The sequence below is a fragment of the Anomalospiza imberbis genome, chromosome 19 (genome assembly GCF_031753505.1).
Source record: "Anomalospiza imberbis isolate Cuckoo-Finch-1a 21T00152 chromosome 19, ASM3175350v1, whole genome shotgun sequence".
Taxonomy (NCBI): Eukaryota; Metazoa; Chordata; class Aves; order Passeriformes; family Viduidae; genus Anomalospiza; species Anomalospiza imberbis.
The window spans coordinates 9,765,584-9,837,672 of record NC_089699.1 but is presented as its reverse complement, the minus strand read 5'-3'; the positions used below and the strand labels follow the sequence as shown (position 1 = coordinate 9,837,672).

The 72,089-nt window shown below is 39.9% G+C and overlaps 1 long non-coding RNA gene across 2 annotated transcripts; it reads right to left on the bottom strand.

Annotated features, from left to right (window-relative positions):
* Positions 1-29,049: 29,049 nt before the first annotated feature.
* On the bottom strand, positions 29,050-67,637 carry LOC137485327 (uncharacterized). Of its 2 annotated transcripts, none has more exons than XR_011005276.1 (2): positions 67,505-67,637; positions 29,050-29,312 (listed from the first exon to the last, which is right to left on the bottom strand). It is a non-coding gene; the product is annotated as an uncharacterized lncRNA (long non-coding RNA). The 2 variants fall into 2 exon arrangements; XR_011005275.1 differs by lacking the exon at positions 67,505-67,637 and adding an exon at positions 36,333-36,519.
* Between the last annotated feature and the right edge of the window lie 4,452 nt (positions 67,638-72,089).

Below are 72,089 nucleotides of genomic sequence, written 5' to 3'. Positions count from 1 at the left end.
GAGCCTCAGAATCTGATGGCAAACCCCAGGCATCTGGGCTACCATCTAATTAATACTCCTTCTCTTTTTCCAGTGTGAAGTTTGATGCTAGACTGTCAAATACTAATTGCCTAGATTTCCCAGGAAGAGGTTGAGAACAGTAATAGTTAATCCTCTGGAGAATATGATGATCTTTGCAAAAGCAAGCAAACACAGAAGCCTGGAAATAAAAGCATTGATGAAAGCTGATATCTAAATATATCCTGACATATGGATGTCTGTTAAATTAGGTAACACATTGTATCACCTTGAGGAAATTTTGATTAACCTTCCTCTAAGTGATTTATATAGTTTTCTAAGGTTTCTTTTTTGTTTTGTTTTTATTAAATATATCAGAAATAAATACTGTTGCTACCAAGCAAGATCTAGATTATTCAAAAAAGTTAGAAACACAATGGCATTTGTATGTATGTTTATTTCATATGAGCTAGCAGACTGTGCAACAGATGCAAGAACACAAGAGGATTCACCTAAGACAAGCCCACACACAAGACATTGTCAGAATCAAGTCTTTTCTTTCCATTAAAAAGATTAAGAAATAGGAGAGCAATAATTCCTGCAAACTATGTGTGTGTTTTAATTAGAAACAACATGAGGTCTTCCCAATCTTTTTCATTCAAATAACTGTAATTGTGAAATTTTGTAATTTTGGAAAAGAAGAAGTCTATTGAAAGTAGCAATACTTGGATCACAGGGCCATTTGCTAAATTTAGTTCTGAACTCACAAAAATAAGGCCTGCTGCAGTAAAGACAACTTTCTAATGCTGGTTATCTTCTCTTTCAGGAGAACACTTGTTTTGTCAACACTTGTTTTGTTATTAGGGCACAGCTATCAGATACACAGCAAACCAGTGCTTATTCTAAATGCTCAATCTGGTTTTGAAACCATGGTTGGAGTCCACAACAGCTGTGAGATTAAAATGTGGTCACTAAAATTTCTACTAAAGTTTGTGGGACAAACCAAGTTATTAAAGACCTTGGGATATACATAAACTTTTACAATCAATTATCGTCATTCATTATTCCTCCAAGAACTGATCCAGAAATCAAGTGAAACACACATAAAGCAGATTAATGGGTATTTCACACCTAACCACACTAAAGAGATCTGCATAAAGCAGGTCGAAGAACTTAAGGAAAAACTGAGGTAAAAATGAGTTGCTTTCTGTATAACATCACCTCCAGAACTGGACTTTGCAGGCCACTTTGTCCCCTCTGACAGTTTCCTCGCTACAGAAGGGGTTTTGAAAACACCTTGTACCAAGGCATGACACTTTTCCACTGACAGAGTGCACATGGCTCTATGACCTGTCAGATTCCACAGAATGCCTACAAGTTGTCTGTACATGGAGGGGACAGTAACAAACTTTGTAGATGTACTGGAATGGACCAAAATACTCAGGAGGAAAAAAAAAAAAAAACCGAATCTCAGATGTGCCATAAAATATTTACAGGAACAGCCACAAACATGTGATTGCACAAGATGACAGCAAACCCAGTAGGAGTCAAAAACCACAGAACTGAGACAATGGAGTTGCTATAATTTGTGACATCATTTGATGTTGTCTATCTGCTCCTTTGTCTTTTACCCCAAAAGACAATCCACGACTTTTCCATAGGTTCACGGGACTTTTCACACCAAATTGCAAATTGTTGCTGCTGGCATGGAACACGGATGTGTGCTGGGTTGGTTTGATGGTGATGGGCTGTGTTTGGCCCAAGCAGGTACCTCGGTTTGGTGGGAATATTCACCTGGAGCTCCCATCTCATCCTCTGAATGTCAGCCAGGATTTTTGAGGATTAATTTTCATCATCAGATGATGTTTCTCTCCAAAAAATGAGGGTCTGCTTTCAAAAAGTGTGTGGTGTTTCTGAGGACATGCCCAGTTTCAGAAGTGTTTAATGTGTAAAAACTAAATACAGGATCTACATTCATCTCATGAGTGTCTTGAAATTAAATATCAAGAAAACCCAAGAAAACAATGTTAATGAAGACTTTTAGCCCACAGCACCTACTGCCATTCCTATTGAACACAGAAGAACAAAAAGATAAGTATAAATGTTGATATTTAAGCAAAAAAGAACAGTTTATGTGCATATTCATGAGCCATTAACATTGGCCTCATTTTTCTGCTCAATGAGTTCTGTGATAAATAGATACAAAACGTGGTTGAATGTGGCTATAGAAAATAAAGATGTTCTGGGAGCTAGCCAGAACATCAATTGATTTTACATGCTTGGTTTTTCACTTTGATTGTTCAGTTCTACCTCGGGTTATGAATTTTCAGAAGGAAACATGAGTAATTCAGAGTAAATATACAATTGCTACTTGGAATGGTGTATCATTGCTCTTAGGGTTCTTTTTTTAAAGGTTAATTAAATCAATAGAACTGTACACTTGAAAAACTCTACAATATATTCCCGTATTTTTCTTGGCCATTGAAAATCTTTCCATAATATTTCCTTCTTCTTTATTTTAAAATAAATATGGGAAATCTTTACTAATTATAAGACTGTGGCTGGATGTATGGTACAAAAATTTATTCATAATTATGTTTTATCAATATAAGTGGAAATTTATTGCTTGTATTATTTAATAGTACCATAACATGTATGTAAACATTAGTCAATTCAGTTTTCACGTTAACATACATAATTTAGCTCAAAAGTATAATACATAATTTTATTCATTACACACATTATTTTTAAAGCCATCCAGACATGCAGCAGAATCACTTTATACCAAAGAGCCTAATACACATGAAGAAAACCATTTCTGCTCTAATATTTGTAGTTCAACCATGTGGCTCTTCATCAACCCTCTGCTTCTTCTCCTCCTTCCAATTAGGACATGTTATATCTTCCCTATGGAGTCTTCAGAGCAGGGACCCATTAATTACTGTGCTGTGCCTGTATTGAGTGTGCCCTGATGGCACTTGAGGCCACTGGATGCTGCTGAAATGTGTGTAAAAATTACCAGGAAATGTTTAAAGCATGAAAAGTAATTGTCTCATGGTCCGCTGGTAAACAATGTTAATCAGTATAAATAATGTATCTTTTACCACTTCTCTTAAAATAAATTCTGAATCATCACACTGGTGTTGAGCTTTCCTTCTGTCTGAGAAGTGCTTGTGGATGTGGTTTGGATGTTTTACAGCTCAGAGAGCCAAGGTTCCTGGCACCTGCTTGCAGTTTGCAGTGGAAATGCTCAATTTTTTTTCCAGACAGTAAAGGGCAAGTAATTAAATCTCTCTGCACTGTAGTTTGTCCCCTCTACGATACATTGTCTCTGGCCCTTGGTGTGGTTTGTTATTTGAATTTATAAGTTTGGCAGGGTGGGGACAATCTCTTGATCTGTGCCCTTATCAATAACTGTCACAAGAACACCTATTTTGATGCCAGTCCCTGGCACCTCCACAGAAAAAAAACCCACCTCAGTTTAAACTGGTACAATGTTGCTGTCCCCCTCTTGCTATTTCCATTCCTCCCACACTGGTCTGTCTTTGGTTTAAAAGTAATTTTGCTCAGTCAATCCACTCTGAAATATCCTATTAAAGATAAATTGCCTTCTTGTGGTATTTACAGTATTCATCACAGGCATCACCAGTACAGAGTGACTGAAATGAGTACCAAGCCTTTGATCAATATTAATACTCAATATTAATCTAATGATGCATTGATGATGGAAAAAAAATACATTAAAATCTCTGCATCATGCAAAATGTAAGCTCAAGTATTAAATTCTTCGTAGTAATTACTAATGAATTTCAGGTTATTTTCTCCCTCAACTCGTATTGCTGTGGGATCTTTGTTACAGGAGGCAGCTGTTGGAAGGTGGATGATTTTCTCCTTTGTGCAACCTGTCCCTGGAACAGCAACAACATCTCAGGTGGCCAGGGCAGGACTGCAGGTACTGCTTGATCTTGATCTTGTTCTTGTCTTTAATGGGGTTTAAGGTTGACATTGCAAATGCAACTGAATGGTGCTTGAGGTAATACTGACAAAAACAATTTAAAAGAAAAAGAAAAGAAAAAAAAAAGCCTTTAATTAGTCCAATATTTATGGTGTCATGATTATTTCTATTGGGAGATTGATTTGCCAAAATTTACAATCAACAGCAGCTCCTTTCTTAGTTAGCTTCCTGGAATCTTTCCTAATCCCTGCTGCCTCTTAGGCACCTGGTAGTCCCTGCTCTCCTTCCCATTCTCCATTCATCTCCTTCACCCTACCTTTGGGCTCATCGAGATTCTCTGTGCAAGGGGTGAGTTCTTGGGGGGATCCCACTGGGCAGCTCAAATTGGAGCAGGTCCACCTCTAAAATGTGGGCTGATTAGCAACAAATTACGCAAAATTTCCCAGCTTGAGACTTAATGACACCAAATCCAGAGGTCAGAAAATGACTGCGCCCAGGTCATCACTCACTCCACTGACTGATGTTAATTTTTGGATCGCACCCTTCTCCCTGTCTGGGTTTTTGCCTTCCCTGCAGTCTGTAAGCCCTTCCAGACAGGTATTTCTCTGTGGTCTGTGCTTAGACTGCTGGGTGAATTACATTCAGATTGAAGTCTGGCACTCCTAGGTGCTATCATAAAGTATTAATGTGCATACTTCCCATTGACCATAATTTTTTAATGATATTTAACAGGCGCTGGCTGGGGATGTTTGCCCATTTAAAGGCTGGCAGCAATGCTATTTAATATGTTGATTACTTTAAGTGGTACATGCAGTTTACTTTAAATGGTTGGCAGGTTTTGGCTTCTAAATCTTGATTGAACATACCAATAACCAAATAGTGGTTAAGAGGATGCATTTCCAGGCAATGCAGGGATTTTTTTCCATACAATGTATATGGCAAAGGCTGTGCTCTCAGTGCTAAAGAGCAGCCCACCAGCAAAACTTCTGCTATCAGTTACTAGATCTCCAATACTGAAAGCATTTCCAGTCATGTATTCACGAGGCTTGAGGTCTGTGCTTTTCTCACTCAGCTTTGCACTGTGTATTGGTGTGAAATTGAAACAGGGAGGATGAGACAGAAAGAGAATCCCATGCAGGGCAAAAACAAGAGTGTCAAACTGTCTTTCAATCAAAAATATGATACCAATGAATTAGGCAACGAAGAAATGGATGGTGTCACTGAACAGTGATTTTAAAGAATTAACTGAATGTGTAAATCTGAAATATTGGTTGTCTGTCACCCATGTTACGCACTGTTCTTTCAGTCACTGATTCAAATGAACCTTGTAAATTGAAATGTGCATCCAGAATAGCATGTTCATAAAAGCCTTTGAGAGTTTCACAGTTTGGGCTATAATTACTTTTTTAGTGTAATTCCTCCATGCAGTGACTACCTCTCCAACAAGGACTGATTATCTACAGCTCCTCCTGGTTTTATTACAAGCTCATGGGGGAAGGCCTTATGCTTTGCAGTATCAATGGAACCTGGACTAATAAATAAAAAGGGGATGATTGATTAAAAGCCCAGAAGAGCCTAAGTACTCCAGATGATTCACTGTGCTGAAAATCTCATGCTTTGTAGACAAAAGAGACAAAGAAGTGCAGGAATAAAAAGGCAGCTCATGGCAGGAAGGAAAAAGTACCCAGAAGCCAATGGCTTATTCACTAATCTCATCTTCACATTAAATAACTTCTTTCTTACTCACTCTATTATTTTAAAATACCTCAGGCCAGAAACGTGCATTGCATTTCTTCATCTTCTTTGGTTCTAAACCACAATAAAATGCCGATATGTCAAGGTGAAGATGGGCTGGCTGAGTACAATCCTTGCAGAGAGGTGACAGGGTATTAATCTTTAGTAGCTTATCTGTGGCATTATCCAAAGCAGAGATCTGTTCATTTAGGAGTGATTCCCTTCTCCTAACTGGAGCATCCTAGTTCCCATTATTCATCTAGTTTCTCTATGGAATTAATGGAGAACACTGGTATAGGTGTTTTTCTAGGTGAGATTATTCATGCTCTGGAGGTGTGAATAATTCTTGCTTGACTAAAGAGGGAGCTTAAGCATTTTTTAAAGATAATTTATTTTTACATCATTAAAAGTAAAGAAAATTAATTTTACTATTAATGGTTGACTTCAGTGCAGAGCTATATTAGTCAAAAATAGGTTACCAAAACAGAACACAAGAGAAAGGCTTCAGTCAGCTCAGTCTCAATGGCAGGACAATTCCATTATTCTTCATGACAGCAAAACACTGCTTTTGCCCTGAGTTAACATTGTGGTCCTGCCCTTTAAAAATGTTCAGAAGTCCACTTCTTCACTGAGATCATGAGTCAGGTTGATTACCAAAAGCTGTCCTGCACTGTAGAAAGATTTGCTCATACAATAAAAATGGAAATGTGAAGCTGCTTTATGGCTTTTTAAAACATAAAACTATTGGGAAGTGTTATAAGCTCTGACCTGCACTCACAATTATAGTTGCCATCACTCCTTGGGAATGAGACCCGACGTTATAAATACATCCACTTCCATGAGATATTGGAAATTACTTCAAAGAATTCACTTTCAAAAGGAAATTATGCACTAATTAAATAAAAGGCTAAAAATCATAAACCAGTCCCAGAGATAAGTCCACTTTGAGCAGGCATTCAGGCATCTCTCTAATACTAATGCAGAGAAAGAGTCAGTGGGTAGGGAAGTACCTTCAGCCCCAATATATCAAATATTCCTGTACTCAAGTGCTGCTGCCAAGTCTCCTCCTAGTGAACCCAAGAAAAAGTCCAATTGGCTGAAAAGATGGGAAAAAGAAAGAATCAATGTTAATATAAGGTGTAAAAAATAAGATTAAATAAATTAAAAGTCTAAACATCTCTATTTATTTAATTTCATTACAGTAGATAGGCTCCAATGGGCTGATGTCCTCAATTAGACTTATTTTCATATGGAAAGAGAGAATCATTCATGTGCCTTGAACTTTACATGCATTAGGATACAATTTACAAGTTTCCATGAAGAGTGCAAAGTTTCCATGCAAAGTGCCATTCTTCAATTTCCTGGCTAAATTCACAAAAGAAACTTTTGAAAGGCATAAAATATTTGAGCTGTGTTACCCTTATAGGTTTACATAAAGTCCTTTAAAGTGCTAAAAAAAATTTTTTCTAAGTGAAAGATTTTATGAGAAAATTTGCTTTTACAATAGTTTTTTTTTAATACATATTAAAAAGGTACCACCTAGACATTCTATTATTATTTGATGTTATTTAAAATACACATAACGCTGTTTTCACTTGAATTCCACAGAAATTTTCTGCAAAAGCATAGCTGCAAGACAAGAGGGGGAAAAGAGTAAAATTTCTGTCTCCTTACTTCTGGCTAAGCAGTCTCCAGCTGGAACAGGCAGCATTTGCAAATGGATCTGGGCTCATTTATTTTCTCCAAATTTTCACAATGTATTTAAATACTTCATTTTCACTTGTGCAACAAAGAAAAAGAACCCATAAAAAAAGATGATAGGTGAGAATTCTGTGCAACTCTTTGAAGTAACTCTGGTAATATAGTCCTGAGAAACTGAATTCCTATTTGCATAATTACATTGGCCAGAACTATCTCCCTGTCCACCTTGCTGGAGTTCAACTCCTCTGAAATGCTGTCTCCTTACCCAGGAGACACTGGTGGATTACACAGGTGAGTTGAGACATGAATTCAAAGTACAGCTGCCTGATTCAATATTACACCTTAATGGGAAGTCTAATACAAGTTACACACTGTGCAGCACCAATATTTTAATATTTTGGGTAAATAGCACACAACTGCTGAGGGCATATTGAATTGCAACACTGCAAAATTGAGGTCAATGGAGTAGAGGCTTTTTTCCAAATCAAGTGGGCAGTAGTCAGAGGATGTGGAGAGAAGAGCTCGTTAAAAAGCTGACTTGGTTTCCACCTGCGTAAATACAAATCCTCTGTGCAACTGTTGCTCCTATATTTTGGAACTCACAAAACATGCAAAACTTACTCCTGGAAGTGCTGCTCTGCTGGGAGGATGATTTCCATACAACTGCAGCAATGAGGGGACTGGTGTCTGATTGTAGAGAGGGAAACTTCTACCAAGTAGGTCACTGTTAACCTCTTCACCCCAAAATTTGTGTAAAAAAAATGGTGCCATGGAATGACTGCCCATCCAAACCTGCAGCCAGAACTCAGCCATGGTGAGGCTTGGAAGGCAAAGATGTCATGGGACAAGCTGCCTTCCCTTCCTAAGACACCAATATATTCCTGCCTGCAGAGCAAAGAAAAGCCTTGGCTGTATCAGCATCAGCAGCTGGTGTCTAGCCAGCTGATTTTCAGTTTCCTTCAGTCAGTTATGCATAAAGCTTTCCTAATTGTTAGCCAACACAGGAGACAAAATTCCTCCTCCTCCTCAAAAACATGTCTGGAGCTGGCTGAGCCCTCGGAGACACTGAAGGGTTTCCTGAAAGACCCAGAACACACCGAACCTCCCCCAAGGTGGCAGTGCCTGCAACAGTGATTTGGAGCCCTCAGGTAGTCAGGAGCTGCCAACAAAGTGGAAGGAACATGAGACTTCAATACAAATAAGTGTTCCTGGAGAATGACACTGTGCTTTTAAGAGCAGGAAACAAACATGGAGTTTAATGGTGATAAACTGATAAAACAAAACATAGGCACACCCCCACACCAAAATATCAACCCCCACCATGTATTTGCAATAAAATCATAACGTGGCAGAAATCTATCAACTGTACTCTGCTTGGCCATAATCACAAGGTGACCCATATGTTTCCTGAATACCTTTTTAACAGTGAATGCATTTATCGAAGACAATTTTCTGTGAATAATAAAGGATGATGAACCACCTAAAGAAAAGTCGGACCATCTGTCTGCCTCCTTAGTCATTAACATTCACCTTCAGTATATGCTTGGCTTGTTTTATAACTACTTGACTGACAGGAGAATTAGTTCATTCCCATGGTTTGGGGTTTTTTTCCTGTAGACTTCATTTTTTTTCTGTCATCTATGCATACATTTGTTAAACAGAAAGTGGGGGTGGAATATGCAAAGTCTAAACTAATTTGAGAAACTCACACAGCTCCTGCTTGCAGATGTCATGGTGTTTGCATTTTACATATTCATTGAAATTATTCTTCTTTTTTGGGGTAATGAAAATGCATTTCTAGGCTGCCTTTAAGTCTCAGGTACCCCCGGAAGCTGTAGTCATGCTCAAGTTTTTCCTAGTGCTGAGGGAATTCTCCGGCAAATGGCTTTATAGCGGATTGATGGATCTGTCGGGTTTCTGTGGTTTTGTATGTGAGGACAGTGGTCCTCACGTCTGCGTTGACACGTCTCATAGCTGGTTTTCATAAACCAAGAATGGCCTCCACAGAGCTGCAAGATCTCACCAGGTGCTATCTCAGGTAATAAAATAGAGCAAAATAAAGGGAGTCAAGGATTTTGATCAGAGTTTGCTGGCTGTAATACAGAGACAGGTAAATTGCCGTGTATAAGGGATTCACTTTATAAATTTACAATTAAAAAACCCCAAAACACAACAATAATAAAAACCCCCATATCCACTCAACTTTTAAAATCAATTTTATGCCTCAACCCCTTTAAAACAACAATGCAGAATTTTATGGGACAATAAGAACTGAAAAAGAGGAATGGTGACTAGAAATGGGTTCTGAGTACCTAAGTGCTTATAATATTTTTTAAAGATTTTCTGAACTAAAATATTTTCTTGATGTTCTAGCTGCTTATCTTTCATGTGTTTGCCCAGTTCAAAACAAAGCAGGAAATATCTCAAAAAAGCAACCTTAAATAGATTTTTTATTAAAAGCATAATGAAAATGGCACATAATCACAGGGTAGTTTGAAGTCTACTGAATTCAACAGGAAAAATGAGAATTTACTCAACAATGGCACAGACAAGATTCTTCCATTTCCTGTAAGTTTAGATATTTTTTACTCTTATATTAAGTGTGGTTTCTAAGCCCATTTTGTAAGATAAAGTATTAAGGAATTCTCCTTTTCCTCTAGAAATGAAATTATTTATAGCTTAGAGTTAGGATTCAAGTAGAAGGATGATTCAACAGGGGGTTCCGCTGTCTGTCCACAACTTATTAGAAGTGTTTATATTGAAATCTAGAATTCCAGTAATTAAGTTCTCCTATTAGCCTATTTATGCAAATTAACAAATGAGCTACTTAGTTAAAAATTCCCAAGAAAGACCAGCTTATGTTTACCAACACATTTTTTGCTTCAACTGATCTAAAACTGCTGTGGAAGAGCTGCTCAAATGCACTGACACTGGCTCCCAAACTGCTTCCATTTTGTCAGGAAACAAGGGAAGATAGATGAAAGTTCAGGCCCAGACAAATGAGCAGCTCCCACAACACCAGGAGTTACCAGTCAGCCCAGTCCTTTCCACTTCATATAAAAGGCCAACGATTTTTATCTATACCTTCCTGACTTCAGGAGAGTTCATCTGGCTGGATTTTGGGAGAGGACGGGGGTGGTATTTGTATATTTTCCATCAAACTTTATCTGGCTTGGTGACATTCCAATACCAAAGACATGCACAGCAATATGCTAGTGGAAAAACTATTGAGAAAAATCCACATATTATTTTTAACATGCAGGTGGAGTTCAATTTATCTGTATCAGGAGGAATAAATCCAACACAGAGAAAACTGGTGACGTGGTATTGCCTTGTAAAAAGTAAACTCTCACCAAAGATTCACTTAGAGAGTACAAATAATATAAATGGATGAATAAAGAATCAATAAAATTAAACTCTTTTGCAACTGGTGACAGCAAGAAAAATTACCCTGTCAATGAGGAAAGAACTGATCCAGACTCTGATGATTTTAGGACAACTCTACAGTGCTGCAGTTTCCTGTGGCTCAGTTTGCCTTTCCCTAGAAAATAATAATAGCAGGCAAATTAAATTAAGAGGCAAAAATAAATGAAATTTAAAAAATGAGCCATCGTACTATTTTCTGGTGATCATTAGTTTTGTGCTATTTAACTGAGTTAAAGTGGGAAATTTTCTACAGAGTGAGAGAAGGCAGCTTTTTCTACCTTTCAAAAAAGGTATATTTTAGGACTCCTGCATTCAAGGCACTGGACTCAGCAGCTGTGAGGAGAATTTGTTTCATAATTGCAGAAATTATGAGGGCATAGGCATGGAAGGAAGCAAGGATGTCCAGCAACAAGTCTGCCCTGCTATGGAAATCACCAGAAGCCAGTGGGTCCTGCTTGTAGGGGAGATAGCCCATGCCCAAGCAGTCATTCTCAGGGAGGAAGGCAGATAAATTTTGGATTAGGCTGAATTTTTGGGTTGGACTGGTTTGTCCCTTTGTTCAGGGAATAAGGAATAGTCCTTGCTGTCCCCACTTTCTATTCCTGGTGAGGTGTTCAGGATGATGCCCATCCTTCAATACTCTGGGATGGAAACAGAACCATCTCCTTGTGTTACCCCACCAACACACACTGCTAAATGTTTGATGTGGTTTTTTGCAATTAGAGCACTCCTGGAAGATAGGAATGTCAAGCCTAGCAAAATTCCATTAGCAGAGAGCAGGGCAGTGTCTAAAGCGAAAAATCGCACGCACAACCTTTGAAGGATCAGGGTCTGACACTGTTCACTCAGTCTGTACCTTCAGCTGACAAGTGCATGTTTCACAATCTCAGAAAATATCTGATTTTTCGTCAAACTCCTGCAGCTGAAGAATCATTAAAAAACATTTTTGAAACCCCCACTACACTTAAAAAATCCCATTTTTTAATTCAAATTTTAAAATATACCTAAATAAAGTATTAAATAAATCCCAAGCACAATACCACATTTCATAGCTAAACATTTGATATAAAGTAAGAGGGGATTTTTATATTCCAACAGGAAAATGCAAAGAAAAAAACTCAAAGAACTGTTTTTCTGCCAAGATAATTTTATTTAAAAGAAGATGCTGAGCTTAAAAAAAAAAATCACTCAACGATTCACACAGTATTCTTGGCAACATTTTTCTAATATTTTCTTCTTGATTAAAAAAGAATCAGCAATTATGACAAGTGCTTGAGAAAAAGTCTCAAGTATATGAAAGTTTCAAAGGAATTTATAATCTGGCTGCGATCCCTTTTCAGGTGGGAAGCTGCTTGATAACTATCTCCACCATGCTCTTCACAGTTAATTTTTCTGAGTGACTTTTGTAGAGATTTATCTGGATTCAGAAAGGATCCCTCCACTAATCCAAACATTTCAAATGTGCCTCTTCAGAACTCTCATTCTCTATTTTATCATCATTTTTTTAGGTGAAAAGTTATTGATGGAACCTCCTCTGTTTCAAAGCTTGGCAAAACAAAAAGATAGGAAAGAGAAGAACTACAACCCAGATGTGGCCATTTGTCTGCAGCTCCTCCCTGCTCCATACCCAACATCAGCTTCATCCTGGCCCACAACAGTTTAACAGCTTGAAAGATGTTGACAAAAGTGGCTGAACGCTGGGCTTCCCTGTGGAGCTTAGTAAAAATATACTCATGGAAAACAGAGATTCTGATTTACTCAGCTGTGCTTCAGTTACCCCCTTGTGTCACTGGAAGCAGCCTGGATTAGTGGATCCACTGTGAGACCACCCTTCACAGTGGTGTCCCCTTCTGCATCACAGCACACAGGAATCACATCCCTGGATTCAACAATGCTACTATTCCAATGGCATTTCTGTTTCCTTGAGTTGACTAGCAAGATCCCAGTAATAATCCATATTTTCCTTCCAGTTGCATTCAATTTTCATTGATCTCTACTGCTTTCAGGAGGTCAAAATCTGGCACAGCCAAATTACCCTACAGGTAACCCTGAGCAGAGGTAGCAGCTCTGCTTAGAGCAGTCAATTGCTTCTAGATGCTGGATCGTATCATGGTTAGAGGTGGAAATGGTACTTTTCAGGGAAAAAAGAACAATTAAAAAGAGTGATCCAACACTGAAATCCAATTCAAATAGTAAACTCTTAATAGAGTTTATTCACAGAGATCAGAGTGCCCAATTGCTGCATGTATTGCAAGAATATATTGCTCTGGGAGTCAATCTTGTTCCAGTACATTTGTACTGACACTCCCATTTATACACCCATATTCTTGACAACTGACAATAGTCACACAGGTGTATCATGACTTGTCAATTGAATTAAAACAATATTAAAAGTAAAAAAAACCTGCAGATATTACAATGCTAAATTTTGATCAATCAGGGCAATGGTGTTCCCTTGCTCTCTTTTAAATTCAGACTTACAAGAGAAATCCATGCTAATGATTAGGCAAATCACTCATGTCTGATTTTCAATAAATTTTTTGTCACCTTCTATACCAAGTCTTCCCACACAGGCAGGATTTGGTTCTCCCTTGGAATCAGAGCCATCCTGGGTACAGCTGTCTCTGTCATGGAGCCACGGAGCTCAACTGGATTTCTGATAAAACCAAAATTGAAAAGTTATGGATTTATCCTAAAAAAACCCCAAAACCAAAAATGCAAACAAACAAAAACCACTAAAAAAACCCAATCAAACAAACAAACAAAAAGACCCTACCAAAAACAACCCTCCAAACAAAAACAAAACAAAACCAACTAAGTAAAAAACCCCAAACAAACAAAGAAAGAACCACAAACAACAAACCCCCATATTTTGTTCTCTGTTCTTTCATATTTTTCTGCTACGTGAAACAATATATTCTGTACTTAAAACCTGTGCATGTGTGGGCAAAGAGGAAAATACTTTTTATTGCACAAAGGCATGTTTTTATTATTTTACCTTCTTCCTCTTGTCTTTCTTCCTACAGTTCCCTTTTTTTCTCCCATGAATGACTACAAAATAATTGGGAAAAAATGAAATTCCTCAGCATCTGTGTTAGTTTTTCCTCAACTCATTACTTGCACCAAATGTTCACACCTCTCCCTTCACCTTGAGGCTAACAAGGCATTCCCTTCCCCACCTTTTCAATTGTCAGTGGTCCCCAAAGAGCAAATGCACAGGGAGGTAAGCTGCTCTCAGTCATGCTATGTTGATACAGAGGAGGCCTTGCACATTTAGTGCAGGAATTCAAATGTAATTTTTGTGTAGTCAAGATCAAAATTCGGTCCTCCCTGTTGGAGAGTGTATTCCAAGCTTGGAACCTGTCCTTAGAAATCATCCCTTTTAAGATCTGCAGGAAAATTAGGTATTCTGCCTAGTGGTCCATAAGATGTCTCAATTTTTGAGCTGTGCAGATAAAAAATTTACAGTGCATCTCCCTAATCTGCTCTGCATGTTTTCCCCCCTCAAGACAGATGCATTTCTGTCTCCAAATCCATCAGACAGCACCTGCTATTAGCCTTACCTGTATACTATCTAAACGCACCAGGAAATATAAAGAAGGAATAAAAGCCCTTGACAATAGTGTACTTGTTTCTCTGCAAATCCCTGTGGATGTATAGCACACAGCAAGTCAAAAATAATTAATAGGGTCAGCTCCAAGAGACGTCAGGTTCACTGAAGCGTTGTGTGTTTCTTTGAAAGAGAAACAATGCTGACACATTTTTAAAACTTAGGGTAAACTTAATGTTGTCTCTAGAGGTTGGCACTTCAACAGCACTTCGGTAACTTCTCCCCATCACTGCCTGTGTATACTCTCAGTTATATTGCTGGAATTTGCTTCTTTCAAGGATGTGGAAATTTAAGGGTAGAACTGAGAGAAAAATCTGGTATGCATCTTATCACACAGTTTTGTTATTAATCCAGACATACAAAAGTGATGTGAATGATGGCCAAGCTCATCCATTGCTCATTTCTCCACTGCAAAAAGAGCTTATTTCCACCAGGAAGATGCATTCACAATTCAAACCAAATTAATGGACCAGATTTGAAGCTCATATCAAAATTTGGCAAAGTACTTGGTGTTTTTCTACCTGAACTCATCAAAATCAAATACCAATGAGTTTCAAAGAAGGAAAGTCAATGCTTTAGCAAATCTCATTATGCAGGAAGCCATAACAAGCACTTGTATTTGTCACCCAATTCCACCTACATTTAGCAACTCTGATTTTAAACTAAATTCATTAACATTTGATTTTCTAGACACAAACAGCACCAGTATTTGCAAGCTGAAATTTCAGTCACTGAGAAAGAAAGGAGTTCATCCTATGCAAATACAACCTAACAGCCTGCCCTGCTCAAGAACCTCTCCTTCCCAAGGAGATGGAAAATGTTTCCCTTAGAATATAAAATTATCCCAGCATCACCCGTAACAATTTTTTTTGTTAATCTGGAATTTAAAATAAATCCTGATGTGCTGCTGAATTCTTTTCTGCAGTCACAGTGAGTGCTGCAAAATGAAGTCCTTCCAGGGTTTCTTTTTTATTTTCTTTTTTTTTTTTTCTTTTGCAAGGCTCAGTTTATTGGTAAACACTGATTTTAGCAAGCAGAAATGAGCTTCAGTTCATTGTTTTGAGAGTCACATGCAGAGCTCTGCCTTCTCAGGGACACGTTGGAGGCTCGTGAAGAAGGCAGGAATCATTAGGAAGAGGACTGGCAGTTCCAATGGCAGCTCTCTGGTGGCAGTAACAAGTGACCTCTGCCAAGGCAGGGTCATTGCCATGAGAGAGGCCATGCAGCAAGAAGGCAAGGAATGAAGCAAAAGAGAGCAGCAGCATAATGCAGTATAATTTAAAAGCTGACCCTGTACATTTAGGCTAATGAAACTAAACAACTGTAATCCTGCAAAGAAAATGGACACTATTGAGAATGGAGCTACAGTGCTTGAAACCCAATTAACTGTTATATCTCCCCAGAGATTTGGATCACATTCTTCTTCCTTTCATTAACTGAAATTTGTTTTTTTTTTCTTTGATTAAAGTTTATATTAAAAAAAACCCAAACAGAGCAATAATCAAAGGTATGTATCATCTTACGCCCACTCTGCATTATTAAAATCTCTCATTTCAATAATTTGCATATTTCACCAGCAGTAGACTCACTTAGAAATACTCAATCTGCCAATTAGCAAAATTCTGCTCAAACCCACAGCTTTTATAGTGCCATGCTAGGGATATTTTTGCCTTCTGCTGTAGTTTGACATATTTAACACCAAGAACCCAATGACCTTCCAAGAACATCCAAATTCAAAGCAGGTGAATCTGAAATCTGAAACTTTTTGTTAGTGATACAATTAATTAATCTTTTAATCTGTTCATGATACATTCTAGGTAAATTCTCAGTAGTGAAATAAAAATAACAACCTTAAGAGCTTTCTGTCTACCTTATTTATTAAAAAAGAAAAAAAAAAACTATCACTTAGCTTCTGGGTTTGATTTTGATGTTTTATTCAGTTGAAGAAAGCAAGAATTAGACCCCTGGGTATTTCAAAAAGAAGAAGTGCCAACATATTCAGTGGGCATAAAAGAAATGAGATATACAGAGGAGTACCTCAGAACACAGCCAAGGACAGACATTTTCTCCAGACTCTCTTGATGCACTCAGCAAATGCACCAAATCTCAAGTAAGCCCTATGGATTCTGGAAGTGTGAATTTGTATTTTACACCAGATGTCCAGACCAAAGACTGAAGGCATTAAAGAAAATGGTGCCGATATTTCTCAGCCTATATTCATTCTCCTCCCCAAAGCTGAGCCCGCTCCCCTTTCTCTGCAGTTATCCTATCACTTTCCTGGCTGCAGAAGAACAAGAGAAAGCCTCAGTTTGAAACAGGACAGGCAAGATTTTCCTACTCTCACTCCCTGAAAAGTGCAGAGTTGCACTGTTGACATGAAAACTGTAATAATTTTGAAGGTGGGCAACAAACACAGGGAGTGTGGACACAATTAGCACGTGCTTGACTTGGAGTGTGAGGCTATGGGAGGATGGAAAGTCACTTTCCATAGAGCTCCCTGTGCTTCAGTCAGGCTTTTTGGGCTTACCTTACTCATCTTTAACTTCAGCATCACACACTCAAATTAGGTAAATTGCTGGGATTGCTACTATAAAACTAGAGCCCAATGTTGCTTACATGAATGCACTGTACTCACATGTGGAAATCAGAGCTATTGACAAAAGCATGTTCAATGTCCAGAACTTGTACTGAGGTAAAATTCCAGACAAAAACATCAACCTAAAGCATTCTCATTTTAATAAAGATATGTAGGTGTAGAAGAAGGGATTACAAGTGACTTCACCCCTGGTAAGTCACAGTTGTACTAATTACCAAAGATGAACAGCCTTGACTAATAAAGCTGTGACTAAGAAAGGTAAGTGTGGTAAAAGGTGTGGGTTGGCTGGTCAGAGGGTGCTTTGAGGAAGAGGACCTAGACAGAGAAGACCTTGAGGAGGTAGAGGAGCCCTGAGGAAGAAGGAACGACCCAGAGGAACACAAAGAAGAACGAGACAAGGAAGAGAGTTGCTGCTGCAAGAGATCTGCTGTAAGGTCAGTCTGGGTCTGATGCACTTAGAGCCTGCTGTTGGAGCCTGCAGTCATGGCCGAGCCAGGTAAAAGCCTGTGGTCAGAGGCAGCACTTGCAGTCCTATTCCAGCAGGAATAGCCAACAGTCAGAGTCCGTCAGAGAAGCCAACAGTAGGAGCTTGCTGTAGTCAGAGTCAGGATGGCTAAGCTGTAAAGAAGAATAAACTGGGACCCTTTTCATGCGGTCAAATGAGAGTCTGTGTCTCGGCTCATTTCTACACCTAATGAGAGGTCTGCTGCAACAAAGATAAGCTGGTTGATTTGTAAAAGAATTCTACTGAAATTATTTTAGTAATTGCTTACCCAACCTTCTATCAACAAGATAACAGAAAGGACATGGTTTCTGTTATTTTCAACAAGAAACAAAAAAGTACTTTAATTAGACTTATTTCTGTGCTGTTTTGTTTCATAAAATGAAGATCTATAATAATTTAAAAATCGAATAGTTTTTTCCAGAATTTTCTAGAGCTTACTTCTTTATTGGTATTTTCAGCAGGCCAAGAGCTGGTCTGTATCCACCCTGGACACACCTCAATAATCAATCATATCTTAAAATTATGTCAGTCTCGGTCCTTTAAGTAAAACAAGCTGAACTGTCCAAGTGCTGAGCACCAGGAGGTCAGAAATATATCTGTGCTGATCCAAAGCTAGAATTCATTATCTCCTTTTCTGACAGCAAATTTAGCATAGGACATCTAAGGATCAGCTGTGAAATCTTGGTGATTCAACTCCATATCAAAATGATAGAGTACAAGTATATCTGCAGCCCAAGAGTGCAAGAGAAATCTGGAAGCTAATTTTGTGTAAGATCACAACCTCCAAATTAAATAATAGATGTAGCCTGCCTGCTGCATCATCAAATTTTCATTAGGTTCTTTGCAGCTGTATGCCTTTGATCTCAGCTAAATAAATCATAGATGCGTTGTGGTTTTTGGTTGGATTATGTGCCATGCTAAACTCATTTATGAAACAGAATGATGTGTTTGGATCTGCATTGTTAAAAGGAGGGAAGAAGAATGTAATTCCCCCTGAAACTTCACCTAGAGCACTAAACTGCTTTAACATCTACCTTTATCCCCATACCTGTATGCAAAATCAGGTATTTTTTTTTTCCATATTCCCCCCTCTTTTTCAAACAGCAGTACCACGTTTCAGCAACTGCTCTGCTGTAACTTGAGAAGACAGAAGCCAAATCCAAGAGCTACAAGCGCCCCTCATGAGCCAAGGTTTGAAAACTCTTTGCTGTTTGATGTATTTGAAATGCCTTTGTGCTTTTTTGTACTGCTCCAGTTCCTGGGCTCATTTATACAAATTGGATCAACAGCACTAAATGTAACAGATACTGAAGATCCCAGCTCCTGTAGCAAAGTGCTGCTCACAATCAGGGCAGTTTGGTTCTCCTTCAAAGATCAAATATCAGGTCAAGTCCTGCATTGCAGGGCATGGACACCACATGTTTTACCTGAGGAGGAAATAAATTTATTTATTTATTAATGACTTGCAGCATGATTTGCATTTTGAGCATCACAAGATTTCCAAGAACTCTGACTGTACATCCACACCCTTAACCTAGATCTGAATGAGATCAAAAGGAATCCTTCTGGGAGCTGCTGCTGGAGCTGGGAGCTTCACTGCTCCATGTTCCCAATAGCTGTTTATTTCTAGGCTCTGTTTTGCTCCTGATTAAAATCAAATTAAAAAGCAACTTTCTATAAAGTGCATATAAATGATAGCATTAGATAGTTGCCATCTGCTCCTGGACTGCACCTCGTGGCTTAATAGAGTAAAATAAATCATTCCATGGTCAGATTCTTCTTGCAAAGGTTGTTTGTGAGACAGAGTAAAAATTTAACAAGGTAGAAATCTATTTGGATTTAAGTGAAATGTGCTTTTTTAAGCTTGCTAACATAAGTAAAATATGTTGTTTAGTTTAGTAACTGTAGCATGAGTAAAACTGCTTTAGTTAAAGAGAAAGAATGCAAATTTCTATGCTAAAAAGATAAGAGATGAGAAAGACTCTTCAGACTTTGAAACAGACAGCGCAGAGTGACCTAGGAGTTCTCTCTGTACTTTCTAACAAAAACTGAGTACAAGTGTAACTAGCTGTAAGTGTAACGCAAAATCAGAAAAATGAATATGTGTGAACTTATTGTGGAATTTTATGAATATGCAAATTAGCTAGAGTAATAAAAAAGGATTGAGTTTTCAGGGGCACGCATGTCCTTTGAAGGGAAAAGATCCTTCACATGCATCCAGCGCTGAAATAAACATACCATCCCTACAAATCTTTATAAGAATTGTGGGGTCTTGATTTTCCACCGCATTTCACTTGTTTTAACTAGAGCATACAAATTACTCTGTAAAACAACTAAAATCAGTTATGTTTTACCAAAATTCACTGACAGCATTGAAATTGGTAAGGTTTATAAATTAAAATTGTTAGCTACAGTCCCACTCTAAATGAGGCAGTTATTTTAATGTTTGCATGTGCAATTGCTTTTTAAAAAATGCAGACAGAAAGCCACCCTGAAGCAGCTTATATCTTCCATAATGTAAATAACTCCTAGGAGAGCACATCAAAAGGATTTTACATAGCAAAACATAACAATAACTAATAAAACTGCAGTGACACGGCAGAAGCTGCGAAGGTCAGTGCCTTCCCAAGAGTGTCTCCCTTAGGGAAAGGCAGATAGCTCAGGACGATCACCAGACACACATGGAAAATGCAGGTCAAGGGAATGAAGAGGCAGGAGGGGCTCTTCGTATGAGGTTCCAGTGGCAGTTTATTAACTAGCACACCAAAGGGGTTCAGGGACACAAGGACCAAGAACAAAGGAGGGTCCAGGGTTTTATATGGGATGAGGGAGGCGAAGCATCAGGTCTGAGGGCCAATGGAGAGAGGGATTAGGGGTGGTGCAAAGGCGGGGTCAGAGGGAAACAACCAACAGGGATACAGGGGAGGAGTTGCAGGGAATGGAACCAATAGGGAAAGTGGGAACAGGGAACATTCTAGAACTGGGGAGGAGAACAGGGGTGATTTAACTGGGACCATTAACATAAAGAAACAAGGAACTGTGGGAGAGTGTCTCACCATGTTGCCCTATCTCTAAAGTGAGTATTCTCCCAGGCCATTCCAGTCTCCACATCCCCTTCACCAGCCTGGGATGCAACATAAAACTATTAACTAATGAAATTATTACACATTTGTACCCTGAAGAGAACCTATCATTTAAAATTAATGCCAAATCAATACCAAGAACTGTTAAAGAATATATTCCCCATATTATTTCCCACAGAGAGAAAGTTTCAGGGAACACTTTGTAACGCAGATAACAGTAAATTTCTTTCTTTCTTTCTTGAATAGAATGGACATCTGCTGCATTTTATTTCGCTATTCCTCTACACTCCTTGCAACAAGCTCTCTCTCCCACAATGTAATGAAAGATGTTTTCTAAAAACAACTTTTCTAACTGGGAACAAAGTGCATTGATGAGAAAGTCAAGCTTCCATGGATCTCAGTTTCCTGTCATTTGGTGAAATGAGTTTCTTACTACAGAAAATAGACTTTTTTTACTTATTGAAGGATGGCATCAACTCAGAATATATTTGAATTGTCACAGAGCACTTCTGCTTTGCTGCGTTAGCCCTGGTGTCCTCCCTAAGCCAACATGCCCAGGGGTTGGACACAGTAGGTCCTGTCCATACACAGCACATAAGGACAGGCTGGATTTTTATCAACACTCTCAGATTTGATTCTTTAGAGCATCCTCCTCACTAAGCTGTGTAGATTGGATATCAACTGTTTAGATATAGACCATTTGTACAATTTAACCTTCAGTATTTATGCAACTATAAAGGGAATAGGATTTATTTTTTATGTCACAGAATAGTTCATAAAAGGAATAAAAAATGCAAAGAGTGGACAGACAAGCTTTCAGAAAAACTGTAGACCCTGCTCTTATGTTGCTGCATAATGGTGTGTAAAATGTAATCCAATTATTTGGTCACAGGACACAGAGTGTAGCATGAAAGCAAGAATATTAATGACATAAATTGTGCATATCACTAGCCTTGAAACCTTCACGTGCCGAGCACAAGTTTAATGTACTCCCTAAACTGATTTTTTCTTGTTCTTTTCCTCTTTAAAACAAAGCATTTGCATAGCAGAGTATTTTTATTACCTATTCCTGTGACAAAAAGCATGTCTTGAGGCATGTTAAGTTACCCTAGTACTCTGGATTCATTTTTGGCTCAACATTTTACTCTTCATCTCTTTCTTCCTCACTTGTTACTTTTAAAGCTACTAAAGCACAGAGTACAGTCTAAAAATATGTAACTCAATATATTAGTTTCCTTGCCACATCAAGGACATCTTCTCTAAAGTAAATAACCATGACTGGATAAGGCACTATACTATGTATTATAAAACACTTTGTGTTTTACTTCACCTTTTGTTACACTTTTTGAAATTACCCAATGGCTGTAAAAATGTACCTTTCCTTAGGCTTTTTTTTTTTTTCAGCTTGATACAATCTCTCTACAGCACTCTCTAGGTAAGCACAAAGGAACACATCATTAGAAACAATCCCAAGTTTCTGAGGACAGTCATCTGAAAATGTTTGAAATGATACAGGGGTCCAATTTAAGCCATTTTAGAAGATTCTGATTTACAGAGAACTTGGCTGTTTCAGAGAGGTCTTCCAAGACGTCAAGTTAGCTCTGTAAAAGGACTGGTCAGCCCTAAAATTATAGGTCATTAGGAATTAAATGCATGACAAATTTTAACAGGAGCTCAGAATAATACCAATATTTAAGTTAGCTATTCAAAAGACATTGCCATGGGCTCCCTGCTTAATTCTCCATGCAGATGCTCCAGCTGAGATGAACCCCAACTCTGTCAACAACAGAACTGCCACTGCATGGAAGAGGGTTTTAATAGAAGCAGAGGGACTGAGACCTGTTTTCCAGCTGGAGAAAGGCTGCAGAGAAGTGTTCCCAGGCTGCATGAGCACAGTGAACAGGAGAGCCAGGGAGCAGCTGAACCAGCATAGCCTGGCAGTGTGATTTGGGACAAGTGACAGCACACACAGGGCCACTGGAGATCTTGAGGAGCATCCCCAGCACTGCTGCAGGAGCCTGGCTGGTCAGCACACCCTGCTCCTCACGGACAGGGCCGAGTCACTGTGCTCACAAAGCTCCAGCAAGCACCACTCCAGAGCCCAGTGCTGCTCAGGGCACCCCTGGCTGCATGGAAGAGGAAAGAAACCCATCACAAACCCATTAGCCCACATCCAGGGAACAGCCTGGAGAAAAATACAGTGAGATGCTTTCAGGGACATCTTGAATTTCCCTGCTCCAGCCTCTGATCAACAGGCAACACACACACACAATCACACGCACACAGATATAGAAGAAGCAACAACTTGCTGCTACTCCTTTTTCAGAGGGAAAGCAGGGATATGAGAGAAGACAGTGACTTCATTCAGGGGCTTTTTCAGGGGCTGACTTACAAACAAAGCAACAACGTTTGCTAAAATCTAGATTGTGAAGTACTCATTAATCCCTGAATAGGACTGGACATATGCTGTCTGTCCAGCTATTATTAACCACACACAGTCAAAAATAATAGCAATTCACACAGAAAATTCAAAATATGAAATGAATAAAGAATTTCAAAGCTTGTTTCAATTGCAACTTCTTTGAATGAAAGAATTGGTTTCTAATCAGGTCACAGCGAAATATTCATTTCCTGGAATCCTAGCATTTAAGAGACAAAAATTTCTTTTCATTATGTATATTACATACAGTTCCATATTTTCTGAGCACCTTAGATGTTCTTCAAGGCAGTCTGAGTCAAACAATTTTGTCAACATTTTTTTAAAAAGCCACTCACAGTTCAGGTCTCAGTCCTACCCTGAAAATCAGATAATGTCCGTGATACCAGGACTGCCTAATTGGGGATGGGATGAAATCATGGCTTATTAATTAAGGAAAGGACAGATATGGACAATAATTTACTTGTTGTTTTAATCTTGTGCACTCTTAAGCAAAAAGATCTTTTATAAAACTGATGGAGTTAATCAAAGAGCTAAGCATATAAAAAGTGCAATTTTTCTGATAAAGTATAAGATTAGCTGATGCTTGCATTCTGTAGAAGCTGAAAAGCAAAAGCATACTCCTGCAGCTGATAGCAGCAAATTTTCTCATTAAATCTAAGAGAATAATATTATTTCATGTTTTAACTCCTTAAGACCCTCAGTAATTCTTGAGTCATACGTTTTCAAAGTAGGGCATGAAAATAACGTGGCTCAAACCACCTAGAGAAAAGCTTCTGAGGAAGCCTAAAATAGGCACTTCTGTTGTAAAAGTGAAAGGAGGCCAGGTATTAAACAAACAATGCACAGAAGGCAGGAGCACATGGGCCATGTTCCGGATGACACAAGGAGGCCAGAAAGGAAACAATGGCACAGAAGTTTTGAGAAGACATTGTGCATTAAGAATTAACCACAATATTTCCATCTCTGTTTTTACCTCTGTGTGTTTCACAAATGTGGGGACTTTGAGGCATAAACAGAATTACTGATTACAGGAGGTGTATTGTTTTCTAGCAACTGGATTATGAATTTGACACACTCTACAACTGAGAGGAACATGTACCTATAAAGAGTCTTGGAATTACCCTTTGTGCCTTCCTCCCCAGATGAAACCCAAATAAAAAATTTCTCATTTTGGAGAAGACTGGATTAGAGAATTTGAGGAAAGACTGCAGCAATCCCACGAGGCTGGAACACAGCAAAATTCCCACGTCACAGGACAGCAGAGTAACTCCAAGAGGCCTCTGGCAGGAGCGGCAGACATTTGGTACCTCACAGAGAGATGGATGCACTGCGAGGCTTTTACAGTAGCAAGCAGAGCTTTATGATGGTCTTGTTTTCAGCAATGTGACAGATAATGCCCACGAGGGCCATATTTCAGTTTCCTTGTAATCAAGCTGAACAACAGCACTTAAGTTAATTCATGCAACTGCCATGCCCAGAGAGGAGATGTCACAACAATATGGAAATGAAAAGTGTGATTGCTGAAAAGAAGATTTAACAATAACACTCTAAACATAGTATCACGTTTTTTAATTGTACTCTCAGCTAGGAAAATCTAACACAGATGTAATAATTTAGTCTTCAACATCATCCCTCCCCTAGGACTCCTATGAATTATCTGTCTCATTTTTGAAAGGGCTAATTCTCCTGTTAGGACCTCATACTACAGGGATGGTGAATCCTGGCAGATGACCTGGATCACCCTCAGGAGCATCCTAACTTAACCAGGAAAATTATTTTCGTACATTACACCTCTTGCACCTTTGCTGTCACAGACCAGGATTGGGTTTATTTTCATAAGTCCTCTATAAAAGAGAGAATAGAGGATAAGAAGATAGGGAAGAAAATAGGAAAGTTCACCTTCCTATAGATAAGAAAGGTTCACCCTTATAAAAAGGTGCCTTTTGAGGCACAGAATTTGAGAGAGTTCCCACAGGCCATCCATAAAGGTGGAAGAGACATGAGAACAGGTTGCTGGAACCTAGCACCATCACTGAGTATTCCCATTAGTAGGGATTAAGGTGTCGATAGTTCCATTAGTCACTGATTTTCCTAATGGACCTCTTGCTTTGGAATCCATAATTTCTGTACAAATTACCTATGAGTAAAGCCAGATCACACAGAAATGAAAGGCAGCATTTCATCCCATGCAAGTATTCACATGGAAGACATCAGACACCAAACATTATCAGTAAAATGCAACTGGGACAATCTCACCTAGTCCAGCAGCATGCCAAAATATCCCTCTGACAAAATATGAGTCCCAAGAAACAAACTAATTTACAGAGACCAAAAAGATTAATTGCTTGAAGACAGAGAAAGAACCAGGTAGGCAGACTTCATACAGCCATCTTAAAATATGCCACATAATCTACAATATAATAAAATATGCCACATAATATATAATATAATAATGTCACAAAAGAGAAAATTACTGGGTTTTTTTCAGGAATTCTGTTCACTGGGAAAAGAAGTTCCTATTACACTGCATGCAAGAGAAAATAGATTGGTTTTAAAAGGTTCCCCACTACCACCAATTTTGACAGCAGCAAACATACTAATTTACCTGGCTGGCTTCTGGTGATTACTGTAAGCTGATTTTCCTTCTCCCTGGGCACTAAGCTCTTGGTTCTTTGTGTGGATGCAAGGGCTTTCAATCCTGCAGCTATTCAAGAGCAGTTTGGGTAGGTAACTATTCATGTTGGAAATAAACATTGTGGGGCACATCACAGCCTTTAATAAACTCGGAATAGAGATTCCCAGAACCTCTCCCAGGGACTGCATGACCTCGATAAAATTCCCATTTAATTTTTTCCTTATGTTCAGTCAATAAATGTGGCTTGAAACCACAGGTTCTCCTTTACTCCTCTCCATCCTGCCTGGTCTCTGCTGCTGAGCTCTCAGAGAGAGCTGGGACAATGTTTGTCTCACATTTTGGAATAAATTCTTATTGCCCCTTCATTCTTTAGTTTTCCATTCCCAAGTTCAGCCAAACTTTACTGATTCCCCTCTGGCCAGGACCTTGGGCCTGTGAGAGTGAAGGAGGGAGGACACATCACAATCAGCTCTTGGCTCTGTGACAGACCCAGTTGAAAAACTGAAATGTTTCAGCAGAATTACTCCCAACTCTGTTACCATTCCCATCAACATTCTGAGAAAATAATCAGTTTTTCTGCAATAAATGACATTCAGTGACAAACAACTGGAATCAGAGAGAACATTGACAGCAAACTTTGAAAAATATGTTGGTAGAGTACAAAACAAGCTACATATGATTAAATTAGAAATGTAATAGCTTTTATACTCATCCTGGATTGTGTAGGAATAAACTCATGTAGATCTGCAAGTCACTGTTTTCCACAAAGCCCATGAATGCAAAGGACTTTTGTTAAATATAATTTAATTGCACAACATGTTAGCCCCACTGTCACACTGATCATGCCTTAGATACATCTCACAGGATTAACATACTTATAATGAATTGTTTATTGCCTTAAACAGCTCAGAACAAAATAGACCTCACTAAAAAGAAGCCTGAAAAATGGAAACTTAAATTGATATGCAAATACATGTGAATATAAATATATAAAAATAAAATGAAAGACAGTTTTCCTTTCTATACTGAGCAAAATCTCTACATAAAAGTTTTTAAAACCAAGTTCATACTGTCACAAAATATTTCATTTTGACTCTGCAGAAATTAGCACAGGAAGCAATGAAATCCCAGGCTATTTCTCAGGGGTACTCAGGAGTTCAGAAGCTGGAGAACAAGTTCCTGTTTCTATCAAAGGACTTGAATTAATCAACTCATTTCCCTGTGCCTAAAATTATTTCTGTGGCACTTGCATCTTTATTATCAGAAGTCCATGGATAAAAAACACACAGCACAAGGATTAATTTTTTTAGCAGAAATGAGAAAATTGCACACAGCTTCTCCCTGCTCCTCCAGATCTCCCCCAAGCAGTGCTAGGACTGGTTTTCACCTGGTGTTTATCAGAAATTACTATTAGCAGACACATTTCTCTTAAGCCATAATTCTTAGGCTCCATTCTGTGCACTTGAAACTCCTGTTCAAGGTGCTGGGAGTTTGGAGACAGCAAGTGTGATGACCTTTATTATGGCCTGTCAGCATGCCAGGAAGACCAGCCCAGTTCCACTGACAGTGAAAAAAGAACTCCATTACCTGAGTGGTAGCAGGCTCGTCTTATTCCTTTTAGGCTCAACTTTTAGAAAGAGATATGGCCATTTATTCAGTGCATTTGGAGAATTGTAGCAGAAGGGGGGTTATTTATTCGTATTATTAATGTAATGCCTTAGAGTCCTCATAAAAATAAAGAGGAGCAGCAGCTCCATTTGAGACACACTGCTCTCTGAGTTTTGGGGTAGAAATGCATTTCTTTGGATCAGGCCTCTTCTGTGAGTTAGTACTGGCACATGCTGGAACTGGCAATGCCTGATACTAAGCCTCAAAACTGCTCCACCCTTTGGATGGAATTGCAGTATGTAGAAAAAAATCCCTTCCAAACATACTGTAATCAGCCAGAGACTTAATGAAGAAGATTTTCTGTATGGATTATAGGTATATATTGATGCTTACCAAATCCTATCCCCTACATGAGCTATATTTCCTTGCTTCCAAGTAAATGTCACAGCTTTACCTGCACTTTTTGCAGATCATAAAGGCCCAGATGATTCTTTTCCTAAATAAAATTTTTATCTCATTAAAAATGTTCATACATTGTGCCCTATGTCATAGGGCAAATTAGCAGAGGATGAATGATTTTTTTTGGTCTGAGGCATAGTGCAGCTAGCTTCAAATTTTGTTTGAACCAATAGCCTCATGTGAAACAGAACAAGTTCAATACATAGCAATAAATTCCTGTTGATTTCCCCAAGGATATAATCTCAATTTAAAACGTCTATGATTTTTAATGTTTTCCAGATGGCCTCTTTTACAGACCTATAAAAGTACTATTATTATTTAGAAATATTAATAAAAATTATTAATATTTCCCTTCTTTTTAAAAACACTTTCCTTCCCTCTCAGACTATGCCTTATGTTTTTATTCCCTAGTATGTAGAGTTAATATCTAAGCAACAAGAAAAGAAATCCATCAACATGACTGGAAGCCTCAGAGGTTTGGTAAGAGGATATTGAACATTTCACCCCGAGGTTGTTGCTTCCAAAGTGCCCTTGGCTGGCCACGACTGAAACTCATTAACATTTGAGGGCTCTTCAGTGGTCTGCAAACCTGGATCTTTCAAATGCAACTTCTGGTGCAGTCATATTGGGCATGACAGAGGAAATTGGATAGAATATCAACAGAAGTAAGGCACTTTTCTTGCTGATAAGTAGAACACATTTACACATTTCACATGTCATGAATGAAACTCAGTCATTTATACCTGTCTTGTTTTTCGCTCAGGTGAAACAGCAATGCTTAGGGGGTAGAAGATGTCTGGCTGAGCATTTCTGAGGTGCCATAAATGAAAGGAAGCTGCTGATGAGAAAACTTCTTGCCCATAGAGAGGGTCCAGGGGCAACAGCATGGAGATGGGAGTGCCAGAAAGCACTCTTGGTTGAACTCAACCTACTTTGCAAATAAACAGAATTTAGTCTCTAAGGCTGTCAGTCTGGGATATTTCATAAGCCCTTAATTGTTTGAAGTACAGAGATATTTCATAGATGAGGACTGTAACAAATAATTGATGTTTGCAGTGCCATGGACTGCAGGAGGAGGAATGCGGGAAACAGGACTTCTGTATGACCAACCAATATGATTAAGCAGAAGCCCTTTATTGTTTATATTATGTACTTATTTATAGATTCTAAAAACTACTGCACTCTCTAGCATTTCTTCATTGGTGCCTCTATCTTGTCCATGCATTCTGTATGCCCTCTTCAGAGTATGTGATTGGTTACAGTCCAGGTGGTTCATAGCTCTGTTATCTAGTTCTTGATGTTCTTTTTCTCAGCCTCTTCTTTCTTATTCTAGAACAGTTTATGTCTTAGTAACCTTGATTCATTCCAGAGGACTCTTATAAGAAGAACTACAAACAGTATGGCTGGTGCACAATGTGGCCTAAGTTGTTCAGATACATTGCTACAGAGGAAGATTGGGTCCATCATAAACTCCTGACATGCAGGATCCAGAGGCACAGATCAGCCAGGACAATTACTCTTCTGCTCATTAATGCCCCATTAATGAAGCTCTGAGAATTTGCCCTGTAGAACCACACAGATGTCACTATTTTCTTCTGCTCTTCACTTCCCATGTGACAGCCATAAACCCAAGTCTTCCTTGGTGCTTTACTAAATAACCTGAGTTGACTACTTGGTGGAATTTGAGAAAATTATTTAGATTCCTGCCTCCTAAATCGTTCCCTTTTTTACTGTCTTAAGGTCAGATGTCCCTGTGCCTTTGCTACCTGGAAGCACCATAAGTCAGTGGGAGCTGAGAATTTTCCTTCTCTCAGGATTATGTCCTTGAGCTGTACCTCAGGGAGAGTAATAAAGGTCCCTAATTATGCTTATTGATTATTTGAATATATTTACGCTGTGAAATTAAACAAGCATCTCAGCAGAATCTTGAACACAACTTTACAGACTCTTGAAAATCTGAAACAAGTTTTTGAGGGATTAAAACCACGGTGAACAGCAGTTAGCAGATCACTGGAATAGTTCTTCCCATTAATTCTTGGAAATACTAAATTTTTGGCAGGACACTTTCTGATGCCCTCAAGGCTTTGTCTGTTCAAATTTCTATGAACAACTTCACTATAGTAACATAATTCCATAGGGAACCCATAAGCTTCTGCTCTTAAGAGCTAGGTAAGAAGGGAAAAATAAATCGCAACAAATAAGGGAAAGCATTCCTGAGTTAATTAAAATGTTGTTATTTAATGTACTGTTGGATTTGCTTTTTAAAATACACCCCTTATAGGCTTAGAAACAATTAAGTCAGTTTGTGAATTGTGCTCAGGAACAGATGCAGCTGAATATGTAAAGGATGAGAAAATAATCACTGGAACAAATGGCTCTCACCCTATAAGCAGTTCACAGTATATTAAAAATCAGCTGCCACCTTTTCCTTCTCCTTACCTATTTCCTTCCTAATATTTGCAGAACTAGGTCAGACATAATGTCTTTAGACTAACAAAGTAAGAAAGTAATTTCTCCCTATTCATTAAGTTCATGTTTTTAATCATATCGTAAGTATATTAAAATATAGATGGAGGTCCAACCACTGATCATAAAGATGAAGATTCAGCAAATAGTTCAGCAAACAGTTTCTACATCAATCATGGCACGAAGATACCTTCTGGGTCAGATCCTTAACTGGAGAAACTTTAATGAAGCTGATTCTGCATCCCTGGAGGACACATCCTTCTCCTTTCATCCCATTTCTGTACCACCTACTTCCTGCCATTCCCTACATTCCATCTCCACCTTCCAGCACAAGGGAGAGATTCGCCTTGTTGGTCTCACACATCACAAAACCCCACTGTGGCAACTGGCCACACATTTACAGAACATGTATCATTCAGGTTCCTTACAGACTCTATTTTATGGAATCATTTTGTTCACAGCCAGCTCTGGAATGATGCAGAGCATATAAATATACCCATATAGTTATATATAAATAGAAAGCAGCTGTACAACACACTGAAATTTAGGAGATTCAGAGAATACTCTAAAATGTTCCTTTGCTAGAAACCCTACATAAAAGTACAGTTGTTGAAAACAAACTAAAAAATACAACTATAGAGAAGTTGCTTTTAATCGGAGATCAGAGGAGTCCCGAGAAGCTGTACTGGTTTATGTGGGTTTATTCACACCTTGTCTGACACTAGAATAGCTTTCTGCTTTAGACAAGCCCTTAAAACAATGAATATCATGGGGAACAGAGAGTTGCACTCTCCCTTTGTGTTGTTCCCAGTCTTCTGGGCCTCATTCGTGCTTGGCAGCTTTAATACCACCATAATAAACATAACACTACTGGGCTGGTCAATGTGATTGGCACAGTAAGGGGAGAAATTAGTAGTAAACTTGTATTTCAAGATAACACAGCTCTTCCAGCTGAGCAGCACAAAACTGAATCCACCCCTCACAGGCCCAGAATGTGTAAGCAACGAGCAACTCAGGAAACCGTGGGAAAGCAGGCAATCAGATTCATTTCTCTCAAGTCACAACTCAATATCCAAACACCAAACAACCCTGCCCCATGTGCAGCTGTGCCACAGTCACACAGGGCAGGACCTGCACCGCAGAGTAGCACCTGATGTGACATCCTACCAGTGGGTACAGAACAGCTGGTTCAGAGCTGAACCTTCTGCCTGCCTTCCTTCCCCACCAATTTCCTCTCCCAGGCTCTCACATAGATTTCAAGTTATTTAAAATCTGAGATCTGCCAAGGCCATTGCTCAAGGTTGAATGTGTGACTGTATGGATTCAGTTCCCAGATATTGTATGCTTTTTCTACAGGAAAATGTCATTGCACTGCCCAGACCTGAGTTCTGCTCAGGGTTCCAGCAGCAGAACCGCCACTGTCACAGGAGAGAGAGACTTCTTCACTCAGACTTACCAGCTGGTAGCCAACCAAATGACCATTCGTTTACTCTGGGGGACCAAGCTCACATGGTTCAATCTAGGAAAGAACTGCTTTGGATGGTTATGGCTCCTCCTGGACCAGAAAAAAAAGAAGTCACATATGAAAAAAGTCTTTCCATAAAATCTTTCAGGTTCCAATCTGCCTACATTTCCTTCTTAGAAACCATATATTATTTGATTTCAGTCCTGCATATTTCTTCTGACTTGCCTGATTAAACTGATGTCTGAAACTGTAATACCTGGACAACTTAATACTGAATCCCATGTACATCCTATTTCTCCACTATTTTTATTTCATTGCAGAAACTGAAAAATGTATTTAGTCAAAAAGCCCAACCACCTCCCTCTTTATCTAGAAATTATTTTGATGTTTGTGGATGAAAGCTTTCCAGTGGCAACTAAAATTTTGCTATTCCAGTTCAAGGGGAAACTCAAACACTTACCTCTTCCTGAAGCCACTCTCAACTCTCTGGATTCTGTTTCATCACCCATCAGGAAAATGTTCTCAAGGGCTCAAAAATTTTTAAGGGGTACTTCTGCCGCTGTCTGCCCCACAAGGTGAGTTTTCAAACCTTTCTGTCCAGAGGCTCAGGCACAAAACTACCAGGGCGTGATGGGTTTTCCTGCACATGCACAAAGTCCCTCCCAAGCCACTCACAGGAGCTGAGGGTCAGCCTGTGCTACTGATGTGCTTAGGAGGTTGTGCAAGATGAAGTGCAGTCTTTTCTACCATGTCCAGTTTGAAAACAACAGTCAGTTCCCTTTTAATATGAGGCATTTGATTTGTTTCATGTCCAAAATAAACCAAACTAAAATATTCTAATTCCCTAATTTGTCACTTTATTCACTCACTCGTTCTTCAAGCCATTTGTCAGAGTCTCTTCTGCAACTAACACAAAAGAGCTAGTCTGTATTTAGGGAAAAAAAACCCAACCAACCAATCAACCAACCAAAAAAACTCCAACACCAAACTCTTCCATGAGCTATTGAGTAGACCATAAAAAGCTCTATAAGGCTCATCCTTATAATTTCCTTTTGCATTCTTAAAAATGCCTTTTGCATTTATATTCCAGATTCTATTTCCATGTAACAGATTCAAGAAACATCAGAAGATAACTGAGTTGTGGAATGATCCTATTTGGGATATGGTGGGCACGGGCTAAGGACAGCCTCAAATTAAACTCAAAGGCTCCCTCATCACCTACGTGTATAACAAACAAGAAGGATTTTGGAATGTGACAGAATATCAACATCAGCTCCTGATACAAACTCTATGAACATGGAAATTTCCATCATGCTTAGATTTTGAAAGAGCAGGCAATAATGGGTTCAGGTAAGGAGTTCTGGCAGGGCCATCTCTGTTTAATTTATGAGCTCAGTTATTTGCTTTACTTAACATGCAGCCACAGGAAGGGAGAAGACCTTGATTATTTGCCTGCTGAGGCGCAGAGCACTACATTGAGCTGCTAATCCTAATATTAGATTGTACCTTTAGACTTCTATTTACTTTAAAAAAAAAAGAAAAAGAAAAAAGAAAGGGGAAGGGGAATAGGAAGACTTCCCAAAAATCAGAGAGATAGTTCTTATCTACTACATTTCTGCATGTTCTGGCTACACACAAAAAAAAATACAATTTAATAGTAATACTATTTTACTAAAATTCTCAGATTGTTCTTGAGAAGGCCCTGCATTGCTGGGTAGACACTTGCCACTTCCATGAAGGGATTGCACAGATTTCTGGGAAGAGCACAGACCCTGGGCAGATGCAAAGCAAGAGGTGACTAGATGAGTAATCACCACCTCCCTCAACACAGGTTAAGGGAGGAGCAAAATTGCACAAATATGAATGTACTTAGAGAAACAGAAAAAAGGTATCCTACCAACACATCAGTCATTTAATACACAGTGAGGCAGTTTCTGCACAAATCCCAAACCAGGCTGCACAAGCAGCAGCCAAGCAGCATCCACTGCTGCAGTGATGGGATCTGTGCCTCAGCCAGGGCCAGACTGTTTGCAGGATGGATCAGTTTAAAAGCGAAAATTAATTTGCCAGGTGAGAGCCCTCATCTGCAGCAAGTTGATATTCCCCAAGTGCCAAACACAAAGACTTCACAGCTGTTGAGCCTAATCCCAGTTTAGTGAACAACTCTCATGATTCTGTCGCAGAGCTCCTGTTTTGGATCTGGAGATGGTGACAGGGCTGCCTACATCCTGACCTGGCTGCTGCACACACAGAGATGAGTTTCCTCACATCTGTGCCAGAAACAATAGACTGTGCTCAGTCTACTACCTTTGGAAAAAAAGGATTGCTGGGCTCAGACACAGAGATAAAACCTCCCTTCCTTATCTGCCCTGTGAGAGCACCAGGCAGCATAGCCCTGACCCAGCCTCTGGGATCCTGCCTTCACAGACAGCTGCAGTTTGTCTGTGCACACCAGCAGCTTTTACTTTGAAATGGCTCCACCTCAGGCTGTTTTCTTTGCTCTGGTTAAATTCAGGGATCCCATAAATCTAATGAGGTTTCCCTGTGGAAATTTCAGAAAAGCCTGAGGAAGCTCTGTTTCCAAATACCACCAGAATTGCTGTTCAGCTGCCCGTGCTCCTTTAGAAACTGCAGCTTATTCCCTTCAGAAACCGCAGCCTATTCTTCCTCATGCTCTGGAGACATAGTTGTATTTCTTAAATGACTACCATAAATTCTCAGGAATTTAAAATAAGTACAACCTCCAGGTTTCTTAGTAGCTGGTCCGTTCTCTTCCAATCACTTGTACTAAACAAATAAAGGCTTCAGTAGCTGATTAGTTCACTACTACTAAGTTATCTACAGCTCATACTGCAAATTATTTGATCCTGTCAGTTTCCAGCTGCTGCAGTTTCAGCTTCTCTATTCTCTTTCCGTGTCTGTTTGAACTGCAAAGCTCGTGACCACCTATGCCTTAACTCTTATTATTTTTAACCATTGCCCTGAATGCATTTCTTATTGCTTCCTGCTTAATTTCCCTTCCGTTTTCCTAACACTCAGACTTTGTGTCATGTCACAGTCTAATCCAAGGCAAAATGGTGTCAGCTTGTCTTCTCTAACTAACAAAAAAAGAAAGTTCTCTGAGCCAAACTTCCTCCTAATTTACCCAGAGATGCTGGTTCCCATAGCACCATCAACACTAATGGAGCTGTCAAAAGGGACACAGCAAAGCATCACCCCCAGCTGCTGGCATTTGCACTTCACAATGTAGCAGATAATAGGTTGTGATGCTTCCCTATGAAAAATTCAAACCAAAAATAAATAGTTTGGTATACATACAGTTTAATTTCATTTGACTGTCTTTTGGATAATTTCATCATCCACTTTACTGTACTTCTCTATTTACTGATGTTGCTAGTGCTGGGAGCCTGGATTTGTTTATTTGAGCTGGCATAATGAAAGTTTGGTACATGATTGATTTTAATAGTTTAGCTGGGAACCTGAGGATAATATATATTGGCTATCAGGCTAAATTTTGTCCATTTGTGTGGTGGTTTGTTGTTTTATAAGTGTTTTTTGTTAATCGGTTTGTAATGGTTTGTTCCATGTACCCCGTTCTGTTCCCCTAATGGTTTAACCCTAAGTTGTTTACTTCAGTATTTTCCCACCAAGTGCCTGTCAATCCCTATGCCAGTCTCCCCAGTCCCTCCCTTGTACCTCCCTTGCTTCCTCATGAGTCCCTGTCAATCCCCAGTTCACTGCCCCCTACCCCTGCCTGCCAAGTTAGACACACCCTGTTTGTTCTGGAAAGTTCCCTGTCTGTTGCCCCTTCCCCAGCACACCATTGGACTGTTAAGCCTGCTCCCTCCCTTGCTGCCTTCACTGATTACCCCGCTTGTGTTCTCCTCCCCCAGTGCTTCCCCATTGGATGCAAGTGGTTTCCACCCCTTACCCCCCTCCCCTCTTTAAAATGTGCTGCCACCCTTATCCCAGCGCTTACTTGTCCCTGAACCCTCTTGGGTAATAAATTACTTGGAATTCATACAAGTGGCCCCTTCCTATTTCTTCGCCTCAGTCCTTCGTTCCTGCTTCGGAGCTGTGCCACCCACGCCACAGCCAGCCACAGGGAGCAGCAGCTCCTGTGAGCACGGCCACCCTGGAGGTCTCAGGAGGGATCTGGGGGCAGCCCTTCCTACTGCACCCTCCGGCCACAGGGAGCGTGCTAGCCAGGAGACCTCCATACTGTGTCCGCAACGAGACAGCAACGCATTTGGTTGCAACAATTTCTGAAATAAAACTTGTAATTCGCTATTGTACAGCAATAATTGGGTGAAATAGTGTTTTCTAGGGAAGCTGCTATCTTAGCTGCCCTGATTATGCAGCTGGGCTCAGGAGTCCCAGACAAACAGGCTGATACAACATCCTAGTTCTGATATTTCTCATGCTGAGTGCTGATGTAAGAGATTTGAGAAGACTTGGTGGATGTAGCAGCAGTTTAGAGTCAATTTCCCTGGCAGAATTCCAAAAGAGCCCAGGGCACAGAGTCAAGAGATTTGGACCTTACTCCCAGCTCTTTTAACAGCCACTTTTCCCTCCTGTGCCTCAACTTCCCCAGCTGGAGTGCACATCATGTCACTGATTTCCCCTGCAAGCACTGTGTAAGTGCTCATTACCATCAGCTTTGGCAGCAGAGTGTTCCAGGAGGATCTGAAAGGGCTTGGAGAGTCCATCTGCAGATGGAAGTGGTGCCTAACTGGCTCTGGACTGCGCTGCTGAACACCCAAATACTCTCCCAGTCTGCAGGGCAACACTTTTATTGAACCTTCAGACCTTCTGGAAATGGCAAACATCCCCAGGGGACAGGCTCTATGTGTGTGTTCTTCCAAAATGGAGAGACAGACAAGAGAGAGAAGAAACTTTCTTTCCCGTGCATTATCCTAAGCTCTTCTGCTTCAGAAACATTGTAATGTTTCCTTAATATATAAAAAATTCCTTGATATGTAGATTTGTATCTGGAGGCTATCCCTGCTTCTATTATGACGTCTGTGCTTAGGAAATGGGCTGGAGAAAGGAGATGCGGGGTGCATTTGTGGGATGGACAGGTCAGGCTCTGTCAAAAGGAATTAAAAAAACCTCTTGTTCTCAGCTCTTTTTCAAGCTACTTAATTTGGAATATAAATAATTTACACTGAAATGATTAATCAATGCACTCATTCTATTTGCATGGTTACTTAGCACCAAAGGAAGTAAACAACAGCCTGCAGGATAGCATGAAAGATGAACAATCTTGTACCTCAAACCTACAAATTAATATATTAAGTGAACATCAAAATCTCTGAACAGAGACAGTATTAACTCAACCCACACAGAGCAGCAGGCAGGATCAAGGCAATAGTGCATCTGTTCTAATATTTCACAGTGCAGATCTTCAATAATTTGCCAAAAAACATTTATTAAGATTTAAAGGGAGTTGCAGAATTTGGCATTGACATAATGAAAAAGAATAGTTGACTCTACTTAAGAAGCATAGTTAATTACAAGTAAGAAGTACATCTATTTCATGCAATTCATATCAGTTTTTGCAGTAATGGGTTGCTTGTTTGTATTAAATTCAAAGGGCATTTTTTAAAATGTCACCTGAAATTTTAAAGAAACTTGACAAAATTATTCTACCAAAAGCATCAAAAATATTTTTTCATGCTGATTTTTTCATATTTCCTATATATATTTGTTCAGGCCAAATTCCTACAAACATCCACTTATAAAGTAATACTTAATAATTTTAGTATAAATTTATCTTTTCTCTATCCTCCTCATAGCAATCTCTTTTACATTTTGAATTACTGAATTCCAGCAATAAATATAGTAAAATAAGTAATGTGGATAAGACAGATAATGAGAAAATATGAGTTTGGATCAAATTGGCACTAATTGAGTAACTAATCCACTTATCTAAACCAGAGTAGAAAAGTTTAATGGAAGGATAAACTTCACTATTTCATCAGTCTACAGACAAATGCTGGTGCATGAGGAAAAGACACCAAGTGCATATCTCAATATACAAATCTTAACAGCTGAGCAGGAAAAACAAACACTTATTTCTCACCACATCAACTTATTCCCTGGAAATGTCAAGGGAACTGGTCACACCCAGGGGATGGTAAAGCAGAGACACACAGCAAACCTCAGAGAGAAAACGAGCAAAATAATTCATCAAAAGGCCATTCATTTGAAGAAGAAGCATTGAAATAAGTGAACATCTTAAAGGAAAAGCAGAATTTTATCAAATTAGTATTTTCAGCTACATTGAGTAAATTATGTCAAAAATCCCCAACTCAGAAAATTGTCACAGAAGCATCTCCAGAAGCCTGGGGTAGGATGTTTGAGTTTGTTTGCCTGTTTTCTTTTTATTTTTCTTGTTTGTGGTTGTTGTGAGGTTTTGTGTTTTGTTGGTTGGGTTGGGAGGTTTTGTTTGTATTTTCTTTATTTCTTGTGGCTTTCTCCTTTCAGGGTTCCAGTTTTTAATTTACAGCCTGGCTTTGGCCACGTTTTCAAGACTGGTCTTTTGGTGAAGACTGGGGCAACCAGAAAGATTTGGGGGAAGGATAGCATGATTTGAAATGGAAAACCTGAAAGCAGGAGTACTCTTTACACCTCAGTAAAACACTCAAAAATCATAAATTTCAGAAAAAAAGCCTTATAATTGTACAGGAAAGCTGTGACAAAATGCATTTTGAAGAATTAATAAAAGTCCAAAACCACTCCACATGGAAGAGATTCTCCTAGACCTTAACCTAAAAATGTGGGTGTTTGGAGTAGTGGTTGCTGCTGCCTAAAATCTGTCCCCCACAAGCCTCTCCTGTGGAAAAGCAGGTTGAGATTACCTTCAGGCAACGCAGTCAGACCCTCACTCAACACTCACCGCAGCTGGCTCAGCGACAGAGGCAAGAAGGGCTCTTTTTGCAGGGTTTTATTCCAGCAAAGGGTATCACACGTGGCTGAAGGGAACCCAGCGAGGTAAAAGAGCATGACCACGTGGAGAAGGCAGCTTAAGAAGGGGAAGGGGTGGGGGGCAGATCTAAGGGCTGGGCAGAGGGATTTGGTCTCCAGGAAAAGGGAGGTGGCCACCAGGAATACCAATCCAGTCCAGGGACAGGGAAAGGAGAAACCAGGGGAAGTCACACAGGGGAGGTGGCAGCACAGAAGTCCAAATGGGAGACTTTTTTCCCCCCAGGAGGACTTGCTCTATGGTAAGTAGTTAATGCTGTTGCCAGGGCTGAAGACTTGGGAATTGACCGAGGTGGGAGAGTTCATGTGATGCTACATTAACCAACTTCCCAAGGGATCAGCCCTCCTGTAATGAAAGGCTCATCAGGCTTCCTTGGACTGTTTTGGTCATCAAATCTCACAGAGACCAATTTCAGAACACCAGCCTGTTCTCACTATTTAGAGTATAATCCAACCTACATTATCACACCTGCTTTCTCTCTGCTCCAAATGTTGGTGCAGAAATAACTACGCCAGAGTTTACAACAGACAAATAAAACCAAATAATGCTGCCCTCACACCATTACAGTCCCCAAAAGAGCCACAGCCAGGCAAAAAAAATGGAAGGGAAATTTTCTGTGCACATTATGATCTGCAACAGGAGATCTTTGGGTTTATTTATTTTTAAAGGACAAAGGATTCTGATTACACAGAACTTGTTGGGACACCTTGGATGGGTGTCAGAGAAGCCAGCTTTACCTTGGCCATACTCCTGGGCTCTCTCCCTGAGGCAGTGAAAAAGCAGCTTATCCTGAAAGTAACTTGGAACAGGAATTCCTGGTCCCCGAATCCTGAAAGGTTCAGGATACTCTAGCTAAACCATATGCTGTTGTTTACCTGTAATTCCAACACACCTACCCACACCAACTGGGCTGAAATGCCCAGCTTTCTTGGAAATGATCCCTCACTCTTGGCAACTGGCAAATCCATCACTGGATGCCTTTACCCAGCAAGCAGAACCTGGATCCCTGGAGCCTGGGACATGACAAACGGCACAGAGCACATGTCACTGCCTCGTCTGCCCCAGTAGCACAGCTGCTCTCTGGCTTGCAAGAAAAAGAAATGTTTGCTCCTTTCATTTGTCCCAGTAGGACTGGGAATGTGAAATATTTGCTGTAAGATTTATGATGGTGGCACAATTTTCTCTCCATTAAAAGAGAAAGGCTGATGCATGAATAATCTATAGCCACCACAAACTGAACTCCTGATTAGAACTATTCGACGCAAAATCAAGTCTCTCACATAATGAAAGGAGGGGGGAGTGGTTCTTTGTGGTTCATACAGTAGAAGATGTCAAATCACTACTCAAAATAAACCTTATTCTCCTGGAAATTACCCAATTAAACATCTGACAGACACTGACGAATGTATCCCCCCATCTGAATCTTATGAAGAAACGGTGTACTGCAGATTTGTATTTTTAAATGGTCTAGCAGAGACCTGAAATTCATCCTCATCACATTTCTTTCCACTCACAAGTCTATAACCTAAGGCCACATATAAAGCTATAAACCAAAACATACTTTCTAATAGATTTTTTTTTCCTTCTTAATTTAAGTGTTGCATCTCATCCTCAAAACTGTACCAATTCACAGGGATGAAGACAAGCCAATACTGGTACTGTACTACACACTAAGAGTCTTTACCCACATCATTCCTACCTAAGCAATTCTTACGTAATTTTGGGCACAGCAAGGAACAGAGGGCAGGGCAGGGCATGTATCCAGATCGTCCATCTATAAAGGGTGTGTCCATCTGTCCTTTTCCCAGCACAGAATCCAGCCATGAAAGCAGATTAAGGAAAAAGTTCCATCTCTGCTCCACATTTTGAGTTACAATTCATGTGCTGCTGCTTGAAGTATTCTCTTGTCCCATGGTATTTGTCAGAATTATTATTCCTTTTCTGAAGGCCAGTCACTGACCATCAGTGACCATCACTGTCCCGCAGTCCTGGGGGTGGCTACAGGGCACAGTAAGATCCTAATAAAAATTTTTGATAGATAACTTTTGTACTGAGCAAAATCTCAGCACAAATTAAAAAGATACACCCTTCAAGGCATTTAATTTCAGTCATCGAGCCCATGTTACTCCTAAATGTACTCATAAAGCTCAGAAAGTGAATTTCACTGAAAATGTGACAAACCCCCCTGAGTTCTGAAGCTATAAAGAGCACCCAGTTTTCCATCACACTCTTCCATGATCATCCCACTGAAGGCCAGACCCGCAGTGAACTTCTTCTGTGGGTTGTGGCTCCTGAGGTAATACTTAATTTTGAACAGTACACATACGAAGGAAGTGGGAACTCCTGTAAGCAGCAGGTGTTAATTTTTCTACTTGTATAAAATAGCAGTAAATTAATCAAGTCTCTGGGTACTTCAGCAAAGTTCTGGCCAGCTCTAACAAGACTTTATGTGCCCTGAAAGCTCTTAACGCATAATGGCAACCTGACTTTGAAACTGCCAGTTCAAAAAGCAGCCAGATTACAAAAGCAGCTTCCTGCCATTTTCCAGTTTCATTAAAATCTTTGTCTTTGGAATGAGACATTAGAAATGAAATGCTTTATATATTCATGAAATACAACCCAGCTGTTTGCCATGGTGACCTTTTCAGCATTCTGTGTTTCATATTTTGATAAGCCATGTACTGGTAAGAAATCTCTCCCACAGCTTTTGTCAGCAGCCCTGACTGTGAGCCCTCCATGCTCCCATATAAAGAAAAATAATGCAAGAATGTCAACAAGCAGCTATTTCAAAGCAATAGGATCTCATAGGATCTCACATTTCCTTAAACTCTGCAGAAGGCTAGTGTGCAGGTTTTACAGTACACAGGGAGTCTTGCCTCCTGCAGCCTTTATTAAAAACTACTCCACCAAAGGCAGTATCAAAAAATGGATCAAAAATAAATTTATTGGGAAGACTAAAGATACAATGCACCATGTTTTTATGCTCTTACAAGGGATTTTGAACTTGGGAATGTTTGTACCCACTGCAGCCTCCTCTACATGCACAGGCAGAAAAGCAAGTGGATTAGGTAAAATTTAAGCACCGATACAAAAGCAGGAAGTGTACCTTCAAAAAAATCAATAGTTTCTGACTAAAAAAATGTTCCAGAAGCTTTTGGTGTAGACCACTGTGATTATTGAGAACAGATAATCGCTTTAAGCTCAAATAATGGCATTATGTCTCAAAGAATTGTTAAATCTTGTGCAGATGATTATAGGAAATGGAGATGTAATCTGGACTGTGGCTATTCTGTTTCTCTATCCATTCTATTTTTCAGTTAAATGCTTATTTTTAAAAACAAACAAGCAAAAACCAAACAACAGCAACAAAATCCTAGGAAAAAAAGCGGTATTTTTAAAACTTTATATCAAATGCAAAATTTAATCACTGAAATAACCAGAAATATTGAAAATAATATAACAGCTGTTTCACAAATTGACAGGAGATATTGAAATCACATTCAAAACCAACTTTGTTACTGATGGCGACTTTAAAGGTTTTGCCAGTTCAAAAAATTGCTATTCTAAACCTGTTGAAGAATAAAGAATTACAAACACACCCAGACCTTAAATATTTGACAATATTGCTCCTTATTACAGTCCAAGAATCTGAGCCCAGAGTTGCACCTGAAGGCCTGAGCCTTTTCTTGGCCTAGCAAGAGGCACCCAGACCCAGGTTACCCCCAACAGGAGCTGGGGTTAACACAAGGTCAAGAAAGGAGAAATTTTGGGTGGGTGCAAGTAATGGGCAACTGAAGTAATCTGAAAATAAGTAGCTCTGCTTAGTTAGAAGACAGATTTTTAAATCCTTAGTTTCAAAATCCATCACTCCTACTGATATCCCATTCTTAAAATTCTGTTTTCAACACCACTTTATGGGGGCATGCTCGAAAGACTATTCTGTATTGCATTAAATATGTGAATTTCTATTCATAAATTTACATTTCCTCAACATGGGCAACATCAGCCTAATACAGAAATTATTATTGGGAAGTTGGGTTGTCCTACTCATCTCCATGTAGGATACATGCAGTTTTATTTGGTTTTTATTGATGTCTTTATCCTTTCTTTTTAAAATAAATCTCCATTTCTAAATCTGTGTGCATTTAAATTCATATCTGCATTACTTGCATTAGCAAAAGTGTCTCATATTTAATTATATGGCACAGGCTGTCAAACATACAGACCCTTTTGTAGTAAACATATGGATGTAGTGTAGTAAACATATGGATGGAAACCAAACTAAACTACCACTGGAAGAAATTCTAATATTGAATAAAAGACTTTCTTATCTAACACAAGACTACATTATGAAGCCACAATTTTATTATTTAGTTTATTGTTTTAAATTAAATAGAACAAAGTGGCTATTTCATCTTGCTGATTTAATAAGTTAATAAAGTCTTCTGGCAAACATATACTTGATGTATTGTGGAACACAAAAACTCCTTCTCATGTTGAGAAAAGTATTAAAAAAAATCTTCCAGGGAGATGCTGTACTCTGCACTGCACTTTATGTAGCCAATATTTACCAACAAGAGAGACTTAAGTCATTCTCTGACACAGCCTTTTCTCTTGCTTTACTTGTGCTTTTACTGTAATATGATAAATTCTCTGCATTCTTACAAATATCTTCCTGCCTACCACATTTTCAGGTGGGGCAGGGATTGTTTTTAAACATACCATTTGATCAGCAGTCAGGAAAAAAACTGTAACAGGAGATGCAGTAGAGCATCCCATGAGGAATGAGAGAAGTTTCCTACTCTCAGGTGGCAAGGGATCAAAGTGCCCAGTTCAGGTCACTGCCAGCTCCACCCTCAAACTGTGTTTTCCCTCCCTTACAGTCATACAAACGTACTGATAACTAAGGTAATTAAAAGAGTTGAGCTTATCAGATGCACCTAGGAAGCTGTTATGGTTTTGGTTTGGGGGTTTTGTTTTGGATTTTTTTGGTTTGGCCATCAAAACATGCAGTAATTCAGAATGTCTATCAGGCTATTAACACAGCCAAAAAACAGGATAAAATTTTGGAAGAGAGTCTGTTAAGTGGCACTGGGTGATCAAATTATTGTCAATGTGGACCTGATAAAGTTTTAATATAACTAAACTATGTCTTGGTATTCTCACAGTTAACTAAACACTTTCATACATGTGCTCCTCCTCACCAGGGAAATGAACTTCTCTGGTATTATAGCTGAAACCAGTAAAAACATCTAGAATTATATCTGTTTAATTCAAAAATGCCATCAAATTAAAAATGGTCTCTCATAAAGATTACTCAAAAATGAGAGGCTGTCTGTCCCCAGACTCCAGCAATGTACATGGTGCCTGTGAAATATGAAAACTGGAAAATAACCTTGAGCAGCCTCTGTACCAGCTGGTGTTTGGGGAAATACTGAGAATTTCTCAAAAAAGCAAAGCCCACCTTGACTAGGACTTTTTCATATGTAGTCCTTAGGGTCTTCATTATGCACAGCCCTTAGTATGTGATGGAAACTAATCAAAGTGAGACAATATTAGGCCAGAAATGCAAAGCTAGGCAAAAGGAAAGAAAAACAGAAACAGACAGCATTATATGTCCATATGAGGAAATGAAAACGTGACTGGAAAGGAGCAAAAGTCAATTAGAGGGGAGATAATCAGAAAGAGAATTTGAAACAAGAGCTTTCATTTTCTCTGACAATGATTCTAAAATCTTGAAGAAATGAGCACAGTTCTAATGAATGTTATTTAAAAATAATTAATATATCACAACCAAGCGTGTCAGAGAAAGATGAACATTACAGCCTTAGAAGTATTTTTTTTTCACCACCTGCAGAGAAGTGCCTCATATGAAGGAAGCCAGAGCTGAAGGAAACTATAAATATGTTTGTGAGATACATAATAAAACAAGACTATAAACTCTTAAGTTTAGGTGAGATAAGGCAATACAAACATTAGTCTTTACAGAGCAATGACATAGAATTGTATCTGCTCAGTCATTTCAGGAACAAATGCAATGTGATTAGGCAATTTTTTGCATGAATGAGAATTAATTTCTTTAATGACTTCAAAGAGAGGCAAAAATTAAGACATTTGCTATCTACTACTCAGCCCATCAACCAAGAAAAACTCACCTGGTTTGGTTCTTCAAGTCATAGGACTGGATGATGGTTGAATGAAAACAAACCCCAAAACACCCAGAAATGAAAAGGAGGAGGCTGGGGCAGATATTGCCCACTAAGTTCACTTTGAAAATCTTGTGTCTGCTTTTCAGCTGCCACCAGACACCAAAGCAAGAAACACCCTGGGAAGAGTGGGATTAGTCACAGAGTTCATGGGAAATTCGCCACAAATCACAAAAGATCCAAGAGTTCAGTCCCCATGAAAAGGTAAATGAACTGGGAGGGGGCAAGGAGTGTAGGAGTGGGCATTTCAGAGAGCTGTGAATGACTATTTAAATATTAAAGCTCAGGAAAACAGGTCTTACAAATAAAAAACCTAACACAAATCCAATAATCACACTGTGAGAGGGTCAGTAAATCAGAGATACAGATAAACTAGTTAAGAATGCTGTGAAGACCACAGCTAATAAGAGTACACTGGAAAACATATACTCTTATCACACACAAGCTGAAATCATGATTTCTGGAATGAGCCTAAAAACACAAAGAACTAGGATTTTTGTATGGATTTCCACAGACAAGGGATCAGGCCCACATTTTGGGAAGGCAGGGGTGTGGTAGGGGGGTGGTGGGGAGGGAGCCTGTGAAATTTTTAATTTAATTTAATTTATTTTATTTAACTTCTACATTTTTTTTTCAATTTCCATCATGGCTGCCTGATTTAGTTCCAAATAAGTAATTATGGAAATGGGCTGAGGAGGTGACATCTGAGATTTCAGAATTAACCTAAAATATGCACCAAACCTTCCACTTTTCAGAGCAGACAGCATGGGAGGCTCCCCACAGAGTACCTGTGAGGCATGAAGATACCAGAGGATGAATAAAAAATACATTTGTAGCAGCTATTGTAGCCCCTTTCCATGTCAGAGGAAAAATTCATCCCTGTGCAAACGACCAGCAAAGGACCCAGGGCACCTTGGCAATCCATCTGAGCTTTTGAGCATGGTGCTCATGGGGCTTCTCCAGAGGCCAGGGCTGGCACACAGCTCACATTTACTTCACAAAAGCCAGACTAATTTCTCCCCCTCCTTCTCTTCAAATCAGGTTGGTTTTTTGGGGTTTTTTTTTGTTTTGTTTGTTTGGTTTTTTTTGTTGGGTTTTTTTTGGGTTTTTTTGGTTTTTTTTTTTTTTTTTGCTGGGTAACTACAGAATAACCAAGCAGTATAAACAGAATTACACAAGGCAGAGCCACCAGCTGTAATCAGGAGCAATGTGTCTGTACTTAGGTGCAAACACAAAGTTCCTCACACCCTGTATTGCACAGAGAAACCTGAAATGTGGAACCACCAGCAGATCACGAACACTATTAAAGACAACTTGTCAGTATTTACATGTGTCCATATGGGATGCATTGCTGTTCATATCTCCTTTTGCAAGGAATTTTTTGCATGGGCAAACAGTGATAGGACAAGGGGGAATGGCATTAAGGTGCAAGAGATTACATTTAGATTATGTAGAATAAGAAATTCTTTACTGTAAGGATGTTTGGTGGGGTCCTGGAACAGGTTAGCCACAGAGGTTATGGACTCCCCATCCCTGAAGTGTCCAAGGCCAGATTGGAGCAACCTGGGATAGTGGAAGATGTCTCTGTCCATGGCAGGGGGTGGAACTGGATGAACTTTAAGGTCCCTCCTAACCCAAACCATTCCACGATTCTATGATCTCCTATTTGACAGAGTTCTACTGTGTCCATAGCAAGTCCCTAATTCAAAACATTATCGTTGCATAAAGAAGCTCCTCTTCCACAGCAACCTCAGTTCAGAGCCAGAAATGCTCTACAGAGGAAATCCTCAAAATGCTTGTCTTGAAGGAAAACAGAAACCCAAATATTTTAAGTGGGGCCAGGATTAGTGGACCCATGCCTATGAAGAACTATGTCATATAATCCTACACTCATTCCAGTGTTTTCCTAAATTAGGGTCTCAGTGAGTGTGAAAGTACTCAAGTTCCACATTAGATGTCACAGTAAATAATACTGAAATATATAAATTGTTTTGTTATTCGTGAAACACAGTAATAATCTTATAGCTAGAAATACTGAAGCTTCACTAAGAAATTAAAATCAAATATCACACTACTCATTAAAACAAAACCAGAATAAAGTGATTTAAACTAAACCACAGTAGTTTCAGAAATAAGAAAACTGTTGGAGAATGAAATAATATAAAGGAAATTGGATGTTAATGCAGTAACAGAAGGGAATAGTTCAAATCGTTACCTGTTGTGTCAGATTTGGTGTTTGAAAAGGTAATTGTTGATGAGCCAGACCCAGAGTGTGCTGGGAACACAGAGGGCAGCCACTCTGACCATTTTAAATGGTCACTTAAGAAATGGGCTGGGCTGTGTCTGACATATGGGGGATTCAGCTATATAAAATAAAATATATTATAATAAGGAATTATTTAGGATGATCATATCAGCTGCACCAAAATCTGATGTAAGCCATTAAATGAATAACTTCCCAGCACTTCTCTTTTTTGGAGAGCATATCTTTGACCTATCCTTCCCTGACATGAAAAACCATTACATGTGACATCCTGAATGTATCGTTTTTAATACGTAAGAGTAGTTTTTCTGCTTTTCTGCTGATCTCAAAAATCACAAATATTTTTCAAATAACTTGAGTTTAATCAGCAAATTTTCCATTTTAAAGGCTCTTTCTTTCAAATATTTTTGTGTTATATCAGTTATTTTTCACTCATCAAGTCCTGTAGCTTCTTCTGGATTAGTGTGTGTTTGTGGAAGTATCCTCTTGCAGACAAATTAAATTGCATCACTCATTGCACCAAATACAGGAAACCAAAACATAAAATGTCCAAAAAGGAGACCGAATATTTTATCACTGAAAACACACACACACATACAAACACACACACATAGATATAGTTGTCTTCTTCTAGACATTTGCAGAACTCAGATAAACACCTTATTACCATTTTATAGGAAAAAAAGTAATTTTACTGATGAAGGACAGAACAGGTGTTCAGATCTCACACAAAGAGAGAAGAGCCCGAAGTGAGAAACGGGACAGAAGGAAAATTACAATGATTAACGGGAGCACATTCTCTAAAAAATAGATTTTAATCATATCTGTTAGGTTATGTGAGCTTATTTGAGTCTAAGACTGAGATAAAGCTCCTGAAAATTTAAGTCCTGTCACAAGTCTTGAAGGTTTCAATTTTTTTCATCTGACTAATTGCTAGATGGCAGAACTTTTTTTGTGAGTTAATCTCAAACTGAGATGTAACAAAGTCACTTGGCTCGGTGGAAGGAGAACATTTATCTGGAGTCTAATGAGAAAGGAAAGCTGTCTTTCAGAGGAAATGCCAAAAAAGTGCCAAATTGGAAAATCAAAAATATTTCAGGAAGGGTACAAAAAAACATCTACCCTTTCCTTTTACATATATTCAGTATTTCTAACCACAGTTACACACTGAGGTGGGATAATTATCTAAGAATCTCATTCTAATGTATTCCAGAGGTGCAGGGCACAGACACCTCTGCTTTATGGATGGGCAGTTACAGAATGTCTCTCCCAACCTGCATAGTGGGTCCAACACACCAGGGATGGACCAAAATCACCCCACCTGCAGCTGGAGACAGCCCTGCCTAGTGACACATCCAGGATTTGCCAATAATTGTAGAAAATGCACCCAAGAAAAGCAGCAGGGCCCATATTTCCTCTCCACACACTGCCACCCACAGAGTTTAGTCAAAGCATCAAAATTCCCTCAGCCTTAACAAAGACATCACTGGGCTCAGGATCTTCTCATCACTAGAACATATGTTTTGCTGGATTGGAATTGTGAAATTTAAGTCATCAGTTCTTGGAACAACTTGGCTAAAAGGAACCAGACATCCAGAAATGGCGGAAACCCAGATTTTGAACTCATGTTGGCAGCATCCAACCCCATATTCACCCTGACTTATAACAGGTGAGGGCTGTCCAGAGCAGCTCAGGTTCCTCAGGCACTGCAGGAACATCAGGGTGACCCAGGGCTTTCCACGGCTATATTTCCTCTGGAGAGATTAAGAATGAGTCACAATACAGCCTGTCCAGATTACCCACAGACATTTTTAGCAACGTAGCCAAATTCAGTTTGATATCACTTGAAGGGATATTGAGCTGCTTGCTCAAAATTTTGTCTGCTCACACCTACCAAGTGAACCCACCAGTCAGGGTGTTAAAAACAACTGAGATCGTGACTCTAATAGCTTAATATTCTGCTCAATTCAAGAAGAATTTGGGACAGCTTGAGCATGAAGTTTCTCCTTTGCTCACATATACTGAAGATTGTGAGAACCAGTTGTCCGTACAGAGTAACCAAATATTTCTGCAAGCTTTGGGGATTTTCCTCCTTTTTCTGTGGATGATTTTATTGGGGGTTTTTAAATAACCACAGCTCACTGATCAGTAATAGTTAACTTACACTGTTAAACAATTAATTCTCAAATACACTGTGGTTTGTGTTTTGTTTGTTTTTTTCCCCCCAGGGAAAGTTTGGTTTTCACAAAGATTATTGCTACATATTTAGATTTGAGACAGATTCTGCAGCCAGCAGGTGCTCTTCTGTCAGGTAAATTGTAATAATGAATATCTGCCTTCTAAGGTAAAGCTGGACAGGGCATTTTGTTTCCTAAGGAACTGACAAAAGGGTAAATCTATCTGCTGGACCAAATGGCCTTCAATAGAAGCACAGTACCTCCAAAAAGATAGCAGTGAGCAGATCTAAGCTTATTAGATAACTGTCAATACTGGGGAGCTGCACCTGACGCAGGTAACAGCAGGGAAAAAGGATGACTTTAATATTGCTGCCATCCCAGCAGCAATCCAGTTAGGCAGGAAGCAGAGATATTAGAATGAGCAGCACTGCTGCACACTCAGCTGGCCTTCAGCTCTCCAGTTTTCCTACAGAGTGCAGAGTTTTTCATATTTTTCATTTTTCCACATAATTACCACGTGATACAGGGGAGATACCCCTCCAACCCACACAAATGTGCTTTTTGTGCATGAAGTTCCTTTAGTCTAATAGAAGCCCCTAAAAAGAAGCTCTACTAATTTTGTGTTGGCATTTGTCAGAATAAGCAATTAAAAATATAAATGAAAGAAGATATTTGAAGGTCATTATTATTGTGGAGTCCTTTGGCAGTTGCTTTTCTCAATAATTTTACCCTGTGTCTTTAACTACTGGAGTTTTTCCACTCTTGTCTCCATAAAGGCGCAAACCACACTTTTTTTCCAGTAATTTGGGACAGAATTTCCTCCTATATAAATGGTCATTCAGCCCCAGTCTCTCCTGTGCTTTTTAACTAGTTCAAACAGTTTTTGTGCTGTTCCATTAGTTTAACAGGGTTTACAAAAACCCACAAAACATCAGCCATTAGAGAACACTAATTTATGAGCAAAATTCACGTAGAATTGTTGAAGAGAAAAATAAAATACTCAGAAGCAGCAGATTTCCTGGTTTTAACTTAAATAATTTAAAAATACAGATATTTATAAATCTTATAACTGTATATAAGTATTAGTGATAAGCTGTTCGATTATAAAGGGCACATTATTAATAAAAATTAATATTTGAGTCTTTCATTTCCAGAAGCATAAAACTAGGGACAACCAGACTGGTGTTGCTGAGTTACTCAGCACATTGGTCTGGTATTTACTGGAGGTAAAGACAATGCAACCACCCAGAAAACAGGGTAATAATCAAACAAGCTAGAAAAATAGATTTTTAATTATACCCATCTAATTTTAATCTTTAAAGGCATTTTCTGCTTAAACAACTTGAATGGTTCATCTTTCATCTCTCAGCAAAGATGCTACTGCTTACTTTTGCTCTTTTTTTCCATTGATAGGAAGATTTTAGTATAAAGGAACATGAGCTTTTCTGAATGAGTTACACAGGAATGGCCTTTAGAGTTGATGCATAGAAAAGGAAAAATTATGACAAATATTTCTTTAAACTTCACTACATTTCTGCCTTTCATGTAAGTGAACTGCCTTTCTCATTGTCAGAAATCTATATTTGGAATTGTATAGCGACTGCTTTCTTCATTATGATCTCGCTCAAACTCAATTGAGTTTCTCTCTGTCTCTGTTTCTTCCTTCTCCTCCTGCTGCTGCTAATTAAGATAAATATATCAGAAGTGCTATTGCTGAAGGGAAAGCTGGAGCAAGTGTCATTGGTCCCCGTGATATTTCCCATTTTGCCATGAGCTGTCAGCAATGATTTAGGACCAAGTGCCAAGGATCATATTAATCTTGATAAAATTAGCAAATGCTCTGTGATGTTGACATCCTTTGGTGCTAAATGACATTCCCCTGGCTGGAACATTACCACTGAGGAAAGAATATTCTTTTTTTCCTCTGAGGATAGCAAATGAGGGCATAAGGTGAACATGTATTTTTTTATCTAGAAAGGCTGAAGGACAAATTCAAGTGTGACTTCCTCTAAACATTTAGCCTTTGTTTCAGCATCATTGGTGAAAATCTGTGATAGACTCTTAAAGGATATAAAAAAGCTCTTCTGAGGCCAAGGGGGATGAAGGAGGAAAGAATTCTATTATATTTCTGCTTGATGAAGGAAACTGTTACACAAGGAGATGCTGTGTGAGGAAGATTATCTTTGTACACAATGTACAAGAAATAAAAACTTTTTTCTATAAAAGCAGAACCCATCCTGCAAACAGACAAATGCATATGTCCACCTCTTGTACATCTTCCTGGATACAGGATTTTCCTAAGACTTTCCAAGCCTGGCTCTGTACAGCAGCCACAGACAAAAATCACCTCCAGAACAAGCGACTGTGTCAGACTGAGCAGGGTTGTCCCATTCCTTCCTTTCTTTGTCCACATCACTCAAGGCATCTGTACATCTTTTTTCAGTCTGAGGGAGAAAGAGCTTTTTTTAATTCTCTGCATTCAACTTCCCCCAGCCCAGGAGACACAGCAAATAAACCAGAGTTTTGTTGTGCTTAGGTTAAAAGCTTCATTAACCAGCTATTAAAATCTGTTTTCTTTGCACCCCTGGGCAGGCAAGAGGTCAGCTTGTGAGATTTGTTCATCTGTGTGATCATCCACACTAATTTTTATGCTCATCATGGACATTTCCACTCCTCACAAGGGCTTTTTTTGACCTTACACATGACCAGAACCACTTCTTACAGGACCACAAACACCAATGCTGGCACAGGGTTCTAAAAATTTATCACACGCTTCCAAAACTGACCTCAAACCTTTCAATGTGGCTCATATCTGACCTGACAGCTGAATTAAGCTCCAATGAGCAGCAGATCTTTACTCCTTTTGAATAAATATGCTGATATTTTACGAGGGATAATGCTCAGGCTCTGCCTTCACAAGAACCTGGTCCCTGCTCCAGAGCTCCAGCCTGAGTGTGGCCATTTGTAGGATCAGAGTTTGCCATGGCTGTGCTAATGCATCTTAATACTGAAGCGACCCTCAGTAAATTCTAGAGTTTATGGATTTGCTGCCACTGCAATTTAAAAGTAGACAGTTCTCAGCAAGGTTGAATTAGTATGTGTCAGCACAGATTTACACAAGCTTAGCTGACAACTTCCTGGAGGAAAAGAAGGAAGAAGTTATTTTTAAATGAAAGTCTGGAAGTTGTAAGGAAAATATGGAATGAAGGGAGAGGTGCAGATACCTTCTCAAAAGGAACCCAGCTCCAAGTGTCATTTTTACACTTCTGAGTTTCATGTGGAAGGATTCTTGTTGGAGCTTTAGACTTTTAAACATACATAAAATAATTACTATATAAATGCTACAGAATGTGATAATGAAAACATTAAAGGAGATCCATTATGTTTGGTAAAAAGTGTCAGACATGATTCCATACTCTCACTGAAACTGTTGAATTAGACTACATATGGTGTATGAAATCATTCGACAAGTTAAAAGCCCCATGACTTTGCCCATAAAGTTTATGTAGTCTACTGACTGGCTGTTCCTTAGTTTAATTTTCACTTTAAAAATAGGGAATGTGAACTAGAATATCTCTCACCCTATTTAACACTGGCTGCTATGACTGATTAAGGATACTATGTTTGCTTCCTGAGTACATTAAAGCCAGGGTTGATAATTCTTGCAATATTGATTTTTTAAAGTTTTACATTTGCATAGAAGAGAAATCTGTTAAAAAACCCAAACCAGCAAGTGTTCAGGGACATTCACATACCGACTTAAATGTGCACATCAGTATTTAAACTTGAAGTAAACTTATGGATGGCTTAATACATATGCAGGAATGTTTAATATTATAATTATCCTATTGTCACACTTCTTATTTCCAGTGGAAAAATGTGTGCGTATAGCTTTCATAATCCCTGGTCAAATAGGAATTAATGGATCATTTAAGATTCAGATTTTGAGAGCAAGATGCTGTTGGAATAAAATTTCTGCCTAAGAAAAATATTCTCCACAGAAAAGCAAATACAATCGAAAAAGATTTTACCAGTGGGGGAGGGGATGTAGGAGCTGGCTGTTCATACAGAGTATCTCCACCAAATCCCATAAGATGATGATTCATCATAGGCTCTCCTATGATTTCCATCCATTGGATAAGGCCACACTCTACTAAATAAGATTCAGAAGACAAATTGTCTCCAGTATTATGGTGGCACATTTAAAGACTGTAAGGAATGGCCAAGGCTTTTAATGTTGACTATTGAGAAACTCTTCTGTAGAGCCAAATACACTCTAGGAACATTCCCGTAAGTTTTCTCAGCAGAGAACTTTGGGGATTGCAGCTCCAATCCTTATCCACTTTGGGAAAAAACTGCTATAAAATTGTCTTCTCTTCAAACTATTGATGTTACTTATTTACTTCAATCCAGTACTATTCCTGCTCCAGTGCAGAGATTCTAAGAGGTACTTATGGGACAAGTGACTTTTTTTTCAATTTTTAAAAGCATAATAATTTCTTCCTTGTTCTTGCACAGGACTTAGAGGCAGATACAAGTTTCTTACGAGGAAATTGTTTCAATCACCCAGCGAAGTCTTTGCAATAAATAGCACATTTTTATGGAAAGGACAATGGATTCTGGAGCAGGATGAGAGAATACTAAAGAAAAAATGTTCAGTATAGGAAGTTGCCCTAATATCTACAAGTGACACAGCATGTCAGCTGTTACTCAGGAGGATTTTAAAGACATTTAAAATGTGCTCAGCTCTTTCTAGCATCATAACAAGAGCTAAATGCTTTTAAAATCTAAGCTATTTCTTCTGAACTACAATTCCTGTTGTCAGTTCTCAACAAGACATTCCCTCAATCATTCTACTACAAGGAAACTCTGAGTTTGAAGACACTACTGAAATAAAAGTGTCTCATGTTTCATTCATAAGATTAATATTTATACTAAAGCTCTCCTTGTAACCATGACAAGCAATTAAAGAAACTAAAAAGTATTAAGAAATCCAGTTTATAAGACAAAGTTTGTCAGCTTCTATTACCTGTGCAAGACTGCAGCTGTCATGGAGCAATTCAGCTCTCACTGCTGAGGTGCAAAGTTTAAGAGCTCCCAGTCCCATCTTGGAGTCTGCAAATCCACAGGGGAGGCAAAGGGAGGAAGAAATAGGGACAGGAATGTGCATCACCTTTTCTCACCCATTACATGCTGTAACGCAGGCTCTACCATCAAAGCAACAAATAAAAAAATTTCATGATGCTGGAACACTGTTGAACTGCTCACTACTGTCAAGGGCGACTTGCATTTCTTGTTAATTAAGAAGAGCAAAATCACCTCACATGTCTGCCTAGTCTGGATCCATTCTTGGCAGGAGAATGCAAAATCTTTCACACAGGTTTGGGATCATCCAGCTGTCAACAAGAACATAGAAATATTTAAACAGTTCTCAACCACAGTCAAAACCCAAACGTTGCAAAGCTGAGTGGGCTTGAACATGAAATCTGGACTGTTCTACTGTAAGGATAAACAGCAGGAAAAAATAACCACTGAGATCAGAAGCTAAATTCAAAGTCTTCAATTTGAGTCAAATAGACTCTTTATTTCACCAAAGAGTAAAATGAAATATTGAACTCTTTTGATTAATAAGGTTAGACTTTGTCATAAAATCAAACCTGTGTTCCACAGGTAATACAGTCACTTCAAAATTCAAATCATTATGAAAAGCCTGAACTAGAATTAAGAAGTCCTCTGAACAGTTTCTTGGTTTATCTTAATAACCATAACAAGAAAGGAATTCTGAAGGTATTATTTTAACTTCACTCTGCTAAAAAATTAACTCAGACTTTCTGAAAATGTTTTGTATTTGATGAAATTGCTATTTGTGATCAAAAACAGTTGTTGAAATTTCCATCCAGCTCCAACAAAGATGTTTTAAAATATGTTCTCTATATTAAGCTCATTACTTTGATTTTATAAAATGTCAGACAGTAAAATTTAGCACAGATAATAATGTAAATGAGAAAGCCTGTAAAACCTAAATTGACGTGCTATCTTGGAGTTGGAAGAGTACTTTCAGCTTATTCTATGATACTACCATCCATTTTTGAATACCATCCATTTTTCCACTCAGTTTAATGTAACTATCAAGCAATTAACAAATCAATCAGAATACTCTGAATTTCAATTCATTCTTCCAGATCTCCACTGAAATGTTCAATTCATTTAGTTTACCGACTACTACGGGCTTAGAAGCCTACTGTGATCCCCCTGATTCTGCTTAGCCAGGAGGAGCTGGCTGATAAAGGGGAATGGGAACGATGGAACTAGCCCAGAAAATAAAAACTTTAATAACGAAAATAACAAACGTGTTGCAGGTACAGAGACTAGATTCCAAAGACCCCTGGGCGGGACAAACGCAGACAGGTAGAGGGGCACAGGTCCAATCACAACGTGAACTCAGGATATGACCTTGTTTGAACTAGGCATGGAGCCAACTGGAAACAAGAACTGGAAACTTGACAAAATATAGGATAGTCATATCAGCATCCTGGCTCCCAAGAACCCATGGTTCCCACTGTGACCCAACGAGGTGCCCCCCTCAGTATACTGTCTGCCACGGTCTGTGGCCAAAGCCCTCTGTAAAAGCATCTGCGTAAAGATCTCAGCAGGACAAGACTCCACAGATTAATATTAAAAATCCATTACATTTACCATGGGAAAGACTAGTAGAGAACAAGTCATGTATTGAGAACACCATCAAAGTTCAAACAAATGCTACTAATTACGCTATTTTAACAAGAGCAATTACTATTTGCAGCCAGGGTTTCATAAAATTATTGATTTCTACTATTTTAAGAATAATTGTACTTCATTCATAAGACATCACATATGGCCAGTGGGTCATTTAGTTCTTTCCTAACTGCGTGTTCTTAGCAAAGTTCCAGTCTGTTTTCTTCCAATCATGTAATTGTCCGGTTTGTACAGCTCGAATGACTGAAAGAAACACCAAATTCTCTCCTACATCTCCTTATGTGGCAGCAGCTCTCTGGCCACAGAAATACAACTTTCCCAGGCATCATTCTGGGAAAGGCTGTGAGAAGATCAGAGGGAAAAAAAAAGAGAAATAATTCTTAACTTGCTGCACCTGGTATTTTGAACATGTAGAATGTGTTACGGAGATCTGTTTACCAAAGCGTGGTTTCTTAATTAGCAAATGGTGATGATGTTTTGATTGGATACAGCTGTATTGTAACTGTCTCTAAAAGTATGGGCTTCTTAATAAAGATTATTATTCAGCCTTCTCTAAATGCATGGAGTCTATGTAATTTATACATAGCTCCTTGAGCTGACATCTGGTGAACCCTGAACGTGTGTGCAGCCGAGACTGATGAACTGGGGATCTGGTGGCATCAGACCCCGGCTGTGTTCAAAGCTGAGACTGAAGAGGATGAGGTCTGGTGCCCTCATGGAAATCGCATCTGGCAACGCTTCGTGGAGTCACAGGACGGGCAGACACGGCTCGGGACCCCGCTGGGACCCCATCTGACCCCCGCTAGGACGCTGCGGCACCCGCGCAGCCCGCTCGCATCAGGACACCTGTTCCCCCAAAGAGGTACCAGTGACCTTTCACCACATCTTCCTGGAGAAGATCTGTCCCTTACGGACAGCAGTTTTGCTCTCATAGCCTAGGAGCTGGGACAGGGAACAGATTTCCCAACGTAGCACTGCCTGCAACCCGGGGTGGGCTTGCAGTAGTTAGGAAAAGTTGACTTCAAAATGGACAACCAAATTTCTATGCCAGAACACGTAACCCTTAGATTGTGGGGACACATGATTCATCAGAAGAGACTTAGTGTGTCAGAAGATGCTCTCCACAAGCTTTTAAGTTGGTTTCCTGGTGGATGTGCAAACTTCACTGGACCCGCAGACCTGGGACACACTGGGTTACCGTCTATGGGAGGAACTCAGGAGGGGAGATGCGGCTGTGCCTCGATTGATACCAGTTTGGGCCATCCTTTCCAGAGCAGTACGGGGCTGGACCCAAGGGAAAGCGAACCCACCTCGGCAGGCACGTCCCGATCGGACTTGGAGGAGTGCCTCTCCCCGTGTGGGCAGAGGAGCGTCTCCCGCACCGCGGACGGCAGCGGGAATGCCCCCGCCACAACCAGCAGGTCGGCCTTTCCCTGCTCTAGACGCAGCAGCAGGCGAGCCTTTGCCACCGTCGGCACTGCTCTGACCGCCGGCCATAGCCATCTCTGCATCGAGCAGTGGCAGGTGAGCCCTTGTCTCGGCAGCCCCGCTCTGATGGCCAGGGCCGACGTTCCCTGTTCCGCAAGTCGGCTATCTGCCGACTCCACTCCCGCCTCCGCCGCGGCCAGCCGGGGAACGATCGCTGTGCGGACAGCCACCGCGTGTGGGGACACATCGCCCCGGCGCAGCTCTCGCCATGCGCGGGGCGGACGCACGCCTTCAGCGGCTGCGCTGCCCCTGCCAGCAGATACCCTGACTCGAGCGGCGGTCGCTCCTACCCCAGCGCGAACGGGACAATTGCCTTCTCCTTTCTCTCCCCGTGCAGCGTGTGGATTGGCTGACCGATGTCTTTTACGGTTCCGCCGCCACAGGCCGCGCTGCTCGCCCCGGGCGGGCTGGCCCCCCTGCGCTGGAGCGTGTAACCAGCCCCTCTGCCCTGCAGCTGGTTCCTCGGCAGCGGCGCTCGCACCGCCGCCCGGGGATGCCCCCCCGTCTGCTCCAGCTCCTCTAGCCGGCCTAGCTCCCATCCGGGATGCGAGCTGTGACGCTGAACATCCCCAGCCCGCCTCGCCGCGCAGCTGGCCCGCCCCCCGCTGCTCCTTTCAGGTTGCCAGGGGACACGGACAGGGACAGCAGCCAAGCACCAACAGCCTGTCCCTCAGCGGGGGCATGCCCTCGCAGCTGGGGGCCAGCCCGACCGTGCTGCGCAGTCTGAAGATCAGCGTTTTTCTGGGGATCAGCGTTCCCCTGGGATTAGCCCCTTCCCTGGGACGGGCCGTCCTTGCTCTGTGGGGTTCCTGCCGTGCCTCGGAGCGCCCCGTGTGTCCCGCTCTCATTCGGCGGGCGGAAGGAGCGGGGTCCCGGCAGGCTGCGGCTTGGTCCATGCCCGGGAGGGGCGGGGGATAGATGGAGCGCCGGGGAGAAGGCCGAAACATTGGCTGCTTGGTGGGGTCGGGCGGTAAAGGAGAAAGCGGGAGGGAATCTCTTGTCCTGGGACGGGCACGGGCTGTCCCAGGGACCCTAGATCCAGGGGCACCAAATGACACCAGGGCAGAGCTGGGGGAAGGCAACAAGGCAAATGAGTCTGAGCTCGGCAGTGGCAACGCGCCGCTGCTGGCTTCTGAAGGAAAAACAAAAACAAACAAAAAAAACCAACCAACCAAAAAAAAAAAAAAAAACCACGGTGATAGAGACACAGAGACCCACCATCTTCACTGACAGCTCAAAGTACTGGAAGGCCACGAGTCAGGCTGGGCCCAATTGGTTGAGTTAAAGGCTGTGGCGATGGCATTACAGCGATTTCCTCATGTGCCTCTGAATGTGATCCTAGTTTTACACAGAAACACAGGCAGAAAAGGTAATCCTGCAAACACAACCAGCAGGAAGCCCAGAGGGCAAATATACAGAAATAAGATAAAGGATATCTGAACCATTCATTCACTCATAACAGTTATTCATAAGAGCCTTTAGAAAGGCTTAGAAGGTTTTAGAAATGCGTTAAGTGACATCTTCCAGGTAGAGTTTGGGCTGTGGCCAAGGCCTGAATCTACCTGGATGGGATTATTGACAATCAACCCAGATGTTTTCTGCATCCAAAGTATTCAAGTCATTTTGGCTAGGTAATTTGACCATATATTTATATGACAGGTGAGCCTACTTTCAAAGGGAATTTGGAAAAGCATTGTCCAGATATGATTTCCAATTCTCTGCTGATTTGAGGTTTATCAGCTGTTTCAGACTCTGGGATGATAGTCAGTGCTATAGTGCCTGATAATTATATAATGTCAAATGTGTTATTGATTATGTGTATTATCTGATTAATTCCTAATCACATGGTTTTGGTTTTGCTCTGATGTTTCCTCATGCTCATAACCAAGACACACCTGTGTCTGGAAACATATAGAAGCAAAGCTTTGTCATCATCATAGTATGATGTCCCTATTAACCTTTTTCAGCTGTTCTCTGTTTCAGGATTCAGCAGTTCTCCATTTCAGGACCAAGAAGGACACTCAATGATGTCAAAGATCGACATCTCCAGCTAATGGACCTTCTGAAATTCAGCTGTTTGGACTTTAAAACAATGATAATTTCCTAAAAGACATTAGACATTGTTATTTGGTTTTCTCATATTGTAAACCTTGTCTCAATGATATGATAGAGATTGATATTCTACCGGTAGAGAATCTCCCTTGTTGTGGTTTGATTTTGTTCTCTACTTATTATTGTTCCGTGTTTTCAAATGGTTCCTTCCATGTACCCCTATTCAGTTTCCCTAATGGTATTTCGCTGAAGTTGTTTACCCCAATTTTCCCGCCTTTCCCTATGTCAGTCCCTATATCCATCATGCTTGTACCTCCCATGTTTCTAGACCCTTTGTTGTCAATCCTCTAAAACCCTGCCCCTGTAGTGTGCCTGTCATTGTTTGCTACACCCCTTCACCCAGAATCTTCCACGTCAGTTATGCTAGCCCACTTCTCCCATTCATGAATTATGTATGTACTCCTCCCTTCTTCTCCCTCAGTGGCTGTAGGTTAATATGAACCCTGCCTATGCTCCTCCCTGCTAGGCGGTCTCCTCCCCAGAGTCTGCACCCCTTTAAAAATTGCTGCAAATCCTTTCTCAGCGCTCTCCTGCGTATGCTCCCTTTGAGTTGGTTGCGTTATGTCACCTCCCTCCGGGAGGAAAGAATAAACAACTTGGAACTTGTAACCAGAGAGCCCCTCTCTTGCTTATTTACCACTCCACTGCAGACGAGAAACTCTCCAAGGTGCCCATTTCAGCCAGGCCAGGTCAATGGAGGGGTTTCCTGCCAACGGCCAAACCGCTACCCTCTGCCCCAGCAGGAGACTAGGGGTGGGGAGCGGCCACTCAGTGGTGTCACACCAAGGTCCAGGGGCTGGGAGCTAGCCAGCCTCTGTGTCCCCCCCTTGACCCAAGATTGGCACTGGCAGCGTCACTCCCTGACCGTTCTAAGTCAGCGTCTGATTGAGGTTCTCATTGACAACCAGCAGATTGCTAAGGGAACCCTTAAGCTGTGTTTGTTCTCCTTCCTGCAAAGGGCCCTGCAGAGGACTCCAAACGCCGGCTTTCTCTTTAAACACTAAAGGGTGACCTGTGGCAGCAGCTCTCTGGCCACAGAGAGAAATACAACTCTCCCAGGCATCGTTCTGGGAAAGGCTGTGAGAAGATCAGAGGAAAAGAATGAGAAACAATTCTTAACTTGCTGCACTTGGTATTGTGAACATGTGGAATGTGTTATGGAGATTTGTTTACCAAAGGGTGATTTCTTAATTAGCCAATGGTGATGGTGTTTTGATTGGAGGACCAATTTGGTCCAGCTGTATTGTAACTGTCTCTTTAAAAGTATGGGCTTCTTAATAAAGATTATTATTCAGCCTTCTCTAAATGCATGGAGTCTATGTAATTTCTTGCCCGATCCTGGCTCGTTGCACTGACATCCTTAAGGTTTTGAACAAATGTAAGTGCCCAGTGTATGCAATTATGAGTCAATGAGAGGGATTTGTAATTTATGCACACAGTCATCAAACCCCCAGTCGATGCTAAAGACAGGAATTGTTGGAGGAGATAAGGAGCTGGAACACACAGATTAGCCTTACAGATAAACCAGGAGATAGCTGAAACAGTCATTGATTTGACCTTCTCACCCTGCCCTATTTAAAATGTGATACAAACATGACCTTCAGAGAACGATCTTGCGAGAGAGGCACTGCTGCCATCCAACAGCTTCCAGCACAGGATTCCTGGTGGGAATTTCAGAGGTAACAACACTCAGAGGGTGAATGTTGCTCTCCAATTAATACTTCCTTGTGAACAGATCTGCTTCCCCTATGTATGCACAGAGGAAAGACTTTTCACTGCAAAAATCTAATTGTCAATGCACACGTAACATCTCTGGGGAAAGTAACTTCTTCCCCTCTAAATAAGAAACACTTAAACAAATACAAGTTGCTTCACAGGGAATTTGAGAGACTTCAGAAAAATATGTGTGGAACAGATGAAATATCAAAACATTTATTTATGTGAGGTCTGTGGGATCTGGCATCAGGCTTGATATTTTTTTCTTGTCTATTTTTTCATTCTTAAACATTAACAAGTACCTGAAAAAGAAAAGGACTGTCCATTTCCCATTTCCTACATGAGGCAGCTAGAATGCTTTCTTTTTCACAATTAAAACACGTGAGCAATGCATTTTCACTCCATTTTTATTAGCATAGTAAAGAGTGAGAGAATTGCCTGTAAGAATATTGACTGGAGAAGAAAAGAAGTGTAAGATTTTAAAATCTTGAAGGTGGTGTGAAATCAAAACCAGTTTTTAAAAATGCAAATTTTTTTTTTTTTTTTTTTTTTTTGACTTGCAAATTTCTTTACAAAAACCCAAGCATATTGTTACACTCCCAGGTTATGGTACAGTGTGGTTTTACTTTTGAGACCCAGATTGTCATTGCTCTAGGAAAAGAACAAAGAACCTAATTTTCAGAAGGAGTGAACACACAGAATTTTTGCTGGAGTCAAGTATAGCTGTAGGCATTCAAGATCTCTTGAAACAAAATGTATCATGCTCAGCCATTGTTCAGAGTTTTGTGCCTGTTTATGTATAAACAAAAAAGAAAAAGAGTTATTCCCTTAGGTTGGACTACATTTCTTTTTAATTATTTTATGCCAAGCATAGATATTTTGCCAAATTCAAAAGAAAAGTCAAAATTCCCTTGAGCACAGGTTCTCAGGTATCCTTTCAGCATCAGGTATTATTTGAGAATGTCTTTAGTAATTCCAGGTGTGTCTCACACTAATTAGGAGAGAAGTGAGGTGTGAACGCTACATTTTTATGATGATTAATCTTTGGGAAGATGCTCCAAGGGCTGAGCTCCTCTGCTTTGGAGCCAAGCTGGGAGAGCTGGGGGTGTTCAACCGGAGAAGGAAGGCTCCAGGGAGACCTCAGAGCCCCTTCCAGGGGCTAAAGGGGCTCCAGGAGAGTTGGAGAGGGACTTTTGGCTAGGGATGGAGGGACAGGACAAGGGGGAATGGCTTCAGAACACCAGAGGGCAGGGACAGATGGGATACTTGGAAGGAATTGCTCCCTGTGAGGGTGGGGAGGGCCTGGCACAGGGTACCCAGAGCAGCTGTGGCTGCCCCATCCCTAGAAGTGTCCAAGGCCAGGTTGGATGAGGCTTGGAGCACCCTGAGAGAGTCGAAGGTGTCCCTTAGCAGGGGCTGGAACAAGATGAACTTTAAGGTCCCTTCCAAGCCGACTCAAACCATTCCATGGTATGTTGCTGCAAAGTTGAATAAAACAGAAGATTTAGATTGTAGATAAAAGTGGCCACAAGAATCACTAAAATCAGAAAACAATGAATGGATCAGTGACTATTTCTTGAAAGTTCGCCCAATATAAAAAAATACTTTTCTGGCCATTAAAAGAAATAATAGAAAATCACCTGGAATATTTTTCAAGGCAATAAAAGAGGACTTGGTGAATATGATTTGTATTCATCTTCAGCTGCTTGAAGTATGAGGAACATGTGCCTTCCTTTTCTGCAGGAATATAACGTGATCTGTTGGGGAAAGGGGAGATTGGAACACCCTGAGCCCCTTCAATAGGACTGCTCAAGTTGGGGCAAAACATCACAAACTGGGCAAGATATAAGGTGACAGACTGGAGCAAGAGGGATTTTCCACCTGCCTCTGCTTTCCTTTCCCCCCCTCCTCCCTTCACCCTCAATTTAATGCACAGTGGGATGTCAAGGCCATTGTTGATCCTGGCATCATCCCAGGTTGGCAGCAGCAAACGAGGTCTTTTTAGAGTTTTGTTTATTTGTTCAGTTGGCAAATATGATGGGTGATGGAGCACTTCCCCCGTGCTAATCCTGGAAATCTTTGCCTTCCAATCCATCCCTTACAATCATTAGCTTGTGTTATGTGTGTGTACAACTCCCAATTGAAAGAGCAGCTTACTGGAACTTTGAAAACACAAACATCAGGATTTCAATCTGATCAAGTGAGCTCTGAGTTCTGATAGACTCTTGCCTGGGGCAGCTCTGATTTTCAGTGATTAACAAACAATTGCAGTGATTTCTATAGTTCAGCATTTGCCAAGAAATGAGGGAGCAAACATTTGTCACTGTACCATGCATAGGGAAAGGGAGGTCTTGTAATTCCAGCATCCTTCTCCCTTACGCCTTGGATTATATCCTCCTCAAAAGGCACAAATGCTTTCAAGCAATGGTGCAGATAGTAGCTAATATAAAACATTAGCAAAGGTGTAATTTCATCTTGCCCTTCTCTGTGAAGACTTGCAGAATTTCATTTCCAAAGGGACTGAGAGAGTAATCAACTCATGTGCATTTACACTGCCCAGTTATGAACACTTCTACTGTGCCCTATTGAGACAGAGGATAATTTAGCAGACTCCAGGTCTCTGCTTCAGAGGACTCTTATTTAATGCTGGTACTCAAAAATACATTTGTGTTGAAAATCTCTGTTGGATTGAAAAGTCTGAGAGTGTGGTCCTGCTGGCAAGATTCTTCCAGGACTTAAACTGATTTTTCAGATATATGTGCCTGCTCAGCTTATTTATACTTTTCTGCCTGGCTTGCTTAAGGGCTTTATTTCAGTGACTGTGCAGTGTGCTCCAGAAGTACTGTTTGAGGCTCTACAACTGCATCATGTTGAGGAGATAATTTTCTCTCCAGCTCCCTGCTCTGCTGGGAACTGTTTTACACTGTTAGTACCAGGAGCTCTCCCCACTTTGCTCCCAGGCTCTTCAGTACATTAAACCCACCTGCTAGTTAGGGCAGAAGGTCCAAGGTGTCACAGGGATTAATTGGATAAGCCATATAAAATTAAGACTTGCCTAGACAACTGCCTGCTCCTGTCCTCAGACACATTCCCCCTCTCCTGTCCTGCTTTACCCTGAAGCCCTAAGCATCCTGATTGTAAATTGTGATCATTACTTCAGCTGTTTGCTGCTGGAGAGCTGTGTTAACTCTGGTTCTCTAATTTAGCTGAAAGAGCCAAGCTAATCTCCCAGCCTGGTGCAGGGTGATTCCCACACATGGATGAGTTGATTTTTGGAGCTTGGGGTCCTAAAAATTGGACAGCATTTTCTTTGCAAGTTCAGCTGTTAGGCCAGATCTGGACTGTCAGCTTCAGAAAGCACAGCCCCATGTTGTGCCACAATTGCTGACCTAAATATTTGCCAATCAAAAAAAAAAACCCAAGCCCAACAGTTGTGCTATAATGGCACAGGAACTCCTGGAGGTAAATGTCTGTATTTCCATTTACAACCCCGAGAAGTACTGATGTGAAATCAGCTCATTTTGGTCACAGTGCCAGTTGGTATCCCTCATCCTCCAGCATCAGCGGTCTCAGCAGAAGCACATTGGACTCAATAGGTTTAAGGATTTACCTTTAACAACCCAACCAGAGCCAAGCTCCAAGTCCAGCAGGCTCTGCTGAGTTCTGTCCAGCTTATTGAAAGGCCTACAGGAGCCAGAAACATCACACCAAGCTGTTCTACAAGCCCTGGCTTTGCACTTTGAATATTATCAATATTTGGCAGCAAATGTCACTTAATTAACAATCTCCTACTTTAAAAGCAGATATATTCTTTTAACAACACTCCTGCTGCTTTGAAGAATTCAGAGAAAGATGAAGCTGGGACCTGATGATAATTCCAAGCCGCCTCATTGCACCTTCTTGGCAAAGCTGTTCAAAAGCTCTGTTTCACTCCTGCACTGATCAGTGGATTGGGTGCTGCTTTCAAGCTGTAATACACATTTTGTTTTTTTATGATGCAATGGAGAAGTTGATGTAAATAAATAAAAGAGGATGCCTTTAGAAACCAAACTATTGAGGAAGGAAGATAAGATCACTTTGTAGCAAGCTGGAAAGCATCTAAACTATATCACAACACACTCATAAGGGAATCTAAGATAGATATAGAGTGTCAGAGATTTAGATTTCAAAGGGGGAAAAAGCTATTAGAATTATTAAAATGTTTTTAGGAGATTATGCAGCAATGTTGCAATGTTTTTGCTCTCATCAATGTGTCATTAAGACATACAAAATTCTTCCTTAGTCCATCCATCAGCACTGTTACCTCCAGCACGGCAGGAGCCTTGGAAGGTATGAAAAAACAGCTCTGAGGTACTGGAAAATATCAAAGACACACAACAAAATCAACAAACCACCAAAACCCAAATACCAAACAACAGCTACTACCACAAAAATAAAACAAGTCTGGGTTTAAGAAATGCAACTCATGAAATGCTGGTGAGCAGGGACACACTTTCTGCTCTAACATCCAGCTTTCAATATGGGTGAAAATTCACTAGTCTAATCTCTTTAGGAAACTAAATTATCTCAGCTTTCTCTCATCAATGTGGCAGATGGCTTGGTTTTCCTAGATAGATGACAGCATTAGAAACATTTTGAGAGTCATATATTCACACATGAAGCTAGCACATATATTCACACATGTAGCATTCTTTATCTAAAGAAGTTTACATTTCCTCTACAAGCTGCTAATAGCTTCTCATAAAATTAAAGACATTAATTATTAGTAACTGATTCTAAAGGTAAATTACCTAAAGTAATTCCACTTTGATCCACATTAAATCCTCCATCGTGCTATTGATTTCTCTTAGGCTCCACTTACAGAATTTATGTTTCAGAAATGAGGAAGGAATGATTGGTAATGGGTTGGCATTACACTGAAATGGCTTAAATTCTCATCCCCACCCACAAAGTTTTTCCATACATTATAAATATAGTGATTCCAAGAGATTTTAAGAGAGTCAGTAATACACACTGCAAACCTCCCTCCATTCCCTCAGGGAATTACAGCTCTGACACACAAAGGTTTGGGGGAAAGGATTTGGCGTGAGATGGGAAAAAAGGGTTAACTAGCACCCTGTCAGTTCAACAAAGAGTTGGAAATTGCTTTTCACCTCCTCAAGTTACAGTCTCAGAGTTAGTACAAGGGATTTGCATAGACACAATTATATGAGAGTTTAATTTTCAGCTTTTGCTAGTAAATTTGCTAATTCACTATAGTTTCTTCTCATGGGTATTTGCTTTATAGTTCAATAATGTCAGGGCACAGGTCAGTCACTAATGCTCTCCAGAACATTTACCATGAGACTACTAATTAAATTAAACAATTTACATAATCTCACTTTCCAGTCCTCAAACTGAGCACAAAGGCAAGGCAAAGAGAAAAAAATGCCTCATAAATAATTTTTAATTTTCATAAACATGAAGAAAGTTAATGGCACCCACTATCCCAAAGTAAGAAGTCAGTCTACTCCCTTTGTGCACCCTTGCATATCAGCCATTAAAATTTAATGCAGCAGTAGCAGTTCTCATATGCAAGGTCTCTAATCCTCCCTCCAAAATCACCTGCTCCAACATGATACTGTCTACCACCATTCAGCAAGGTTTGTGCACCCGTTGCACTTGAGGAAAAGAGGGAAGTGAAAAATGAAAATTTAATAAGGCTCAGTTAAGCTGAGCAGAGATAAAACACACCATTATTCTCAAGCGTTAATTCGAATTAAGAGCCAGTCTGCATCAAACACAGTGATTTGCATTTCTTGCTTCCTGCACACAGTTTTGTAAGTAGCAATTAGGTTACTTATAGGAAAGTTACTGAATGACAGGAACAGGAAAGCATCTCTGCAAACTGCAATGGCACAGTGTAAAATTCAGCAGGGTCCCTCAGCCTTGGACATCAAGTCCTGCCTGTGGCAATGTCTGCTGCCAGAGCAAGATATTCTCACCATCTAAACACAGTCCTCAAAGCATTGTTCAACTCCCTACTGCAGGTAAAATTTGGAGTATCACCTGCTTAATCAGCCAGCTCATGAGAGGATGAAAACAGAGTAAATACACCAGATGCAGTTTTCTAGAAGGGCAGTTCTACTAATATGCTCACCCACTGTAACTTTCCAAATCAATAAAAGCAGCCAGACAGAAAGCTTTTTGCTGCAGATAGAGACTTTCCTTGCAGGTCAGAGCCATGAGCGTGGCACAGAAGTGAAATACCAAACAGCACAGGAGAGGCAGACCTGTGCAGAAACATTTATCTTGTTGAATACCAACAAGTTACACTCCAACAGTGGAGCTCTGTCAAAGTTACTGGCTCTGTCAAGCCCATTTGCCCAAGCAGAAAAAGTCAGATCAATTAAGCTGCAACTTTTACTGCCCTTAGTTTACAAATGTGTAAACATGGACTAGAGCTCCCCAGAGTTTTGAAATCCTTCAAAACTCCCCAGAGTTTTGAAGAGCATTCCTTTATTGACACAGGAATGGGAAAATGAAATCTAAAACCAGTTATAAAATTCCAGCACTTTTTTTTGTGTGTGTGGGATTAGGAAATGAACTGAGAACTTCCTTAGTTTTGTACAAGTCACAGGTCTCAAAACTCTCTCACTGCTGGCTACATTGACATTAGGCTGCCATGAGACTCAGTAAAGATTAAAGCAGTAGGAGAGCATTTTTAGCAGTTTTATTATTATTTTTTTATTATAAAAGATTGGAAGTACTGCCCCGCTTCACTAAGGAAAAAATAATTTCAAGCCAAAACAGCAGAACAAGTCCGCCAGGAAAAGCTGTAACAAATGTCAAAATAATTCCAGCATTAAATATTTTGAGATTTTTTTATGCAAGAATGATAAAATAAGTAATTCCATAAAACCTGAAATAAAATTTATTTCACTTATTTATTGCACTTATTTCAATGAGTCAGATACTTGTTTTTCTTTTCTTTTCTTTCCAATTAAATCCATTAGGACAGTTTAAAAATATGGTTAATAATGTGCTGCACCCCTTGGGGATGCCCAGTTATGTATTAGGAAATTATGACATAATGTTCTCTGCTGTAGACTCCTGCAGCCGAGAAGCAGTTTTCAGACTTTTGTGTTGCCCTTACCTATTGAATAACTACAGCTCCCATAGAATTCTGCATGAGTCCTTGTTAAAAAATAGCAGCAATAAATTTTCCTCCAAAATGCAGGTAGGAATCCAGAGTCAGCTGTTTTAAAATTTATGAAAAGAAACAGTAATTTAAACACGAGATGGGAGCAATTTTATTTCCATTTCAACTAATGCTAATGTTCAGATTTTAGTGATTAAAATTAATTTGCTTCAATTACATTAAAATTGGTGGAATTGTGTGCCACTGTATTGATGGATAATAGCAATAAGCACTAAGTATGATGTTTGAAAGCTCTACTCACTGTCAGCAGGAAGCATAAATGCAGCCACAAAGGCAATAGAAAGTGGAAAACTCATCCCTTTCATAAGACAAAAGCAGAAAACTACACACAAAAAAAATTGCTATCCAAAACCTAAACATCTGCCTGTATTTTAGGTGAATCATACTTTCATACTGATCCCATATTTGTGGAGTTACTGAAGCCTGGACAGCTCTCACAATTCATCTCCTACAAAGTGCTCCTGTGTTCACCTTATGACACAGAGTTCATCAAATTCTCCTGTGCACTTCCTTTACATCAGGTAAAGCCAAAAACGCTGGTTTTCCCCCTATCACCGTTGCCAAAACCAGAGATTTTAATTCCCAGCAAAATGTATGGCTAGTGCTGCAGAGCAATGCTTGGAAAAAATATCTTCATCATCTTTGTAATCTTTAAAGGAGCTTTGATTGATCTTATTTACACAAGGTTCACATGGATCTAGTTTTACTTAAGATTGGAGAGCATGTAATAGAAGACCATAAGGCTAATGGAAGTAAAATTCTTCAATATTGCGATCAATTACCAGCTACCTTACATTTATCATAAGTGACTGTTTTTCTTTGAGCTAACCCCTTTATCTTCAAGATTTCCCTTCTTCCTTTCTTTTTTCTTTTTTTTAAATAAGCTTATTGCATGTTTAGAAAACCTTCAATAGAACACAGAAAATAAATGAGTTGGTAAAGTATCTGTGCATTCAGGCAAATCCAACTGAAAACCAAGCCCTCTTCTCATGGATTCAGTGATCCTTCTCAGTTCTAACATGGAACAGAACAGAATATTTAGGAAAGACCTGCCACAGACATAATATCCCTAAGAAGACACTTAATTCAGTGACAGCTGGAATTCATCAGGGAGCCTCTTTGAGGAGGATGATATTATGGGACAAGTACTCATATCATCTGCAGCATTCCATCTTGCTCTTGTTTGAGCAGCAGCACCCACAGAGATCCACGGTGCTGGGAGGTAGGAGCAGACCCTTCCAGATTTCACTGGGATAATGATCCCAAACCTTACTAAAATACCTGAAATTTTGCTGAACAGGTTTTTTGTGACTTATTTTTACACAACTCAGAAAATCTCAGCTCTGTTGTCCCACGGTGCTGCACCAGAGGCACACCCGTGGTTTTGTGCATGCCCACAGTCCCTCATCCAGCCAGCCAAGCAGCAATTTCTCAGCCTTCCAATGCTGCAGCCACAGCAGTTCACTGAGCATCTCCTCATTGTTGATTTTGCATAAAGGGAGGAACAAGCCCCAAGGCTGCTGGATTCAAGGCAGGAATTATTATTGTCTATAGTGCAAGACACTTTGGAGCTGTAGAGACAGAACCAAATGGTGACAGCTCAGTTACCCAATTACTTACACAGCCTTGAACAAAGTTGTGGTACGTAAAATATGCAGGGATGCCACCAGTTGGAAAATCTTGACTGGGAGACAGTAAAATAGAAATAAAGATTATCTGAATGATTGATAAGTTGCTCTTGTATGTTTTCATAGACTTCCAACAAAGACAGCCTTTAGACAAGACAGTAGTGTAGAAATTAGAGTTTCAGAGCTTGGAATTCATTAACTGGATTATGGCATTTTTGTTTAAAACAGTGTTTAAATATGCAGGTTGTTCCTAAGCAACATTATTCCCTCAGTCCCTAAAGCTGAGGAAAGATCTGCTGGATTGTAAACGTCCCTTTGGATGGATCATTCATTGCACCAGAGTTTTCAGGAATGATAAATTATTCCAGCCCAAAAGTTTGCATTTACTTCTGGTTTTTGTCGCCCTTTACTTCTCTGTGGCAGCATTAGAAGAGTTCTCTTTGGAGCTTGGGTATTATATTGCAAACTAACGTGGACCTTTACTAACATTTTGATTTATTTGTAGTGTGAGTTACAGACTCCTTCAATGATATTGAATGGCCAAATGATGTGAGTTCAAACAGAGTTTGCCAAAATCTAATGCATCTCATACTAGACTGCGTATGAAACTTGTCTGCTATCATTCTTCCACCATATTGTTTTTATTGTTGTTGTTGTTGTTGTTATTGTTATTTTATTTATCTCCTATCTTTGGAGAGGACAAGACAGTCAATATGGGGATTCATCACACAATAGGCAGGACTTGTCCAAGCAAGGAGCTTGCTAATGGAAGTATTGCAGAATGGTTTGTACATTTTGGTGGACCTTGAACAAAGATTTGAGCTTTTCTTTTTCATTTTTTTTAAACACCACATGAATTTTTATTAGTATATTACTCCAGACTTGTTTTGAATACTTAAGGGTCACCTTCCTTGTTGAAGCCTGCATAATGGCAGAGAGGGCAAAGTGGAGTGGAATGAATAAATAAGGAAAGATTACCCCGTACCTTTCAAGGACAGGAACTACAAACAAAGTTTGGGGAGTTGTTTGTTTTGGTCTTTTCCTCCCCCTTCTCAGTTTTAGCCTTTTTTTTTTTTTTTTTTCCTCTTTAAACTTGTCAACACCTCTTGCACTGTTAGGAATGACAAACATCTGTCATACTTTGGGACTGGTAATTAATTTTTAAAAAATAATATAATATTTTTCTGTTAACCAGAAGCAGTCTTGATAATTCAAGCTTCAAATTAGCTTTTGCCTTAAGGGTACCAAACAAGAGCTAATGACAACTTTGCTATAGATGTCATTAAACATTTAACCTGACCACATTAAGCAAAACCCACCCAACATTCTGTAGTCAGCCAGGAGGGAAAAAAAATATATACTTTTTGAGTATAAAACCTGATATATTCCCCAAAAAATCTGGGGTTTATGCAAAGAGAAGTTAAGCTTCACCACTGATAGAGTGTAGAGGTGTAAACCCTGTTCTTTGCACTGGAAGGAGAATGCAGAAACATGAGTTGACCCCAAACACAAAAGCCTTGACCAGCACTGATGTGTGGATTAATATCTAGAGCACCCTACACATGAACTCCTGGGCACAAGGGCACATAAGGCTCAGACCTAAGGAGTGGGGTGTGCCCAGACCTCAAAATTCCTCCAACAGGAAGAAGGATTAAAAAAGCCAGTTCACTGACAAGAGGGGGTTGCATGTTCGAAGCCTGATGAGATCTCAGGATTAGGGAAGAGGAAGCAGGAAGCACACAAGGAAGTGGTTCAACTTTTTAAATAATAATCCAGATCAGTAACATACTGACTGTCTCCATAGCAACTAAACTGGATTGTTTTGGAATGAATTTGTGGGTTGCCAGTTTTGAACCCCTGTGAGGTTCAAAGGGGCATTGGAGAAGCCCACTTAG